Below are 72,089 nucleotides of genomic sequence, written 5' to 3' on the forward strand. Positions count from 1 at the left end.
ATTAAACTTCGCCCCGCGCCCTCACTCATAAGCGTGTTTTTGTCCCGTGACCGCGCCGTCTATTTCTGAAATCTCGCTCCCCCCCCCCCCGCGGAACAAAGTTTATTTATTACACTTCACTCCCCGCCTTTGCTAATTAGCGTGTTTTCGTTCCGCGCCCCCGCCATTTTAGCGTGTTAATGTTCGATTTTTCGCTTGGCGGGATTGCGGGACGAAAACACGTGACACCACCGTTTTATTTCTTAAATATCGCTCCGCGCCCCGCGGGACAAAGTTTTATTTATTAAACTTCGCCCCGCACCCTCGCTAACTAGTGAGTTTTCGCTCCGCGCCCCCGCCATTTTAACTTGTTAATTTTCGACCTTTCGCTTGGCGGGGTCGCGGGGCGAAAACACGAATGGCACCATAAAAAAACCGGTGAAATTTGTTTTAGTTCAAAATCGGATTAATAAGTATGACAATACTCAGGTTTTGCATCAAATTGTTTTAAATTTTAACACAACTCTTGTTAATTTAAGACACTTTGGGGTCTCGTTCTATAAGAAGCGCCGCTGTGGCGTGCGTTTCCAAGGTTTATATAACACGAACTGAAACAGTATTAGACGACATTAAAAACTAGTATTTTAAGATTCAATAGTTGAAACATATTGAAATTTAATGAAAACATGAAATTTATCTGACTGAAAACAAAATCTCTGGAATTTAACAATAATTCTGGAGCATTTCTTTTAACCTGAAATGTATTGTTGTTAATTAAGCGATTTTTTAGTGGTTTATACAACGTTTTCAATGTAATTCGGTGTTTTGGAAAAATACTCTGCATGAATTTTGTTAACTAAATTTATGATGGATGTACAAATTAAAAAAAACCCACAAGGGTAGGAAGTAGCTGGTGTTTTATAATGTTTGTTTAAATTCTATGATAGCTTGATAACTGTTATATATAATCAAGGATGCTAAAGTTAATAGAGTTGCCTCCCTAAATGTGCTCTTCACAAGGTAGAATGTACGTGAAATAAATGTATCCGATTGAAAGTTAAGAGGTCGAACCGCTGATATTTATTAAATAAATGCGTACCCTGAAATAAAGAAAGAACACATGTATGTAACTTAAAGGTAAATTGACTAGAATTCAATTGGATAAAATCGCTCCATGTGTTGTTTACGTTACAAAGTCGAGGACCGTCAAAAACCGCAAATAGCCGAACAGACTGTCGCGTATTACTACTCTTTGTAGTAGCTATACACACACCGAATGGTGGCCGTGGGTCTTATCTTATCGATAATCGAGCATTGTTACGTTGTACATTGGCCATATGATTAAAATAATGACAGTGACAGAGACTTATATAGACTCATATTGCATCAATTTATTTAAATTAAAAATTACAAAACACCCTCGAACTATTACGCAAAATCTAAAAAAAAAATATGTAAAATCACATTTATTTTACTACAAAATTTATTGGTATTGTGTGTGAACAATTCTATCAAAAAATGTTTACTATCTATGTTTTTATCATATAAGATCATTTACTCCAGCATTGTTGTGGCCAGTTTTTGCCTGTTAAAACCGTCGGTTTGATATATATTTTTCAGATAGATCTTTTACATAAACGGTGGAGAGCACCGAATCGATGGATTTTGGTTTATAAGGTCATATTAAAAACCACTATTTGAATTGTCACTGATGAAGCGCTAAATCAAACCTGTAAAAACTTTGAATTATTGAATACGACTTAACCACGGATTTGCTCCTAGACTTACTATATTATTTCAATTTTAGAATAAATGCATGCGAAATCCGCTTAATTAAAAACCTTTCAGTATTAGTACTTTTGTAAAATGTTAATCAAGATAAATTCGAACTGGTCTACATATCCCATACATTTTAATATTTTGAGTGCTATTCAAAACACTAATTTTATTTGCAGGGCGTGTTTTTCCCCCCTATTAATGATGTATCTCTGGCCACTATCATAGAAAAACGGACAGATATATCTAGGAATGCATTAATTTATATTAATGAATATATGTTTCCCTACATTATAATTTATTTTTCATAAAGATAATCTTATGAATATTTCTACACATAATAATTAAAAATCATGAAAAACACCGATTTTATTATATTTTTCCGAATTATCCCTGTATTTCTAAACTATAGCACAGAACAGCGGACATGTATATCTATGATCGCATTTATTTATTTTAAAGAATGCATGTGTTCCTACAATATGGTATATGTTTCTAAAAGATATCTGAACTAATAAAGTCAGACTTGATTATTTAAAATTATGAAATACACCGATTTTATCTGAGTTGGCCTACTTTTCTGCAACGTACGTATGTTACTGTCGCTATTATAGCAGACAAACGGACAGAGTTGTTTCAGTCTAATTTTCTGATTCTTGAAATATACATTCGTCCCTAAAATATAGTAAACATCTTAATGTGGAGAAACATTGTAACTAACGCCCTGCGTAAGAAAAGCACTGTTTTTAGATGTCCCTACTATACGGTATTTGTTTTATGAAGATATCTTAACAAATAATGGCAAACTTGATACTCAAAAATATGAAATACATCGATTTTATATACATTGTCATTCTTTTCTGGAAGTGGCTATTATAGCAGATAAACTGACAGAATTGTATAAGGATGCATGTCTGTACCTTGACATATACATTCGTCTCTACAATATATTAAATAACTTATACATGCTTTTGTATATAACGTCCTGCGTAAGAATAAAACATTATGAAAAGCGCGCGTGTTTCCAATTATGTAATTCTGGACACTAGCATGGATAAACGGACATATATATATCTTAAAGTAGACATGTGTTTATACAATATGGTATATGTTTCAAAAAAAAAAAATATCTTAACAAATAAAGTCAAACTTGATAATTGAAAAGTATGAAAAAGGGATTTTATTTGAATTGTGCGACACACATGTTACTTTTAACTAGTATAACAGACAAACGGACAGAGCAATCTATAAATGCATTTATTTATCTTGAAGTATACATTCGCCCCTACAATATAGTGAAAATTTATAGAAATAGATTACATTAAAAGTAATAAATGAAGCTCGTGAAAAACACAGTTTTCATACGCCGCGTATCAGTCATATAGGTGTAGAAACTAATACGGACACACGAAGAAGAAATAGCTTTGAATGTATTGTTTATATATATTTTTCTACAATATGAGATATCTTCAGAACTGTTGTTATTCCTAAAGTTTACAGAGAACACAAGATCTCAGCGGTACCCGTTTGTTGTCGGTAATTAGCAGACGATTTTTTAGCGACACTGTATCTACGTCTTTTCGGAGGTGTTTATAGCAGACGATATTTTTACGACAACGAATTCACGTTGCAATCTTGCAAACTATTTTTGATTTAATATAGTTTATGATATGTACCATAATAAGCGAAGTAACGGTAGAATATACTTAAAGTGGCAAAGTGTAAAAAAGTTTACATTTTGCCATAATCCAATTTTTTCAATATACTTCGCATGGACAATAGATAAATCACATGATCCACGGAAGTTTGTATACAAATTGATCGGAATTTACCTGTAACATTCAATTTTTATAAAGAGTGGGACAGACTTTTTTTTATATATTTTAATCTGATTGAAAATTTATCTTAAACATTTTCTAATATCAACTGTTTGCCGGTCATCATTCTAACATATTTTTTAAATATATTTTCAAATCAGCTCAACTTGAAAAATGAAAAATGAACATAATTTGACTTTAATAACAAAAGATACCAACAATTTACGATGCGTGAATGTTTAGGTTCCAAGTGAAATTAATAAATACTGGTCAAGATATGCTGTCATTTCTCTTGAAACGATGTAGAATGATTAAACGATAAATTAATCTATTTTTAATGTTTCAACTGTATCTGGGAAAACGGACAAATTATCTTCCTTATATTTATTGCACTCAGCTTGAAGGTTAAACTATCTTGCCACAAAGCGGACTTCTTGATGATCTTGTTTATCATATTTTGTTCTTTCTACAGTATCAACGCGTGTAAGGTATTTAAAGGCGCTTAGGTGACTGAAAGTAGTATTATATGCTTGTTTTTGATGACGCCACATTTCGGCAAATTGCCACATTTTTGCTGAACATCGGTGAAAGCCGGAATTGACCGAAGCGCATCGTCGATCGATGATTGGTCTACCGTAAACAGTCGAGTGGATATGGAAAATTAAAGGTGGTTAATAATAACGTACTAGGTATCAACGCGTGCAATAAAACCTTATCGCCTAGCGCAAAATTGTTAAGTCCGAATGTAAACTATATAGTATTAATAACGCCGAAAAAGGTTCAATAATACTGTATTGCATTAGACAGTTTGAAGGCTAACAAATGTCGGACATGTATTAACTTTTGCCCCAGGCTTAAATAAACTACACAGGTAATTATATCCAATTTAACGACACATTTTATGTGTATTGTGATAATTTTCAGCAACAGCTATTATTACTAACTCCTTGAATTTATTGTACCATTTAACTTTTAAAATGAAGCATATTAAATGCAGAAAGTGCGGATCATTAATTAGACCTGCTAATTGGACAGAGCATGTTAGAAGTTGCGATTCAGATAAGGTAATCTTGTACTTGAGTTATTTTGTTTTTGTTAAATATTTTAATATTCCATGATGAACTGTTACTAATTTCATAAAAAACTACATGAATCTTTTAATATTTAAACTACATTTTTACAGGAGGTTGATCTTGAACGTAATGCTGAAGACAGAACCGATGAATTTGAATTACAAGAAAAGGTATACAATATGTGTTTTGCATTTTATCTTAAGAAATAATATTTTCAAAAAATAAGAAATAACATTTTAAAGAAACAAAGATTTTATAATTTTAGTATAATTTATATTAAATGTTGATTTTTTAAAAATTCAGGAAAGTGCAAACGAAGTCCGAGCAAAAGACAAAGGACTGATTCTGTTTCTGAGAGGTAAACTATATCAATCAATTTTTTTTTGTAATTAGTTATATAAATATTACTACATAATGAGCTTACAATATTTCCGTTTGAATGCATATGATTAGACAATAATGTAAAACCTTAATTGGCAATGATTGAAAATGCGTGATATTAATAAAATAGTATTAGTTAATTAAAACAAAAAAAGACGAGTAACAAAGCAGTAATTGTAATATGCATAATTTGGTATTCTACTTGTTATGCCAAACACCAATTTTACCAATTTCAGAAATGAGAGCGCGTGTTTGCAACAACAACAACAACCTGACAATACGTGTAGTAATTGCGATAGGGTGTTTTCGAGAAAATATGACCGTGCTCGACATGAGAGGAAATGCTGCGGTCAAAGACAGAAAAAACAGACATCACTGCTTGCCAACAATGAAGAAGGTCATTTTCAGACTACAGAAGCACTGATGCCTAACTCGAAATGGAGACCTATGTTTATAACGAACGTTTTATATCACGTTCACAAAACTAGCTTTCCGTTAGGGTTAAATCAGTTGTTACCGAACTACATTGTTATTTCCAAAAGTATAGTTTCATTTGAAAAAAAATAAAATACTGTATAATGATGATCTTTGTTTCTTACGGTGTTTGGCATATCATCAAACGAAAAACATTAAATCTGAACGTCTGACAAACGATTTATATAATAAGTGGAAAGAGTACACCAGACAACACAAATTTAAAGTTACAGACGTTACATTAGACAAAATACCCGATTTAGAAAACTGTTTTGAAACAAACATAAACGTTTCAGAATCAAATGAAGATAATATTGTGACCATTTTGTATAAATTTAGGGATATATGTTTTTCATCCCAAACCATAAATTTGAATCTTTTTGAAGACCACTTGAGTTATATATAGAATTTTAAGTCATACATTAAAAAGTTTCAATGTCAGTTTTGCGAAAAAAATGTTTAAACAGAAATGTGATCTAGTTCGCCATGCAAAAACATGTGACAGCGCCAGTAAATTGCGATTTCCGGGAGGCTATTTTGAACCACCAAAATCAGTGTTTGACAAGTTAGGAGACAAAGGAATCCAAGTGGACATATCTTTACAAACTTTTCCATGGTTTTCTACGTTTGATCTAGAAGCCATACTGAAAAAAAAAAACGAACAGAAATAACGATGAGGGTGTGCAAATGACAGCTGCGCATCACCCGATTTCTGTTAGTATTTGTAGCAATGTAGACGAGTACACAGACCCTTTGTTTGTTTAGACCCCGATTTAGATTCGCTTTTGGCTAAAATGATAAGTTACTTGAATGAAATTTCTGACAAAACTTATTCGTTAGCGTGCAAAAGATGGGCACACGTTTTTGAGGAAATGGAAACATTAAAAGGCAAGTGGATTAAAACAGAGGAAGAAATTGCAACTGCAACTGATGATGATGTTAACGTCGCTGCTGCTGATTGTGACGACTACAACGACCCTGATGATGGTGATGATGTTGTTAATGAAACCGAAGCAATGGAATCGAACGACTGCGAACCACCATCTGCAGAATTTATGCAGGCTATTAGAAAAGAAAATGTTTGGTACAGATTTTTAAAGAATATCGAATATCGAAACCAGCACCGGAGTTGTTCAGCCAGAATACAATGATTGGGATATGGATTTTAATAGCAGCAGTTACAGCTCCAGCAGCAGTGGGAGTAGCAATAGGATGATGATGATGACGATGATTTTATCCAACGATTTCGTCCTTTAAATGCCTCTAGACGACTTGTAAGTGATGATGATGATGATGATGATGATGATGTCCAGCTATTTCGTCCTTTTTATACCTCTAGACGACTTATAAGTGAAGATGAAGATGATTATGAAGATGATGATACTGATTATAGAACATTTCCCGAAACTAGCCAATTAATGATCAAATTAATTAAACGCACGCGTGAACTCTTTGAAACATATTGCCATCAAGTTCCCTGTTTGGGTTATACCTCCGCTAAATATGACTTGAATCTTTTAAAGTTCATGTTAGCGAAACACTTGAAACTTCACGAGCCTAAACAAAAAAATGTGTGGTTAAACGAAACAACGCATACATGTGTCTGTCTAACCCAAAACTCCGCTTTTTAGATATGGTCAATTACCTTCCACCCGGCACATCTTACGACAATTTTTTTTGCACTGTCGGAGTTACTCAGAAAAAATCTTTTTTTCCTTACGAATGTTGCACAGGAATGGATGTTCTGTAGGAAAGGTCACTTCCCCCAATAGAAGCATTTTACTAATTCCTGAAACAATACAACATACTCGAAGACAAGCCAAGGGGTAACGTACGAAATGTTGATAATTAAAGAATGTAAAACTGAATCAGAGGCTTTGTCTATTTTAAAAATGGAAAGTGCTCCAAGGTCAACAATGCAGGAAGACTACCAAAACTTTTAACGAATTGGGAACAAAATAATATGTCTACTCTTCGAGACTTTCTTGAATATTATAATTATTTAGATGTGTTACTGATGGTGGAATGAGTTCAAAAGTTTCAAGCATATTTTGTAGAAAGGGGCGTTGATATTTTTAAAGACTGCATCTCTGTTCCCGGTGCAGCACGCAAGTTGTTATTTCAAGCTGGTTTAGAAGCCGGGGCTTTGTTTGCTATGATAGGCAGGCAAGATGAATATTTGTACCACACGGTCAAATCAAATATTGTCGGTGGACCATCAGTTATATTCACTCGCTACCAAGAAGCAGGTAGAACTTTTTATCAGAAACAATGAAAATCTCCCGTGTCAGTCTGTTCTTGGTAATGACGCATATAGTTTGTATGTACACGCTCTTAGTCAACCGATGCCATGTGGAAATTATATCAGGAGAAACAAAGAACAAGGGTTTAAACAAGTCAAAAGTTCTAATAGGTTTACGTCCATGTTTGATTGGATGGAATGGTTAAATCATTCAGAAAATGTTAACATAAAACACAAAATGAATAATGGAAAAGAACACCGAATAGGTCCTTACCTCCTGGATGGTTATGACATTGAAACGAGGGTGATTTATGAATTTCTTGGAGATTTCTTTCATGGTCATTCATGTATCACGCCAACTGATGCTGACCAACATAAGCAAAGGTTTACAAAAACTCAAGAAAGGTTAGGTTATTTACGGCGACAAGGTTTCGAAGTAGTTACTATCTTGGAATGTGAATTTAGGAAACAGGTCAAGGACAACAAAGAAATGAAGCAATTTATAGACAGTAGATATCCAGATTTCTACAGGCATCACAAAGGTCAGGTTAGTGATTGCCAGAATCTGAACGCTGTTGTTAAAGACGAATTGTTTGGGTTTATAAAATTTGATGGTTCCCGACAACTGGGAACAGGTGAAGTTTAAGCCAAACACGGATTTATATCCCGCTAAATATTTTGAAGAAATGTGTTCGTTGTTTTGTACCACTGAAGTTGAATTCGATTCTATCGGCGACCACATGCAAAGGCATGCAAAGAAACACGGTCTCTCAACAAAACCGCGTACTCTGTTAGTTGGTGGAATGAAAGCCGAGTGTATTTTGCTGTCTTCTCCACTTCTAAAACGGTACATAGAACATGGTCTTTCTGTCACACAAATATATCAAGTTGTGGAATTTTCAAAACAGCCTTGCTTTAAAGGTTTCGCTGACAGCGTTACCAACGATCGTCGTCAAGGTGTTATTGACAAGTCGCAAGAACTGAAAGGCTCTTTGTCAAAGTTAGTGGGCGTTTCTGCCTTCGGTGAAACAATCATTAACCAAGAAAATTTTTAGAAAATAATATATATAGAAGGATTTAAAAAGCTTGCTTTGCCGTCAACAATCCTAGATTCAGGTAGTTAACAGAGTTAGGTGGTGATATGTTTGAAAGTGAGTTTGCAAATGTAAGAATTTCAATTAATTCTGCAATGTATTTAGGGTATACGATTTTGCAGATGGCATCTCTACATATGCTCTCATTTTACTATGAATTCTCGAAAAGTTTGTTGGCAGGCATAAGCTCGAAATGGCGGAAATGGCTACCGATTCTTGTTATTTCGGATTATGTGCTACAACATTGCATGCGGCATTAAAACCATGCATGGTTTCATTTTTGGTAATTGTAGGGACGATTTTATTGGAGATAATTTTAAGACGATATGGTTTCCAAGGGAATGTTGTCAAAAACACCAAACATATGATAAAAGAACACCCGGTCTCATGAAATTAAAGTTTAGTGGCACAAAAATCATTGGACTTTGTTCGAAATCTTACGTCGCTGTAAAAGATGATGCAGAACAAATCAAAACCAACATTAAATACAGCTTAAAAGGTGTTAATAATCAGTTTGTTGACCCTTCAGAATCATTTAAACAAGTACTCTGCACCAGAACCCGGTTACTGCGGTAAATAGAGGGATCAGATGCTTTAATAATTCAGTATTTGCGTATACTCAAGAAAAACAAGCATTCAATTACTTTTATTGCAAACGGTTGGTGCTGGCAAATGGCATTCATACCAAACCTTTAGGAATTGTGTTAAAGACAATCAATTAATATTAGCAGTCATAGGTGGAGAAAGAAGGAGACCTTCAAACCTTTCTGACCTCTCTAGATTTGTGAATCTATACGATTGTACAAACAAACTTGATCACACAGTAAACCATTTTACTGCAAGATTTCTAAGGCAATTTAATCCCTCATTAAAAAAAAAAACACACACACACACAACGGGAAAATGGTGTGCGTTTCTGCGTTTCTGGTCTATATGAGAGACAGAGAGGAGTGAGAATGAGATTCTGTAAAATTATATACTGTGTTACTTCAAACTATGCAATATATAAACAAAGTGCTCTTTTTGTTTACTTTTTATTTAATGCAGTGTAATAAAACGTTACAGCAAAACAAAATAAATGCATCAATCTATTGTTACTCTAAATATGACACTTGGAAATGTCACCTAAAAAGTTTCTACTTGATCAAGCAATTGCAGTTTGCATTTTTTCGTCGTGTAAAATCTCTGTATACAATGTATTTGTATTATTTCATTTATTCACAAAAATATGTGACAGTAATAAGATAAAATTAATTTGTTTGTTCATATGTTGTTTCTTTCTTTCGTGGGGTTGCAATTAGAAAGGGAACCCAAATTTTTTATAGATTTTTTTAAATCTTCGTCCTATTTTGGTCCTTTTTTCCCCGGGAATATGTTTCCAAAGGGGACCCCTTGTTTCAAACTGTCTGTACGGTGCTAACAGTCTCATTTATTTCACTTGCTGGATTGTTGCGAACCAAATTTGCTTCCTTATCATCGTTCGACTTCACTTTCGCTTGCATTAATTTCCATCATTTAGTCATCCAATATAAGACAAGTGTTCCGTTTATCTGCGGATAAAAGCTCTAACTCATCGTTTGCTGGCAGTCCTTCTTTAAAAATAATTTTCGGTTTACTCTTGGGCATTTCGTCGAATATAGCTTGCCAAGAACTTCCGTGGCAGTACACAATTGTCGAAAAATCTTCCGTGAACATTCTTTTTGAGTTTCTCAAAAGCCTCTCTAAAATGTTGTTTTTCCACCGTTTGAAACAGAAATCAGCGTTATAGTACTCGGACTTTCAAACGGTATTAGTGAATAAGATTCGTACCAAGTCATTATTAGGAAATAGATAAACACAGAATCTCTAAAGAAAGCCCAACACGGCAAAATTGAAAATGTTGCAGGCTCTGTTTGATTGAGCCTGTTCATGGACGGTACTGTCAAGTGCATACTACCGTCCACACCCCCTAGCACCAGCTTAAGCAGAATTCAACATTTAAACATGAAATAGTAAAATTTTGAATTTAAAACATCCGCAGATGTGTTCATACGGCGGTTATCATGGAACTTTCAATGTGACACAGTAGTGCCATTCCATGAAAAGCGGCGTATGGTCCCCAAGTAATAAAAAGCGTGTGCCCTAAGCCCTAAACGAAAAAAACAATGGGCGGAACTAAATTAAATGGAATTTTGAAAGGGGATCAGAGGTTAGGAAGCCCGCGTATCACAGATAAGACGTCAAAAGACAAATTTAAAAAGCAGGCAACATATCCTAAGGGTGATTCGACAGTATTCAAGTAGGAATATTGGAACCACCCAAGTAGAAAATGCCGAAAAGTTGAAACTAAAAATACCACAAGCACAACAATAATGTCGTGCTGAACGATCTTCAAGGATCGAAAATATAACATCATTGATTAAATGTACGGGGAGACTTTTTACAGCCGCCACACGGCACAAATAACACAGATGTGATCATAAAATAGATAAACACAGAATCCCTAAAGAAAGCCCAACACGGCAAAATTGAAAATGTTGCAGGCTCGGTTTGATTGAGCCTGTTCATGGACGGTACTGTCAAGTGCATACTACCGTCCATGCCCCCTAGCACCAGCTTAAGCAGAATTCAACATTTAAACATGAAATAGTAAAATTTTGAATTTAAAACATCCGCAGATGTGTTCATACGGCGGTTATCAAAGAATATCAATCTTCAGTCGTGCAGTTTAGTTTCCAGGTTTGTATTTTAACATTTTTAAGTCTTTCCAATACGTACGAGCTTCAGATATAGCCTTATCTACTAGAGGCGAGACATGTTTTAAACTTATCCACTGCCTCTCGCTGAGTTGTATACCTATAATAGATGCTGCGTTATTAAAAAAAAACCTTCTTATATCTATTACTACAACACCGTATCTGCTGCACACCTTGACGTACGTATCGTGATATATATCGTACTGTTTAATGAAAACGCAAGCCGTTTCGTTGTGTTGAGTCTCTATTTTATAATCCAAACTGTCGGGTTGGTGCGATTTCTCCTAATTTAGGATAATAAATCCGGGAATAAATGTTGAAACAAGAAGTAGAATTACAACACCAACCCACTTTATAGCCTTCATGTGGCATTTTAAATTATGCGTTTGCTCGTGAAATCGATTTTCTTCCATAAATGAGTCGATTATAGCTGTTGTTTTTCCGTCAATATCCTCGCCACTCCCTCGAGTATTACATTTGCTTGTAGCCATGTTTAAAGAAAAACCGCAACTGACTTAATGATAACCTAACCGAGTAATGCATTTATGCTAAACACGCTTGCTTCAAAACTTGTGTCTTTGCAAAATAGACAAATACAGAATCCCTAAAGAAAGTCCAACACGGCAAAATTGAAAATGTTGCAGGCTCGGTTTGATTGAGCCTGTTCATGGACGGTACTGGAAAGTGCAAGTTACCGTCCACGCCCCTAGCACCGGCTTAAGCAGAATTCGACATTTAAACGTGAAATAGTAAAATTTTGAATTTAGAAACATCCGTAGATGTGTTCATACGGCGGTTATCATGGAACCTTATCATGCAAGTCGGGTAATAAAACAACAGGATAATGAGTTTTAATTATTTTTAATATATTCACAATATGCTTTTTACAACCAACGGAAAAGTCATGAAGACAGAGTACATATAATCAATGACAAGTTAGAAATAAAACATTTATATTACAAAATAACTATACATGTACATGGTCAGTAAACTATCTTTCATCATCCCCAATCTGGAATTACTAGAACACAAGAACCTCGTGGGCTTTGGACACCTCGAAGTAGCCGACTCCCTCTGTATATATGATACATGTGACTGGAGTTGGAAGTGGTTTGGCAAAATTTGCTCTGATTGTTACCACACCTTGTAAGTAAGATAGCTCCTATCTTGGTACGAAGGTTCTATGTCAAACGCGTACACGGCAAAACCATTAGCAATGTCAGATTGTGTAATTTGATTGTCTTCGTCATTCAACCATTTGCCGCTGGTTTCGGTCAACCAATGAAATGCTTCTGCGGTGTCCAATCCGTTGGTGGCATCGAAATTCAGTCTCATTGGGTAACGTAAGACGGGAATGTTGTCAACAGCTACCGTGAATTTCGTTAACCCAAATCCTTCAAAGTTCCAGGGCGAGGTTTGGTATGAACCAGAAACTGACTGACTCTTAGCAAATGCCAATACGATCTTGTTGGGCCGTATTCCTTGGCATACGTTATCAAAATTAAAATTAACTTGCCCTTGCAATATAGCTGCTAGTCTCATTTCAGTTTTTACGTAAGGGTATTTAGCATTCGTTTTCTCGAGTTGATGACTATGAGCGTAGACAACTGCAGGATTTACGTGAATTTTACATATGTTAAGCACCATTTCGTCTATCACTACTTTAAAATTCGGACTTAAAGCATCTGTTATTAAATAAAACTCGGGCTTGGCTCTGTAAAATTTTAGGTTCATCGCCGTCTGATTTAAGATGTGCCTATCCAGTTGAAAAGCATCGTGTATAATCGGCGCGATCATTTGGACTTCCTTGCTCAGTCCGAAGTTTAAAACCTACATTTGCTCCAGTTTTCCCGTCCTTATCGTCCAAGCGCCCGGGCGTGTATCCGTAATAGCACTGGGAAGTCAACTGAGATGATTTTGCGTCTTTTCCGTAATTTAACATCGTCTGTATATATACCTTGTACGGATAATTACCAGTTGACGAAGTGATAAATTTTCCCCTTTTGTATAGTAATTTCTACTTGACCCGAAATTTAAAGCTTTGACCCCAAAAAGTTTGTATGGCCCGAAAAATTTTCCCCCGATTGAAATTTGCGTTTTCCGTCTTGGGGGAAACTATCCTGTTTTTATCCCTCTTTGAAATTTTGGGCTTCGTATCTATGTATTCCATGCCATTCTGACTGCTAACTATAAACTGAATAGGAGACGTATCCGTTATTTGTCCAATCGGTAATATTTGCTGAAAATATATTTTTCCACGGCTGTTTGAGTAGGACTTAAATTAAACAACTCCAATTCGCTGGGCTGAGCCTCAACTAGGTACTCAGAGTTCTTCGGCTTTCAATTTGAACTTTTTCCGTTTATAACTTTTTGCAGATTACGTGGTAATGAAAAGAGCTTTCTTTTTTGTACGCTTTTCTCGTTAATTTTCGCTAGCCGCTTGTTCGACAACTGGCAGGCTGGAGATACACACTCAACTTTTAATCCAGGTTTTTTATCCGCACATTTCTTAGACCGGTTTTTGATCGGAATGATTTTGTTTTGTCCAAGTTTACCGATAGATCCTGCAGTGTTACCGTTAGATCTTCTTCTCGAATAAATAAAATAACCAGGATGTTCCGATGTTCCGATAGATTCGTGATACTTTATCCGTTTCTCGTGATTCGGAATATACTGCTGAATTTGATTCATTTGTTTTACTTCAAAACTTATTATTCGTCCTCAACAGGTGAAACCTTTATATTTTCGTTTTGCGTCGTGAGGTAGCCAATGCCCCTTTTCTGCAGATAAGACTTGAATAATCTGTTGTTAAAATCACCGCCTTTGTCTGTGTACACTATCTGGGGTGTACGCCCTTGTTGTAAAACGCGCTCAAATGCTTCTAAAACATCTTTAGCCCATTTAGTCTTCAAAGGCTGTACGAATAAATACTTAAAAAACAAATCGGAAACAATCACTTAATGGTTCACGTGATCGTTATATTGCGCCACATTCCAAACGTTGGCTAAATTGGCTCCCCACTGTACATTTACACCAGAAGTTATTATTTTTTCCTCGTAAATCGCCGTTTTACGTCTTTGTGGAGTGTATACACATTTTGACCTCGTAGCCACTGTTTTATTTTGTTTCTAGAAATCTAATATTTTCCTTGTTTTTTTCATAATCTTATACAGTTTTTCGGGACCTGTAAACGAGGCTGGGTGTTTTGGATCAAAGTATATAGATTTCAGAAAAGTCTTTATACTCCATATTATTGAAATTATTTATTTTACGAATCTATAAAGTTACAACATTTAATTAGAGTTTCTTTTAAATCACATATCTGTAGCATTACTTCTTTCAGAATGGTTACAGATCTCGTTCCTCTTCTTATATTAACTACAACCTGCCCTTACTCGTTTGGAAAAACGGAAACGTGATGACAGCCGTCGATATTCAAACTAACTTTCCGTTTATTCGTAAATTCATCGTTTATTAGTAAATTCAATCTCATCACTCCCCGCCCTAATACTAATATTGACATGAGCTTGCGCCATTGTAAAGACATATTGTGATTTCCTTTGAGGCTAGTACTATTTTAAGCACGTATACACGACTTTCCTTGTACTCTATACATGGGTGGCTAGTACTGGTGAAAACCGGAATTAATATTTACACGTCTAGAAAAATGGCCTTCGAATTATATTTGCATATCAATATTAAAAAGAAAAACGAAGCAATACGATAATATAGTTTTATTTCAAAAATATTACATTATACAAAGCATACCATAAAACATACATATTATACATTTACATTGAATATAAAACGATTTGGCAATACAGGTAACATATTAGAAGTGTTGATGCTTGCCTTAATGACGTGTAATGTCCTTACAGTTCTGTCAATATCTTGAACAGCAGAATGTCTGCCATCTCATTCTTCCTTATAACAATGTCTTTCACTTTGCAGTCGGGGATGTTTTCCAATGACATTAGCCCGGGAGCAAACGCTTTCTGAAATATAATTAAACCCTTTAACAGTTAAGGTTAAAAAAGTTGTTTTAGTTATTATTATGTACTAAAAATGGAAACAACAACAATAACACTTTTAATTGTTAGTACCTATTTATTAAATACAAAGTCTAGATTATTTCTGTGATTATTATAAAAAATACCTGAAATTTCGGGATGGTTGATGCTGCTCGTTTCGCAAGATTTTGGACCTCGTCGCCGTCTGTAATCAGGCTTTTTCCAACTTGCCAGTACTGATTACACAACTCTTCCCATGTCGGTTGTTCTGTCGAGAGGCATCCGCCGTTACCCGTGTGTTGTTTTTGGGAAGGGTGTTGTGTTTGACATCCCTGGCAGCTTTTACGAAGGTCAGAGAGTTCATTTATTTCCCGTATAATGGCATTTTCCATTACCATTGAAATTACTTCTGCAGTCCTCTCTGTTGCATTTGCAATGACCCTCTCTGGCGTGGGTTCGATCCCCGGGAGATGCTTTGGTAGTTTAGCGCGGAGGAAGGTAGTCTAGTACTGGTGAAACTCTCCAGGAACGATGGTTAGGAAACTACCCGCCTATATGACTGAAATACTGTTGGGAAAAGGCGTAACATGAAACAAACAAACAAAATTTGCAATGACAGACTGATAAGCAATGAGATTTTCTCTCATTGTTTTGACCAGGAAATGCGTAAAACGCATACCTTCGGATATGTACTGGTAAAACCCATCTTCCTTCTTTACACATTTTCTGATGTCAACATCAAACTGTCCTCTCTTGTAAGTGTTCTCCTTCAAAGAAACCACCGTAACTATATCGCCTATTTCACCGCAGCTAATTTGGAATTGTATGTCTATGACGTTTGGTGATCTCTAAGCAGAATAACGGCAGATAAGTTTTTTTCTCCACCGGCAGCAGTTTTATGATATTAATAATATCTTCTTGTCCAAGACAAATCCACCTGTTCTCACCCTTGCGTTCTTTTTCGAATGTAACTGAAAATATTTTCAACACGAAATCGTATTCTATGGAGCTTTTTGGATCCGCAGACAAATTACAACTATCAAGTAGCATATCACCATCATTTTCGTCTATCTGCTTAATATTTTCGATTTAACAATATCCTCAACGCTTTCAATGCTTCGCTTTTGAGCCATTTGCTACTGTTAAGTGTACGAACGTTGTGAAAGGTTTGAGCGAAATTTTGCTATCATGTATTGTTAGTGGTAGAATCTGCCCGTTGAACCTAAAAAGCGTCTAGCGCAATACCGAATTATCGGACAGTTTTCGTCGATAACATCAATATAGGGTTTACATTCAGGTGTCACCATTTTACGCTGCTCGATAAGGTTTAATTGCACGCGATAGTATATAGTACGGTTTGATTAACGAACTGTCAAATGTCGTATCCATTCGACTGTTTACGTAGACCATTCGTCGGTCACCGATACACCTCGGTCAATCCCGGCTTTCACCGATGTACAGCAAAAATGTGGCAATTTGCCAAAATGTGGCGTCATCAAAAACAAGCATATAATACTACTACTGAAAGCGTCTTTGATGCCTGCGAATATTTCAGGAAACGTTGCAGGAGTTAACTGTTTTTATTAGAAAGCATTTAGGGACAGATCTAAGATGCTTGTGAATCACCAGACGTAATAAGTACTTAACATATATGTAAATAAAGAATGATTGTAGGAAAATGTGATTATCTTTCTTTAAAAAAATATATATCAAAATATGTAAAAAAAACCATTTTTTACAAACCTTGAAAATTTTGATGATGGAATTTTATTTTCAAATTTATGTCATATTTTTTGAAGCTTTTTGTTTCAATACTTTTAGTTAAAATCGTATTTTTTATACATTTTTATTTTCTGTGTTTTAAAATGTCTTTTATGTACATTTATCAAACTCAAATAAATAAACATGATTCCGATGCAAAAAAGATAAACGTGATTTAAATGCATCGACTACTGAAAGATATCACATAGTATTTAAAATAAAGAAAATATTTAAACTGTTTCTTGACTGCAATGACAATTGCACTTTGAAGCTCAAAGAAGTGTATATGTACATATATTGCATTGGTTTACAAATGTAGAGTGATTATGATTAGGAAAATTGAAAATGTATTAAATTTTGGGAGCAATAGCGAAAATATTTCTTTTGAGATTGGTTCAATGTGCGTTTTCCACTTGGAAAACACGGGATCTGCATTATTTTTGTATGAAATATCAGTCTTTCCATTCGCCATTATTTTATGGAAAATAATATGAAAGATTCAGAACAACTACACCTTAAAGGCACATTATGCGTCAGAAATGAATATTTTTAACTTATTAAGAAAGGGCAAACATGAACTTTATTACATTCAAATAATGGTTTTAAAGCATGTTAGATGCTTATAACATGAAGAAGTAGCGATGAATGTGAAAAAATATGTCATAAAAGTAGCAAAATGTCAACAAAGTAGTATTATGACTTCCATACAAAATACTAAATAATTATAACAGTAAAACAGCAACAGAAACAAAAGATTGCTCAGGTTATCGACTTATTTGTAAAACTTTGGACACTATAAAAGTACACTGAAAATAAAAAGCTTTTGAAAAATAAAAATTATGCATTACGGAGGCATAATGGGCCTTTAAGAGCCTATGGGGAAAAGTACAGCAAGAGTTTTCCCCCAAATATATATATACCAGTCGAATATTCCAGTCGGAACCGCAGACACATGCACATATCTGTTCCTGTATATTATATACCATATTTTAAATAGCTTACATATTAGTAAACAAGGTATAATTCTTAGAAATCATTGCCATTTAATCTTTTCAATAAGTACATCATCCTACACACGAAATTTTAGTAAATATGTTACAATGATAATCTAATTACTATCTAACAGAAAGATTTAAGACATACAGACGCAATCTTTTCAGTTTATAGGCAGCAAACTATGAATAAACAGTAGTTGCATATAAATAACATGCAATAAACAGAGTAGTAAATCAAAAGTTTAATTCAATTATGATGGTTTGAAATGAATAAATTTGATATAAAAAGTTTAAAAATAGATATTTAAACGCTCATGAATGTACTTCCATGCTATACTCTATCATTGTAAGAAATTAATGACATGATATCTTTTCAGCAATTGCCTACACACGCGATTTTAGTTAAAACGCTTCAATGACGATACTTAACCTGTCGCACTTTCAGATATTATGTACATTATTGTTTTCTCCACTTCATCTACAGATGCCCTTGTGATATTACTGAATAAATGTATTTCACAAGAAAGTCTCCAACATGACTAAACATGTATGTAAATGTAAATATATAATCTTAAGTTGAAGTTGTATAATGATTTACAAACATATTTAGATACTTACTTAAGCAACCGCTATATCCTTAAAACACTTGACATTTTATCACGTTGTCAATTGACCTTCATGATAAGGAAGCAACTTATACTTAACTTCACGAGGTGGCAATATCAATATTAACACCGAACTAAAGTTTATAAAATATATTTATCTGAAACGGTGACTTTTTCAAGCAATTAACTAAACATTGATCAATCATAAAAAAGATCAAATATTACTGTCGGTAAATTGTTTGATGACAGTAAACTGGAAATATTTAATATTTACCGATATCTGTTCACTATATCTATGAATAAATCAATAAAAATGCGAGTACAAGTAATAAATTTTATCAGGTTTGAAAACTCCCCCATCAGACTAACTTTAACACAGAACAAGATGAATTTTAATTTTACCGAACTCAAGAATTAAACAAGCTTGCGGAAGAAGCTTTCACTGAATATAAAAACAATTAAATTGTAATTTTGCCTTATTTATCCACATTACACCGGCAACAATACTTGAGTATATATAGATTATTAATTCAAAATTATGAAAAAGCTGAATCGTTACAGTAGATCAATCTATATTCGACAAGGGCGCTTAATGCTATTAATCATATAAATTATAATTTACATGGTGTTTCATATAACAAAATGTCGAAAATATTACTTTGGAACTTGTGTGTGTATTGTGTGTGTTCTGTTTAATGTATTCGTATATTAGTTTTTTTTTTATCGAACCAGAGTACCACGATTACCCGACCTCTTACAAAACCTATTAGATCATTTTGATCATTGCGATCACTTCCCCATCTTCTTTAAAAATATCTTTGATGTATTTTAAGTTCATAAAGATAGGTTGCTTTTTGTTCTCAATAATTATATTAAGATAATTTGATTTATAAACGACAAACAGACTGTTGAACAAAGGAATATATTTAGAATTCAGGCAAACATAATGGTTAGCATTTTATTCACATATTTGCAGATTATTGAAAGCGCACACTCATGGATAATAAACAAATAGAAGTCATCGTTGAAGCCTCACTTAATTTGTTAAAATTATCTACAGGACACCTTTCACTATGAATGTTTTGAATGGAAAGTAAATATCAGCGTACAATCTGACTTTTTGAACTCCACCGCATTAATCATAACGAACATATCTAGATCAACAAACAGAATAGTTACTATATCTACACCAACACTGTTATCACGATATTGATCGACCTTCTTAATCAGGAAGTAACCCAAATTCAATTAATGACTAACGCAACATAAATTTTGAAATGCCTAACCGAAGCTTCTTAATTATGTTCAAACTAATCATGGACCATCTCAAGCAATTTTTTTTGTATAATGAATAATAAAATGATAAAATACCTGGGTTTTTACAGTGTTAAATTCAAGTTATTTGCAAATAACCAATGACTTTGTATATGGTTGCATACTATTTATGTCTATTTTGTTCAAAATGCATATGCAAAAAAAATAAAGTTTAGCTACTGTGACAACTTCCCTCTTAAATAACTATATACTCATAACCCGGATAAATTTAAATGATATACCTAACTATTGAAAAGAAGATAGTTTTACCTCTTCAGTTTTTAAGTGCGAAAAAGGGAAACATATGTTGAGACGCGTAATTTACATATACATGTTTTATTATTGATTAAAAAGCGCGTGAAGGAAAACGGAAACAGACAATTAAAGGAGTATAAAATTAAATATTATAAAGTATATTATTATCAATGATTCCATTATTTATCATTGCCAGGTAATGACGGTCTCGTTTGTTAATAATAATAATAATAATAATAATAATAATAATAATAATGATAATGATAATAATAATAAAATAAACCAAGAACAAGAAACATGGCAATGCCATGAAACCAGGTTTTCAATTATCACCATTGTAGATAAATATGTTGTATTTGAAATACAAATACAAGCAACAAACAATGTAACTATGTGCAATGTAAAACATGAATAATGTAGGAGGAATTGCCACTGAAGAAGTGTTCACTATAATATTATGTATAAGGAAAAAAACAAAGGGCCATAATTAGGTCAAAAACTATCCAATCACAAAACCCCGACAATATGTGCCAGGGTGCTTGATGACAAAGCTTCTGTGAAAGTTTGAACAAAATCCATTGAGAAATGTAGGACGAGTTCAGCACAGAAGAATTTGTTCACTATAATTATATTGATAATTCTGTATAATGAAAAACAAGTTACAAAGTAGACATGAAATAATATATCATATCTTTTTTAAATTACCTCCAAAGATGAAATGACCTTTGACTGCCAAATCAAGTTAAAATCATGTAAACAGGATTTTCAATGTTAATGTCACTGTGACCTTGACCTTGGAGCCAGCCATGCGGAACATGCGTTCTGCACGTCATCTTGATGTGGTAAACATTTGTCTGAAGTTTCATCAAAATTCTTCAAAGGGTTGAAGAGTTACAGAGCGGACAGGATTTTCAATGTTAATGTCACTGTGACCTTGACCTTGGAGCCAGCCATGCGGAACATGCGTTCTGCACGTCATCTTGATGTGGTAAACATTTGTCTGAAGTTTCATCAAAATTCTTCAAAGGGTTGAAGAGTTACAGAGCGGACAGGATTTTCAATGTTAATGTCACTGTGACCTTGACCTTGGAGCCAGCCATGCGGAACATGCGTTCTGCACGTCATCTTGATGTGGTAAACATTTGTCTGAAGTTTCATCAAAATTCTTCAAAGGGTTGAAGAGTTACAGAGCGGACACAATTTCGTTTGACGCCCGAAGTTAAAATCATGTAAACAGGATTTTCAATGTTAATGTCACTGTGACCTTGACCTTGGAGCCAGCCATGCGGAACATGCGTTCTGCACGTCATCTTGATGTGGTAAACATTTGTCTGAAGTTTCATCAAAATTCTTCAAAGGTTGAAGAGTTACAGAGCGGACAGGATTTTCAATGTTAATGTCACTGTGACCTTGACCTTGGAGCCAGCCATGCGGAACATGCGTTCTGCACGTCATCTTGATGTGGTAAACATTTGTCTGAAGTTTCATCAACATTCTTCAAAGGGTTGAAGAGTTACAGAGCGGACAGGATTTTCAATGTTAATGTCACTGTGACCTTGACATTGGAGCCAGCCATGCGGAACATGCGTTCTGCACGTCATCTTGATGTGGTAAACATTTGTCTGAAGTTTCATCAAAATTCTTCAAAGGGTTGAAGAGTTACAGAGCGGACAGGATTTTCAATGTTAATGTCACTGTGACCTTGACCTTGGAGCCAGCCATGCGGAACATGCGTTCTGCACGTCATCTTGATGTGGTAAACATTTGTCTGAAGTTTCATCAAAATTCTTCAAAGGGTTGAAGAGTTACAGAGCGGACACAATTTCGTTTGACGCCCGAAGTTAAAATCATGTAAACAGGATTTTCAATGTTAATGTCACTGTGACCTTGACCTTGGAGCCAGCCATGCGGAACATGCGTTCTGCACGTCATCTTGATGTGGTAAACATTTGTCTGAAGTTTCATCAAAATTCTTCAAAGGGTTGAAGAGTTACAGAGCGGACAGGATTTTCAATGTTAATGTCACTGTGACCTTGACCTTGGAGCCAGCCATGCGGAACATGCGTTCTGCACGTCATCTTGATGTGGTAAACATTTGTCTGAAGTTTCATCAAAATTCTTCAAAGGGTTGAAGAGTTACAGAGCGGACACAATTTTGTTTGACGCCCGCCCATCCGCCCAGCCGCCCATCCGCCCATCCGCCCGCCATACCCCAATCTAATAACCAGGATTTTCAAAATTGAAAACCTGGTTAAAAAGAAATCATATCTGAAACTTTTTTAAAAAAAGATTTGACTTAATAGAATAATAACCAAAAAATGACTATCATAAAAATACATGATTTGGAAATGATGAACAAAAAGCTAAATATCTTAAGTTCTGAGCTGATTGATTTTATTCAGGTTTAAACACGAACTGATAACATTCTATGATAACGAGGAATCCAAATTCATATTATAGAAATTATCTATGGATACATGCCACCTGTATATCATTAGCTTTCTCAAAAGACAAGTTTATATTGCTGTTTTGTCTTCTTGGTGACGACGGTGAACGGCATCGTCCCTGATGAAATACTGTTGTTTTTTTTTATTGTGGCACATTGTAATTCGCCACGAAAAACAAAAACTATGTTAGCTATTGTTGAGTATGAATCATGAATATTTTTAACATACACACAATTTCAATTCATATATATTACAATTATAATTGACAATATTTAAGGGCCTATAATGCCTCAGATATGCTATATGTAATGTTTTAATTACTAGTATGATTCGTTACTTATCTTGCAATGTTTTTATTTTTCTTAAATATTTCATTTTCGGTATTTGTCTCACATTTAATGGTTTGCTTTATAGATTAAGTATCTTTTGATTTCGTTGCTCTGTTAGCAATTGGTATAATTTTAGTGAATTAGTGTTTTTATGAAAAAAAAATAGAATATGGTTACTGAGGCATAATGGGATTTAAATACATGAATCAATCTAAGTTTACATACATGTTTTCCGCTTACTTGCTAGGTACAGCAAAATAACCGAATTTAACAACTCTTTGTTACGCATTTAGATACAAGCTATATTATTTATAATTATAGTTACAAACTCGCACTGTCATAACATTAAAAAGTAGCAAATAGTAAAAAGTGCAGTCTATACTTTCCAACTTTTACCAATCTATTTAGAACATCGTATTGTCTTCATCAGAAGCAAGCCATTTTGGATATAGAAAGTAATTTCAATTTGTTTATCCTCCTGTCGAAGGGAAACTATTGTCGTATAGCTGGTTGCACAGGCTAATTAGTCATACATGCTATATTCAAAAAGAATGACAAGTCAACATGTATATACATATATTAAGGTTTTTATTTCATAATGTGCACTATGGAACATGACATGATTTATGAGTATTATAGTTCAGGATGCATGCGGACTAGCTTATGTCAAGATGATTTATATATGTAACTCTAAAACGTGTGTATTTATATATACATTATAAAATGTCCTTAGGACAGGTTGATATTATATATACTATTCTCAAATGTCAGAGCGGCAGTTCTGCTTTGGTATTCCACTCGTACACTTGTGTGTTTGTATTTTGTATATTAAAAGTATGTAACATCCGTGAGTTCTTCCTCCGTTATACGACAACGGTTGATTTGGCGCCTAAGACCAGCGATGTCGAAGCGACGATTTTGGACAGCGGGACACAACGAAGTACCTGAAATAGAAAATTAAAGGTGAGTGATCGTTTATATACATGTAGTTTGCTAATTTAGAAGATGTCAGATCAAGATATAGCTACAATTTTTGAAAATTTGTCAGATAAATTGAACAATATTTCAACTATCATAGGTACACAGGGTTTATCAGAAATAGTACAAAATTTTGATGGAAATTCTAAATATTTTAATGACTGGATAAAATCTATAGAAAAATATGCTATTTTAAAAGGTTTGGATGATAAATTATATGAATTAAAAAGTATAGAAACTGGAATGATTGCTTCTGAACCAGGTCTTATGATAACAAATTCTGTTATGAAACTTTCGGCTGATAGAAGATTTCCTATTATGATTGTCAACAATACGCATAAAACTATAAGATTGAAACGAGATTCAGTAGTTGCTAAAGTTTCAGAAGTTGAGAGCATTAACTCGGTCACAGAGGCTCTTCAAACAACTTCCCCTCTTAACAACGATTTCGAACGTGATATTCATACCCCTTCAGAGCATTTTAATATTGTTAGAGACTTATTAAGGAAAAATAGAAATATTTTCGCAAATAAAGATTCTGAATTATCACAGACAGATACTGTAACCATGAAAATACCAACAGGTAATCATCCTCCAATCAAATTACGCCCATATCGCACACCTTTAAACAATAGAAAATTTATGAGTGACGCAATAGATGAGATGTTAGATGCTAATATTATAAGAAGAAGTCACAGCCCTTATTCATTTCCTGTTGTTATTGTCGGGAAACGCGACGGCAGTAAACGGTTTTTGTGTTGATTTTAGACAATTGAATAAAATTACAAAGCCAACATCATATCCTCTCCCATTAATTGACGATATTTTAACACTACTAGGGTCTTCAAAATATTTTACAACACTAGACATGCGCTCAGGGTTTTGGCAAATACCCGTACATGAATCAGACAAGGAAAAAACGGCTTTTACGACATTCCGAGGCTTGTTTGAGTTCAACCGAACCCCTTTTGGCCTAGTTTCTGCCCCTGGAGTTTTCCAAGAACTCATGTCACATGTCTTACAAGGTTTAGAGGCATTTGCTGTCAGCTATCTTGACGACATTTTAATATTTTCGAAGTCATTAAATGAACATTTATCACATATACAGACAGTATTTTCAAAGCTTAAAGAGCATAAATTAAAACTTAAACTGAAAAAGTGCAGTTTTATTCAGCAACAAACAAAGTACCTTGGTTTTATAATTGATCATGAAGGTATAAAACCAGACCAGAAAAAGTAAAAGCTATTAGGTCACTTCCGGTACCAAAATGTGTTAAAGATGTCAGATCTTTACTTGGTGCTGCTGGTTTTTATAGAAGATTTTGCCCTAAATATTCTAAAATTGTTGAACCTCTAATCAATCTTACAAGAAAACGTGTTTTGTTTAAATGGACAAAAGAATGTCAAGAAAGTTTTGAACAATTAAAGAAAATGTTAACACGTATTCCACTTTTAGCATTCCCAGACCCAAATAAGCCTTATATTCTATACACGGACTCCTCAGATTTAGTGGTCGGAGCATGTTTAAGTCAGAAATGTGACAAATCTGGTATTGAAAAACCTATATACTTCTTATCTCATAAATTAAGTGAATCTCAAAGAAAGTACAGTACCATAGAAAAAGAAGCATTCAGTATTCATTATGCGTTACAAAAATTAGATGTTTATTTACATAATGCAGAGTTTACTATATTTTACAGACCATAAACCTTTAAAATATCTTCTAGAAGCACCTATGCAAAACAAAAGAATTCAGCTTTGGGCTTTAAATATTTCTGCCTATAACTGTAAAATTGAATATTTGCCAGGAAAATTAAATTTAATTGCTGATTTCTTTTCTAGACCTCCAGCTGATGATAAAAATGCTAACAAGTCCGATATTGAACTTTATGAGCCTGATATAAATGACAATGCCTTCGAAATAACAGTCTCAAATTCAAGTTATAATTCAAATAATAATAATGTACATGCTGTGAAAACTAATGAAAGCTATGAAGTAAATGCTTTTGATTCTACACACTTTAATGCCAAAGAAATAGCAAACAAAGAATACCAATTTCAAGAGCCAATTGTAGAAGATATTAAACTATTCGAAAAATTAAATATGGCCTCAGAGCAAGATAAAGATCAAACTATTCTTGAACTGAAAATGTTACTACGTCACGGACAGCCAACTAAATCAGTGCAGAGCAAATATTTAGAAATTGACCAAGTTCTTTATTATCTGTCTAATGTAGATGATAATCCTAATCTTAGATTGTTTGTTCCGCAACACTTAAAACACCTTGTCATTACTCAATATCATTTAAATAATGGTCACCCGGGAACACAGAGGTTATTTACAACAATAAAACAAAAATATTTTTGGCCAAATATGTTCAAAGAACTGTATGAATATGTTTCTAAATGTGTTGATTGTCAGTCACGTAATCTTACAAAAATAAAAGCACCTATGGGCGAAACAAGAGTACCAATGTATTCATTCCAGACCATGAGTATCGACGTTATAGGGCCATATGAAAAAACAATGAGTGGAAACCGCTACATTATTTGTTTTATTGACCTTTACAGTGGTTATCCCGAGTGTTTCCCTACTGCTGACAAAAGTACTGATACAATTATACATTTACTATTAGAAGAAATTTACCCTAGATACGCATGTCCATTACAAATTGTCACTGACAATGGATCAGAATTTACAAGTAATGCTTTCACGGAAACACTTAAAGAGTTAAGAATTGATCACGTGCGTACAACTACCTATCATGCTGCCGGAAACGCGAAAAATGAACGTTCTCACCATGTCATACATGATATCTTAGCTAAAAGAATCCAGGGAAATCTCAAACAATGGGATATTCATCTTAACATGACACTAGCCGCACTTAGATTCAATGTCTCTAGGACTTCAAAGCATAGTCCATTTTATTTGTTATATAACCGTGAGGCCATATTACCCGTTGACCTGTTGCTACAACCAAGGCAGCGCTATCATGGCGAAGAGTATCACAAAATTGCATTACAAGAACAACATAATACTTTTCTATCTGTTTATAAGAACCTTAAAAAAGCTAAACGCGAACAAGCTAGTTATGCAGATAAGACCGCAAAAGATATCAAATTTGAAATAGGCGATCCCGTATTTTATAAGAATTTTCGTAAGAGAAGCAAACTAGATGTGAATTGGAAGCCATTTTATAGAATTATGGAGAAAAGGTCACCATTAACTTATATAATAAAAAATCAATTTGACAATTCAACATTTAAAGTCCATGCAGAACAAATTAGGCTTGCAAATATTAATGACTGGTCAATACCAAAAGCAGATAATACAGGCAGACCAAAAAGAAATGCCACATTTGTAGTTACACCTGAAAATAGCGATACTGATGATGCTTCAGAAATACCAGAATCAGTATTACCCCAAGTTGCTAAGAATGTTAGAAAAGAAAGGTCAAATTCTGATAGTGAAGATGATATTCCATTAGCCGAATTACAGAAACATCTTCGACAACAACAACAAATTTCAAATAATGACAATACTCAAAGTAATGCACATTCAGAAGAAATGCAATCGCAGACTGATTCAGAATTATCAGACTCAAATTCCATACAAGTAAATAGCAATCCTCCGTCACAAGCAGCATATAATGCTATTCAGTCAGATTCAATGGCTGATGATAACGATTCTGATAATGAAATGTTTATAAACTCTATTTCTACTAAAAAGAAAAGTATTGTAAAACCTCGATATAAAGTATCTGGTAAGGTAAACACAAAGTTACAAAGTAAAGATAAAGGGTCGAAATCAAGTTTTAAAATGATTTTACAAGGATTAGCTGAATTGTTATAGAACGTTATATTCCGTGTTATATGCTATACTAATTTTCGGTAAATTGACCTCCAGCATTGTAAATAGTAATTATGGAAAGAAGAAAATATATATGTTAAAAGAAATCAATATAAAACAAAACAGAAAATTACATTATTTAATCATATATCTTTATATTTTTGGTGGTTGTATTCATTTATATCAAGTTTCAACTTGCTTTTATTAGAAATATATATCTTAGATTTTTTTTATTATTGCTTAAAATGATCGTTATTCGCTATATGTTTATTAATAGATCGGTTAATTAAAATGCATTTCAAAGTAAATGACAGCACTTAATCATGAGTTTCATATTGATTATTTACTTTATTTCATATTAGAATAACATGTGTATACATACATGTTTCAAATGTCAACGCACAATCATTAAATAAAGTTTAAATTGGGATAAGTCTTATTGTCGAAATAAACTAAAGTTAATAGCTTAGTTAAAACTAACAAAATATGTCTAGAAAAGTAAAAAAAAAAAAAAAATTTAAATATCAAGTATTACATAAATAAGATACTTACACTAGAGAACATCTTTCATTGGAATTCTTATCCTATGCATTTTATGACAGTTGTCTTGTTGTTCATATATCTGAAACAAAATTATGTTTATTGTATATAATATCTATTAACCGATCTGACAACGGACGAAAATGCAAAATATTGGTCTAACGATCACTTGTCGTCCAGTCAAGACAGAGAGGTGCGAGCGAATTCGCCGGTACAGTAAAACACCGCCTGACTAGAAATATTACAGTCAGCCTCTACGATGTCAAACTATGTACAACAAAAACCATGCAGATATAACCATAAAACACCTTCTTCGATGTAAAACCATGCAGATATAACCATTAACACCTTCTTCGATGTACAACCAAGCAGATATAACCATAAACACCTTCTTCGATGTACAACCAAGCAGATATAACCATAAACACCTTATTCGATGTACAACCATGCAGATATAACCATAAACACCTTCTTCGATGTGAAATTATATGAAATAAGCGTCTACGATGTTTAAAATATATAACTATGCTGACACAGCCGTCAACAACAACAACAACAACAACAACAACAACAACAAAATTGTGGAATCAAATAAACTTTTGTTCCTGTCTTCAACCAGAGAAGCCGAAAACTTCCGTTTATCAATAGAATGTGTTTTTATATGTGTTATATAAACTTAAAAACAAAAACCCAGAGAAATACTGATGACAAATTCTTATCAAAATAATTATTTGTGCGCGACAGAGATATCCAAAATAAATATCACATAAACATTTGCGAGAATCGTGCAACAGTAAACTATTATTTTAATTATCTTATTACTCAAAAACATTGCTACATAAATGAAGAATTATAGATCTATCATCACTTTGTTGTATTGTTCACAAGACATTCTTTTTACGACGAAACAAGAACAGCGTTTACAGATGTGCCAATAAATATTCGAATATAACTTTATCAACTTGTGTATAAAGTCTACGTTTACACATATCAAATACATATATATTAATTTAAAAGAATCTTCAAGAACATCAAACATTTATGAACAATTATGAGTGTCAATTTAAAATTATAATTAAAAAAGCTACATACCAACGATTTGAAATTCCCGACACGTCACGAAGACCAAGCCATACTGATGTCAGCAAGTACCTGTTACAAAAAATATACGTGTCACAGGAAGTGTTCAATGCGCATGCACAATACACGTTTTACAGGAAATGAAACACCTGGACATTTTATCAATTATCAATTGTTTATAATATTTTTTTTAACTTTTTCGTATATAAATATCTTTTCTACTCTTATCATACATATAAATCTGTTAAATTTTATACCTTAAAGTTTTTCTAATTAATATTCTTAAAATAATTTGTTCTTTGAAAATTGTTAACTTATTTGTTTGTTTTTATGTTTACTAAATCACTAGAAATTAACTTTTTTTTCCTTTTTTTTATGATGAAATAAAGGAAATTTAATATTTATTGAAAAACTTATAAAGCTATAATATTTACCTTATGTTACTTTAACATATTATTTTTGTATTTTTTTTGCATAAAGATTAATCGAACATTTAACAATAATTATTATTTTACTTATTCAAACTTTTTAAAACTAATATCAAAAGTAAACTTACCTGTGCTACATTGTATCTATCCAAATTTTTCTATTAAAATGAATTCAAACAAAAAGGTTACGCACGATATACAATTGACCAATCAGAGATTATATGACTTAAGGTGATTTTTTCTTTTAAAAATAAACTAATAAAAAGTCATTAGATAACATCTCTGACCGGACATCTCTGACCGGATATTACCTTAAGGGTAAAACAGATGTCAAGTTGATTTTAGATTTTAGATTTTTATAATTTGTTAGAACGAGTTTGAAATGTTTGATATTAAATAATAACTTGTTCAATAATTTTTTTTTTAAATATTTTTTTTATAAGTAATGGAGGAATTGTCGTATAGCTGGTTGCACAGGCTAATGAGTCATACACGCTATATTCAAAAAGAATGACAAGTCAACATGTATATACATATAATAAGGTTTTTATTTCATAATGTGCACTATGGAACATGACATGATTTATGAGTATTATAGTTCAGGATGCATACAGACTAGCTTATGTCAAAATGATTTATATATGTAACTCTAAAACGTGTGTATTTATATACATTATAAAATGTCCTTAGGACAGGTTGATATTATATATACTATTCTCAAATGTCAGAGTGGCAGTTCGACTTTGGTATTACACTCGTACACATGTGTGTTTGTATTTGTATATTAAAAGTATGTAACATCCGTGAGTTCTTCCTCCGTTATACGACACATTGACAGAAACATACTTTGTTATTGTTAAATGCAGTTCAAAACTTACAAATTCGAATAAATTAGGAGAAAACCCAACCAGAACAGTCACATGTCAAATTTCAAAATATCTACAAGGTCAGTTTATAACTTCAATAACTTCGTCAAAACAGAATCTAGGATGCTGAAACCTTTAACCGAGTGTGGTATATATATTGCATTATGGAATAGACATACTAATGAACTTCAAAATAACAAAGAAACCCACTTGCCTGGCAAAAATTCGTTCACCCGTTTCAAAAAATCACGCCGTGTTTGACATTTTGTCAAGTTTGCAACCAATTCGCTCGCTTGAACCAAGTGTGCAACCACTTCACGTCCTGCCCCTTGTGTATGGCTGTGCAGAATGAATATCAAGTAAATAAATTATTAATGTGTTTATGTATATCTCTCAAAGTTAATCGATCTGATATTCGTGAAAGGACTAAAAGTTCAATCAACAATGTACAGTCAGCACTAAAGTCGGCTAAAAAATCAAAAAAAAAAAAAAAATGGGGGATTCTCCTACAAGCATTGTTTATCGAATAAGAAAATGTGTACGTTTATAAAAGCAATATTTCGATTTCATTAACGCTTGACAGCATTTTATCAATAAACAAAAACAATGCACTTGCAATTAAAAGAGCTGCTTTCAAATGAAGAAGATAATCGCTCTTCGCTGCATTTAAAAATAAAATGACAATTCAAATTAAAAATCAACGTACTCATAAATAACTCCTTGTCTAAGTAAAATTGCCGACATTTTAGGAGATTACTTCACTCTGAAAATTGGATTTGGATACAAACATAATAAATCAAATATTTTCGGATTTATTATTATTTCGTGTCTCACGTTTTTATGTAAATATGATACAGCAAAAGCATATACATCTTGCAAGCAGATATACTTTTGCACGCCATGTCTTCCATTTATTGACATTGATATAAAATATCTTTGAATATGTATACAGGAAACCCCAATAAAAATACACTCTTCTAAGAACACTATAATATCATTCATTCTGGTTTAGGATAAAGATAATATTTTTAAATTATTAAAAAACGGATTTATAGAAAGTAATCGCACATCAAATGAATGTTATAACACTATAAAATACATCTTATGCCAAACAATGTCCTTATTGTGCAAACATATTTATATTATAAACATCGTTGTAAATAGAAATCAAACACCTTCTTTAATTATTAATAATTACAACACATCAATGGCTATTTTTTCAAGCTTGCAAATTGCCTTACATATCGACAGCATTTAAAACGTTTCACTGAACATCGACACCACAAGACATATAAAACATTTTATATAATGATAAGCGTGTGGTTTCATAGACATACATTTTATAGACATATATTTTATTTACGTGCTCACCAGAAAATACACATTGTTATGTTATACATCAATTATTTTTAGATGCAAACCGATCACATTATCACAGCTAAGTGTTATTTATGTATGAATTATATTGCAAGTACACTTCTATCATGCTGCGTATTATACCCTTGCACGGCATGTGTTCATACATTTGTAACATATGGTATCCTAGGCGCCATGTATGCCATGTGCATTAAGTGCCAACAATCTAAATTCCAAGGAAACATGACAAATGTCATGCAAGATTTGTTTAACCATGGGAGAATAACATGAAAATGCCAAAAAGGATACCCGTCAAGGTAGACATTTTGATTTATTTTTATTACTGGATATAATCATTCGAAAAATATCTTTATTTAAGGAATTTATTTACTTTTTTGAAATTTGTTTGAAAATCGAACCTGAATCCGACTTTGGGTATCCGGTCATGAAATTTTCACCCTGTTCATTTTGTAGGAAACCACGTTTAGTAAATTCTGGATTACAAATCGTTGTTGAGAAGAATTAGACTGTCTTCAACTTTAAACATTAACACATTTCCAAGTAAAACGATACCGGATATATATCAGAAAATATCAATTTGCATTGACCCCCCACCCCCTGAAATTATCCTTTTTAAAAAGCCATCTCTGCCGAAAAATGGGCACAAAAAACACAAACTTTTAATTTCACCAGATATCCCACAAACTCTTCACACATACACTTACAATATAATCATTTTCTTTCAAAACGTACTTCAAAACTTTAAATATCTATTTTCAAATTTCGTATCGGGGTGAGACCTTTGTATTGCATTCCCAAATAAACTCAGTGTAAATGAACAAGTATGGAAAACAAGTCAAATAAAAAAAAAACACCAACAACCGAATGTCTGCATAGTGTTTCTTGTTTAGAAGGATATTTCAAACAACTGAAATCATACTACTAAAATATTAATGCGCAATTTGTTGTAATAAGAATAACGACAGGGAATCTACATTTCTAGCGTTTGATGTTTACGAGTGGCTTTTTGTATGTAACAAATTAATAGCCGAAGGGAGTTTATTTGAAGGGATACCATGTAATAAGATTATGTTTTTTTGTACATTAAATCAATACATTATGTACAATACAGTATCTTATATATCATAATCGTACGTTTAAGATTACATCACATTTCATATATTATCAAATAGTTTTTTGAAATGGTAATTTATGTTTTAGCATTTATTTAATAGAGTAAAACAAAATCCCTAAAGAAATTCCAACACAACAAAATTGAAAATGTTACAGGCTCGGTTTGATTGAGCCTGTCCATGGACGGTACTGGAAAGTGCTCCCTAGCACCGACTTAAGCAGAATTTAACATAATTATCACAAAAATGGTGAAATTTTGAATTTAGAGAAATCCGTAAATGTGTTCATACGGCGGTGATCATGGAACATTCAATGTGACACAGTAGCGCCATTCCATGAAAAGCGGCGTATGGTCCCCAAGTAAAAGAATACTTTTGCCCTAAACGAAAAAACACTGGGCGGAACTAAATAAAATTGAATTTTGAAAGGGGATCTGAGGTTATGAAGCCTGCATATCACAGATAAGACGTCAAAAGACAAATTTAAAAAGCAGGCAACATATCCTAAGGGTGATTATACAGTATTCAAGTAGGAATACTGGAACCACCCAGGTAGAAAATGGCCAAAAAGAAGAAATTAAAAGTACCACATAACATGTTAACACAACAATAATGTTGTGCTGAACGATCTTCAAGGATCGGAAATATAACATCATTGATTAATATTTATATAAGAAAAGCAACAACAAAAACAGATATCAGTCAATTCTCGACAATTTATACTTTTGGTTTACAACAAGGTGCTTATCTTTAAACATAAGACAAATTATTATAAACTAATTATTCTTTGTGTCAGAAATCTGTAAATGAAATGGTAGTTATCTTAGGTATTTTATTAACCATTAGATAACTATTGAAAGATATTACAACTGTTTATATTACTTTGATTGTATGATAAGCTTGAAGTACAATATTATTTATATAGTACATAACCGCCATATCTTATCATAAACATGACCTTTAAGCGGATACATTGTCTTTGTATGGTATAAACGTGGACATGGCACGTAAACTCATAACTTACAAAATAATCAGGCTGACTTTATCGTTCAGATTTCTATTAAACATAGCTTATACCAAATAAACAAGGTTCCATATAGTAGTTCTTTATCTCAATATAATATTTTAAAAAGAATTTAAATTATTATTCATTGATTAGAATTTAGATTATGTTACGTGTGATCAAACTGGAATCGTCGAAATACTTTAAATATTTAACAAGAAATATGTTCTTTACAATAGAAAAAAACGATAACAGGAGTTTTACAATACAACTTGTCATATTATTATAATTACTTTTTAAAGTTTCTTTACAAACAAAATCGTTTTGTTAAACATGGATATCAATGTTTACAACTGTTACATAGACAAACTCTTAATTTATACAACAATCATATAATTATAATAATGGCGATTTCTGCGATATAAATAGAAATTATCATACTTTAAATTTTACAAAAACAGACATAACAATAATGTTTCTGTAGCTTAAATGAAACACGTTTCAACATAAAGTCTCGAGTTGAGACAAGTTGTTTCTCGGAAGCAATGCGTGACGAAAATATCATCATAAATGTAAGCGTAGGTTTCAAATAATTATTTCTTGAAAGTCTCGATCGATTCAGTCATTAATACTACTACATTTTTAGTTTTGCACAAATCTTTTTTCTTTTTCTTTTTTTGACAGCACATGCAATAAATTATTCAGTGCGGCCCCATCGAGTGTTGCAACATAATCATATTAATGCAGACATGAAATTATATTAATGCAGACATGACTGCAAAGGAATACAAAAGTTTCATAAAAAGCAGGACAATGGCATGTGACGATGACATTCACATTTCACAGAAAGCAATATGTAATTAAAACTTCTCAATAACTTGTCAATGTTTTCCAATCCTTCTTGCAAACGCTTTTTCATTTCCCACAAGATGTGCAATGATCTTTTTACACCCATGAGAATAAACTTACAAGATGGTATTTCGAGTAATTGATTATTCTATCCACTAACAAAAGATTGAATACGTTTTAGCGGACTGACATATTCTGCTAAATTTAAGAAACATTTTATATCATGTGTCTGATTGCACCTTTAAGATCAATGTAATATGTTTCACATAGATGTTATTCACTAATACATGTAATAAAAAAGCTAAATATAATTGCCACCTCTTCATAATATCATTTGGTATGACACGTTTCCTTCAAAATGTTCATTATTTAACAAATTGCATGTCGAATAAATATATATTGTTCAATGGCTTTTTATATCCATAAAAAACAACAACAAAATACCATAAGCCTACTTAAATAACGTATTAAAATGAAAGAAAATAGTAAAAAAAGATAACTTTATAATAAAGAAACGGAACCTTATTCAATATAGCTCCGGCCTTAATGTAAATTATCGTTATTGCTTAAGTTCATAGTTTCAAAATAACTGAGAAAAAAAAACAACAAAGTTTCATATTCAGTTTGTTAAAAATAGTTCAGAAAAAAAATAATATGGTCTTTGACTGTGCAGTGGTTCATTGCTAACATCAATATCAAATTGTCTTTACAAAAAAATCAAACTCACACTGATTATACGTTTCGATATAATAACGTATATCAATTCTTTACTTAATAATTTCTATGAAACATATTTGTCTGTAGTGATATCTTTGTAACTGTTCATTGTTATGTATCTAAACATACAGTTTACTGAATTAAAATAGTGAATTACTTTATAGCATGGTTGATGCTTATGTAATTGCTATGTAAGACGTTTTAAGAGATGTATAAATCTTCATTATGAGAACAATATCTGATTGTTATAAATGCAATGCTGACTCACTGTTTAAATAATTTTGATTTGATGTTTTGATAGAATTTGATTTACTTCTATGTACACTATTGTACATTTATTTACATCAACTTCAGGATAATCAGAAATAACGCGTTCGTAGTAAGCATTTTTTATTACAGTGAGGTACAATAATCACGAAATAATACCTTAATTAAAATTTTGTTTTTCAAGTTCGTAATATTACTATGTGATAACAATGTAAATATCTGGTAAATGTCATAACAAAACACATTTACTTTACTTGCAACCTAATGAGGGACATTTTCAAAACAGTTTCTTTTCTTCCGGAAGTCGCATTTTTGTAATATTTTATTACAGATATTTATAGATGAACTCGAACTTTTGAATGACATTAGTAAATAATTTTTACATTTTTTATTTGAGATCTATATACAAATTACTGAGCATAGATACCATAGCGATTATCCAGAAAATATCAGACATTTGTAAAAAACAATTATTAACACTGTAGATAAACTAGACATATCTTTTATAATTTTCGGACAAAAAACATTAAACATCCGAGAGAAGTATGCTAGAAATATTCTCAGAATGTAACCAATTAGAGTGGCTTTTAAGATAATATATTCCACTGTTTCAAGTTATATCACACAAATAATGAACCAAAGCTCGCTTTATATATCGAGTGACCAACTAATCTCTTTAACGGTTTGTTGTTATCATAAAATTAATGGATTCGTTTTCAGCTTATCGTTATGATGTATTTTCTTTTGAAAAATCCACTTAAGTTAAAAACTAACACACATTTGCATTTTACTAATAAGATGTTTTAAAATTTGATAGCTTTTTAACATGTTTTTTATTTTTGTGGCATCTGACCGATGGTTGCAGCAAGAATGAGTGCTTTTGTGTTAATGCAGATGAGTTTGTAATGAAGAAAAATGCAGGACAGAAAAAAAACATTACACAATTTTCAATGTTTTCTACGAGGACAGTTGTCATTTTTCCAATTTTCATCACTAACACGTTTGTATTTCTTTTTCCTTTTTTTCAACAACAAGTATAATACATGCAAACTTATTTGTTTTATTGTGTCTGCATACAAAAACAAACAAGTAGCCGGATGTACCAAATCAATGCAACATGTGTAACATATATTCGTCTTGGCTTTGAAGTTTCGTGTTACAAAAATAATTTCATTCATTCGTTGCCAGTCGCTAATCTAGATACACATATTTCACCACAATAGATAATCTATAATTATAAAAAGGTCCTTGTAAAAAACAAGAAATTTAATGTTACTTATGATATATCTTTAAGGTTCCTTATCTATGTCTAACTCGGAAACAGTTTTACAATTTACCGAGATACTGACCATTTTTGACTTTTGTCTACTTTCATTTCAATTATACCATCATTTAATACCAAGAAATCAATATTTTATTCTTTAGCAATGTTGCCAGTACATTTCCATTTACAGCTATCTGTGTAATTGTATTTAACCATCCTTATTACTTATAACAATAATTTATTTTCTTTACTCAATTTATCATAACTTATCAATTCTCGGTAATTTAATTGTATTGACTCGTCTGAGGTTTCGTTAGGCATGAGGGGAATTTTTTGACATTTTTGTTTTATATTATGTAGGTATGGATCAATATTAGTAAGCAAAATATCAGGGCATTCGCTTACGGCCTTACCTAGAATAATAGTTCTAATTTTGTAAAAAAAATCCAAAAGTAAAACATCCTATCGTTTTATAATCAATTCTGGCTGAACATCACACAAGTCGATTTTTAATTTATTTTTAAAGGTTTTATTCATAGTAACGTTTGTCTATTTCCTTTTCGTTTTAAGTGCCAAATTAGATCAATGTAAGTTTTCCTTTTTTTTGTATTTAAGGCTTTTGACCTCCGCATTAACAAGTATTTAATCTTATTTAGTTATAATTTTGTAAAGAAACTTTACTACAAAGTGTACTATATAATTTTCATTACTTTAAATGTATGTTTTTCATAATTCTGTAAAGAAATTACAAAGTTTACATTAATATTTAATTTAAATGCAAAATCTTGTTTGAATTGTTACCAGAAAGTAAGAAAAGTAAGTTCATTAGTTGGGTTCTATGACTACCGGAATTACATCGTGTCAAGGGCTTTTTTTATCAATCCTCGTATAAATAAGGAGCAAGATAAATGTTTTTCATTTGACTTCATTAACCTCGTATTTTGACATAATTATTAAATATTATATTCGAATTATGTTGTTCGCCAAACACATCACTTGATTTATACATGTCAAATTCAATACTGATGTAACTACATGTAACAAGCATTTTTCATTCAATCCAACGTCATTAAATCTTTTAATACTTTTCATTTATTATATCAATATTTAATCTCTTTGTTAAAAGAAACAATAACAATTTAACATACGCTAGCACGTAAACCATAAGAGACAATTATAGTTATATTCTTTGAAAAGAAATGATGTTTCACTACTGCCCCAAAATACCAGTTTCGATTATTTGCAATCTTTTAAACGTGACAAATATGAACAATCTTTAGTCGTAGAAGTTTGCATTATTTATTTCATGTGCTGAATAATTTAATTTTACGATATGTGATGAATACATTATTTATTCAATTCTCAGCACTACAAACCTAACACGATTGTATCGATGAAAATATAAAGGACGCATTCATGTATTTCAATGAAGCCTTATCGCGTGATATCCAAACAAAACACCCAAGTCATAATGTTGCAGTAAAATACTATAAAACAGTTGATAAAATTATAATTTAATCAGGAAAGTGTGAAATCCTGTGAAGCTTTGGAATGAAACATATTTTCAATCTAACTGGTAGCGGCAAATGTTAACTTGTTTTACACATGCAAATGCGACTGAATTTGACTCTTTACAGCCAAAAACCAATGACCACTTAAAATTCAAAAATTAATTTTAAAAATGATATTTTGATCATGTTTTATATGGAAAGTAATTCTAATGTGCTGATTAAACTCCCACTGTTCACTAGATTTTTTTCAAGAACGACTCACGGTGCCATTTTAAACATACAGTTGCATATGTTGAGCAAAACGTTATGAATAACTTTAATTCGTTTAAACGAAAGAAATAGACACATGTTATAGACTTAAATTTCTGTATTTTTTTAAACGAGTTGTAATAATGCTCTGTTTATTGTTAATGTCTAGTGACTAGACTTTTACTAGGCAGGTTTTGAAAAAACACAGTGTCACATATCTAAAAATAGCTTTTAATTATGTGGCGTTTTTTAAGAATTTGTTTTTTATATATATATATATATTTATTTGAAATATAGTGTTCCATGTATCCGATAAGTCATTTAAATTATAATGGGGTATGTCGGGACAAAAGATGCATAACAAAGCCACATAAATAAAAATAATTTGTTGACAAATGTATATATTAATCTTTTTGATAAGCAAACACTTGCTCAACAAAATTAATTGAGAAAAAGTAAAATGTATAACCTACGCGTTTTAACAATAAAACATAATAAGAGACTGTTTTTGTTTGTTTACTACATTAAGTATGCAATCTTAGACAGATTCCTGTTCTGGCAAGTGTTCAAAAATTGAGTGTATTGATATAAATTATCAAGAACGAAGGGTTGAGCAACATATTTTATTTGTTATGTTAAGATTTCTAATATTCTCTTCTGTAGCATATTCCTTGTACAATGCATGCATAATAGACATTATTCTGACAAAGTTACACTAAATTTGGGTGATATCCTCTACCAATCTAACGAGTTTAAAAATAACATGTTGTTATGATTATTGAATTTTGCGTAGTCGTTATTGTTATGTTTATTATATTTCAACTATTGTTACAGATAGTCTAAGAATAACTAACTTAATTTTAAAAAAAAACACATGTAGATACCGTACACATCAAATGTTCTATGCTTAAATTAACTTGCCTGCATTAAGCACATATTTTCTCACCCTACTTGAAGGTCCGGTTTCCAATAACCTGAACATTTCCTGAACATAATCTCTCTTTTGTATGATTTTTTATTGTACAAGATATGGTGTATTGCAATCTCTTAATCAAAACAAAGCTTACTATGATCTTAGAAACAGTGAAACAAAACGATATCATGTTTCACAGATTGAGGATACAACTTTGTTGCCAATAAAATATAACACTGCCTATTATCAGCACTTATTGAAATAAAACGATAGTTTTTATTAACCTGCAGATTAGACAACGTCGATATCATTATCACTCATCAATTTTGTTTATTTAATTTACTTTTTTGTTAAGTTTTACGTCGCATCAACACAGTAGAGATCAGATGGCGACATTTAACATCTATTAGTCATGAACTAACGGACACCTGAGTAGTTTGAAATCAATTAGACCAGCTGGTTAAAAAGTAAAGTGAAAACAGCCAGAATAAACAAACAAGCAAAGACTTTGTTATAAAAAAAATAATTGATGAAGCATTGTTATTCTGTTCTTTTTGTTTCCATCCAGCGTTACATCTTTTAGAAAATTGCTCGTCGAAATATATATAACACAGCAAAGTATTGCTCTTCGACAAATTATGACGTCTTTTCTCACACATGCCAGTTATAAAGATTCTAGAGAAATATCCCAATGTTATTGAAATGAAATAGATACGGTTTACTATTCAAATTTGTCCCTCGCAGCAATGCTAAACTTTATACGTTTGATGCAAAATGTCAAACTGAAGCAACTTGTAACTTTTTGACGGAATGTATTTGATTTCTAAACGTAATACAAATAAATAATAAATGACAACAAAAATCTTCTCCTCGCAAAAGTGCATAATTATGTGGAAAAAAAACGTCTTATGCTTTATAAAATAAAAGTGTACTCATGAATTATTCATTTTTAAAGGACGTTCATGATTTATTGCAAAGCAAACAAGCAACAATACATAAAAGATGACTGTATAGAAATGTCATTCGAAAAGTATTTTTAAAAACATATATATCATCCATTTCATGAGGATAGAATTTTTTTTCTTGTTTGTTAATTGTTTATTTATTTATTTTTATTCATTTCTTTTCCATTTGGTTAAATTAATTAACAATTGCTCATAATCTGACATAAGTTCAATCAACTAATTGCTTACATGTAGACGTGATTACTAGTCATGAACTAACGGACACCTGAGTAGTTTGAAATCAATTAGACCAGCTGGTTAAAAAGTAAAGTGAAAACAGCCAGAATAAACAAACAAGCAACGACTTTGTAATAAAAAAATAATTGATGAAGCATTGTTATTCTGTTATTTTTGTTTCCATCCAGCGTTACATCTTTTAGAAAATTGCTCGTCGAAATTTATTTAACATAGCAAAGTATTGCTCTTCGACAAATTATGACGTCTTTTCTCACAAATGCCAGTTATAAAGATTCAAGAGAAATATCCCAAGGTTATTGAAATGAAATAAATACGGTTTACTATTCAAATTTGTCCCTCGCAGCAATGCTAAACTTTATACTTGTGATGCAAAATGTCAAACTGAAGAAACTTGTAATTATTGACGGAATGTATTTTGTATTTGATTTCTAAACGTAATACAAATAAATAATAATTCACAACAAAACTCTTATCCTCGCAGAAGTGCATAATGTAGAAAAGAAAACGTCCTATGCTTTATAAAATAAAAGTGTACTCTTTATTCATCTATAGGACCGTTGCATGATTTTGCAGCAACAAGCACGTATATAAAGATGTATAGAAATGTCATTCGAAAAGTATTTTCTAAATATCATTCCATTTCAATGAGGGCTAGTAATTGTGTTCTTTTTATGTCTTGTTATTTATTTATCTTTATTCATTTTGTAGTTCCATTTTGGTATAATTTATTTAACGATGCTTCAATAATCTGATAAAGTTCAATCGACATAATTTCTTATGTAGACCTGAATTACTACCGTATATGATTTTCGAGTTTCCCTTCTATAATGATTATCAGGATAAATGTCAGTGCCCCTAATAATGATAATAAAGGAAAGTTGATATTAAAAAAAGATGGTGTCAAATATTCTAAAATGTGTATGGGTAGAAATTGGTGATGCACTTAATAGAAAATAAAAAGATCAATTAATAACTTAAGCATCTCGTATTTTACCTTTAACAAATAGATTCCAGTGACAATAATTAATTGTGCAAAACAATTATTGATATAACTAATTGTTTTTCTCTTGGCGTTCTTAAGATGGAATTAATGGAATTGATATTTATTATCATATTATCTTCTGCATTTTACATTGTCTGTAATGTATTCGCATAACATAAATCTCGAAAAAAGAATAATGCTTAATACGAAAAGCAACTGTAGAATTTACTTATCCTTTCGATATAATGAGGCGTATATATTGAATAAAGATATTATAACATGACATTATCGTAACGAAATATCAAATCTGATTAGTTAAGTTAAGATATTTAAACAAATTGCTTACTTTAATATCTGAATAAAAAATAACATAATGTGAATTAAAATAACCAAACGTGTATTCACCTGCACGGCGCCGGCACTAAACAACTGAGTATGCTCATTAACAGAATGACCTAGCCATGCGGAAATCTCTTGGACATATTTCTTGGGTTAGGACTTTAAAACTTACAATATGCAAATAAGACCCTCCAAAGTTGTACAAAATTGAAATTGCAATGGCATTGGTCAAATAGTTTTTGAACGGTAAGCTCGTGAATATGGTGTTTTTTTCCGAAAATTTATACACTTTATATACAGAACAGAAACAAAATCGCCGCGGGAAAATGACCAAGCCATGCGGAAATCTCCTAGACATATTTCTTGGGTTAGGACTTTAAAACTTACAATATTTAAAGAAGACCCTCCAAAGTTGTACAAAATTGAAATTGCAACGGAATTAGTCAAAAACTTTTTGAACGGTAAACTCGTGAAAATGGTGTTTTTTTCGAAAATGTATACACTTTATATACAGAAAGAACAATTTGCCGGTCCAAAAAATGACCTAGCCATGCGGCAATCTCCTGGACACATTTCTTGGGTTAGGACTAAGTCTTTAAAAATTACAATATGTAAAGAAGACCTTCAGAAGTTGTACAGAATCGAATTTTCAATGAATTTGGTCCGACGGTTTTTAAATGGTAGGCTGGAGAATATGATGTTTTATTCCGAAATATTACACACTTTATATACAGAAAGAATAAATTGACGGAAAATGACCAAGCCATGCGGAAACGTCCTAGACATATTTTTTGGGTTAGGACTTAAAAACTTACAATATGTAAAGAAGACCCTCCAAAGTTGTACAAAATTGAAATTGCAACGGAATTGGTCAAATACTTTTTGAACGGTAGGCTCGTAAAATTGGTGTTTTTTTCCGAACATGACTGTATATACTTTTAATATACAGAAAGAAAATTTGCCGGGCCCAAAAATTACCTAGCCCCTTCCAGGAGAATTCTTGGACATATTTCATTGGGTTAGGACTTTAAAACTTACAATATGTAAAGAAGACCCTCCAAAGTTGTACAAAATTGAATTTTCAATGAATTTGGTCAGCCGGTTTTTGAATGGTAGGCTGGAGAAAATGATGTTTTATTCCGAAAAATTATACACTTTATATACAGAAAGAACAAATCGCCGGAAAATGACCAAGCCATGCGGAAATCTCCTGGACATATTTCTTGGGTTAGGACTTTAAAACTTACAATATGTAAAGAAGACCCTCCAAAGTTGTACAAAATTGAAATTGCAACGGAATTGGTCAAATAGTTTTTGAACGGTAAGCTCGTGAATATGGTGTTTTTTCCGAAAGTTTATACACTTTATATACAGAAAGAACAATTTGCCGGACCAAAAAATTTGGTCAGCCGGTTTTTAAATAGTAGGCTGGAAAAAAAGATGTTTTATTCCGAAAAGTTATACACTTTATATACAGAAAGAATAAATTGACGGAAAATTACCAAGACATGCGGAAATCTCCTGGACATATTTCTTTGGTTAGGACTTTAAAACTTACAATATGTAAAGAACACCCTCAAAGTTGTACAAAATCGAATTTTCAATGAGTTTGGTCAGCCGGTTTTTAAATGGTAGGCTGGAGAAAATGATGTTTTATTCCGAAAAATTACACACTTTATTGTATAAAGAACAAATCGCCGGAAAATGACCAAGCCATGCGGGAATCTCCTTGACATAATTATTTCTTAGGTTATAGGAAACACGGAAACAAATATAATATCCAGATTCACTGTTTACATTAATTTCTTTGTGGACTTTGTTGTTAGGCTGTATTAACAATAAAGTTAATTGCTATAATAACCACATAACCACCGTTTAGCTGACACATCTTTTGACCTTATTGTCTGTTATGCATTTTCTTGTTGCAATACAAAAAGCAGATAATCCTAAAAGTATGCTGGGTTGCAAATGAAAGACAACATGCCCTGTTACAAGTTGGAATAATCAAACAAAAATCATAAGTTTTAAAAGAAAAACAAAACCAAAACCACACATTTTATTTAAAGAGTAAAAGCCATTAAATTAACGTATATTTTTTTCACTTTATGATTATAAGTAATCTTTAAGTGGTTTAAGAGCTTTACCTCACATATGCATTTACAGAGCAATTTAAAACACCCAAACAATGTCAAGATTTTTTTAGTTGCTCCTTGTCTGGTTTTAAACTTTCAGGCTTCTTAAAATGCACTTAATCGACATAAACAGTTTCATTGTGATGATAAATATTTACCAATGTCTTACATTTAATTTAATTGAAATCCGATTTGCCAATTAATCATTGACATATGTCAAAATAAATTTTGATTTATAATATCTATATCTAGTATGAAATTTTGTTAAGTTAAACATTATTAAACCAAAGCTCATTTCTTGGTTTTACTTAATAATACGTCATAGTCATTAGGTTCGGATCATTTCTTAAACAACGCATTTCATTATTAAAGCAGCTGACCTCCAGAAGATAGCAGAAAAACTGCCGTCTTGCTAATATTTCACAATCCCCCCTCAAAAACCATATATATTGTTGAAAGAAAACAAAATTACACTTCAAAATGTTCATATGTAATGAACATTAAGCGAAAAGCGAAAAGCATTTGCATGATGTGTTGATAAGCACAACATCCTTAACAAATTGCAATCAAAGAAATTACAAGATGCTTAATATTTGATCGTTTTTCTTCTTGAAAGACGATGTTTCAGTAGATAGATAATAGGTGTAAAATTTATACGTAATTTTCAATAGAAATATCATTTAGTTTATAACTTTCATTTTAGTTGCAACGTGATAAATTATGAAAAGGGATTTTGTCTAAATTATCAATCAAAATTATTTCAACACCATTAGGATGAAACCGTGTGTCTTATTCGAACCAATTCAGAATATCATTGCTGTAAGTAACAAGTATTGGTGTATTCGGGTAGTCCAATGTAGAGTTACAGCCTAACACAGAGATGTGGTAGAAATAATAGCAAATGTCCTTTCAAAACATTATATTTAGCATTAAAATTTATAAAGATTATACTTGGATGGGTGACATCAAAATGAACTAAACCTACACAAAAAGCACTCGAAAAAACAAGTGAGATTGCAACAAGGTTCAATTCAGGAACATTTTTAACATTTTATTTTTGCTTAGATTAAAAGATGAACATCAATGTTTTATAATAGAGATGGCATAGTCTGAATCTTGGTTAAGACTTTTGGATAAAGAGTTAATACTCTGCGGTTGTGTCCACTTTATAACGATAAAACATAAATGGCAACATTAAAAGTACAAATGACCTTATTTCCACTACAACAACGCTATGTGACAAATATTTTGAGAGAAGATCCTTGTGACTGACTTTGGCTTATTTAATGAAAAATATAAATTGGAGAAAATGTATTGTTTATGAGTTAACACTGTTGTTATACGACCCAAGAGATATTGTTTATATATCAATCAAGCGAGAGGGAGCAGAAGTTGATTTAATAAAATGTCAATCAAATCTATTGTTTGCTACACAATTTAATATCATTACATTGGTGGCACTTGAAATGAAACACATCTAGTTTATCATAAATGAACGCCTAATATAACAAATACCGTTTTTATCAGTATGGGCAACAGATCAAATACCAATAACTTTCGGGAAATGTGAGCTTAATAAAAGACAAGTCGGATTATATTATATTGGTATACATTTCAACTTCACACAAAATGACAAGACGCAAAACATTTGATCTTCAAAATAATGAATAATTAACATCCATTTATTAATTGGACATCCACATGTGTAAATAACAGCTGCTAGATTATGTTATAATTTTAAGATACCTGTATTTTGAAATTCTAAAGTATATGTATACTCATAATTGTTTAAAGACAATCGTTCACAACAACTTGTGTGAACCAAATTGTGAATTTTGCTAGTATCTTTTGCCTTTCATTTAATAAATGAAAGTGATTCAGAAAAAAAAATATCACAATTCATCATTGTGCAACAGACCAGACTTCTTCATCAAAATATCTTGACATTATTATCCTGTAAATGACATATAACCCATTATATGTGAGCCATTATGACAAGACGTTGTGCTTAAGAGCCGGGGACTAAAGGCAAGATGTTATTTATATGTGTCTTACAGTAGTATTACATTATCATTTGGGTCATTCAGATGAATGGTCATCGATAAATACATGATATGTGTTGTATAACCATGTTTGCATAGGTTACATTAAGTAACTTAAAACCAGAGTGGCGTCTGTAGCCTAGTGGTTAAGGTCGTTGATTTCAAATCACTTGCCCCTCACCGGAGCGTCAGTGGTTCTACTCAGGTGCTTGTTTGTGCATGAAATAATGCATGGAAGAGCACCTGAGGTCTTCCTGCACCGACCTTTATTGTGTCGGTGTGACGTAAAACCAATCAAACAAACAAAACAAAATAAAACGAAACGAAACATGTCTTTGGGCATAACCAGTATTTATTTGTCTTTTTGAATGGTAATGTCTTTAATTGTTCTTACTTAAAAAAAAGACAAACAAGACTACACCTGTTTCCTGTAGATACGTAATGTACAATATATTACTTTCGGTTTAGAGGATTCAACATGCCATTGTAAAACTGATATTTAGATATACGATAATTGTACTAATTTACTTAATTTGTCATGAGTAGGCATATTTTCGCAAACATAACGAAACAATTTTCTTAGTGGTAATAATATCCCAGCTTTAACCTTGAGTTTATATATCTTATGTATAATGAGTTGCATCCGGGTTATTTCTAGAAGAGGACAAAATCGTGATCCGTAAAATTGGACCCAAGGAATTTAGGATCGTATCATAATGAGAGGGAAATGAGTAATGTTGTCGTTATTTGTGACACTAAAAGGTAAGGTTTATAAATACTGAAATATATAATATAATTATATGAATGCCAATATATTGATTCAGACTTAATCTTGATATTTGATTAAAGCTATATCTGTCATCATATAAACAAAGTAACATTCAAATACGATCCTCGGGACCAGGTTTTGTCTTCTTCCAAGAACTGTAACAGAGTTGTGGCACGTGATCATGATAAATACATTATGTTTTCTATTTATATCGGCTTCTGCGTTAGTTACACATTAAATTATACAAAGAAAAATTACATTTGATTAACGATAATATCATTTTTTCATGAAATAAGAGGCAGGTAATACTAGATTTGAAAGACCAGTATTTACTTGAAAAGTTATTTTACGTATTTATTCACTTATGTAATTTTCATTTTATTTTTTTACTGAAGGCAAGTGGCTCAAAGTTTGCTGAGGATAGAAAATGTGCGAAAAATTATATGGAATTGTTCAACGTAGTTGAGACTCTTGATTTTCCATTTTGATAAATGTGTTTGTTTTACCATCTACTGCATTGATTCTCATTATTTTAGACATCTAATTTTGTAATGTCAGAGAGACTTAAAGACATTATTAGTTTCTTGGAATTCAATATATTCTTTTTTGTTCTGGATTATTAAATACAATATACATTACGACAAGCTGTGATCGAATTTGGCAGTGTTGTATGTTTTACCAATATATGAACACAGTCATCTATAACAACACTAAGTGTAACACAACCATCTGTAACATTAGCATTTGTAACACAATCAGCTTTGGCACAATCATCTTTAACATTTTCATCTGTAACTCAATCATCTGTAACACAATCAGCTGTAAAACAATAATCTTTAACATAGTCATCTGTAACACAATCTGTGCAAATACCGTACATATTTTCAAATTCTTAAAATTGATGTAATTACAGAGACATAATCATAATAAAGAGACAGATAGAATGTGTATGCAAAATGACAAATTTCTTGCTTTCAAATTAGTTTTGCTAGCACTTGAAAGTGCTGTTTATATAATTGTACTGATATTTGTTTGGTCCTTATTATAAATTAATTAATTTTTAGATAAAATGATTAGAATATTACATAAAACTATTCTTTATACAGCATATTCACAATGTTCATGACTCGTTAGATTAAGCGCGGAAATTTTACTACGCTCTATCTCTATTTTTCTTACTTTTTATCTTCTATGCGGATGGAATTTTGCAGATACATAACATTTCATTTATTTTATGTTTCATGTGAAATGTCTTCTCTTATAACATAAATCTCACGAGACGTTGAAACCGCACAAGGCGTGGGTTCGATCCCCTGGGATGCTTTGGTAGTTTAGCGCGGAGGAAGGTAGTCTAGTACTGGTGTAACTCTCCAGGAACGATGGTTAGGAAACTACCCGCCTATATGACTGAAATACTGTTGGGAAAAGGCGTAAAATGAAATAAACAAACAAACAAAACAAACGAGACGTTAAACAAAAAAGGTATCGGTTCAAGGAAAGGAACAATACCCAAAAATATTGCGATATTTTAATTGAAGATACATAATTTCTTCTCTTGTTAGGACAGTCACAAAAAATGGGCGAATTTAGAGAATTCAGAACTCGCGAATATATGTCCCGAAAAAAAGTTTATTACAGCAGCAAATGTTTTTAAATGATTCACTCTTCTGGCAACGGTTTATCTATCACCTTCAATCATAAAGTAGCAACTAGCTTCTACCCACAATTGTACAAAATACGTAACATCAATTTATTTTTCTATGTATTAATCAATTGCCAATCAGTGTACAGGGTCGGCCTTGGCCCGTATGTTATCGTAAAGCAATGTCCAAATGTCAAATTGCATTACTGATTTTCTTAGAATTTCTTTAGCAACATTAAAACAATAAATGACAAAACGCATAGTGTATATTCACATGAAAGTCCAATACAATGTACTTTAAATGAGATTAAGCCCGAAAATAATCTTGAAAACATTAACTTGAAACAACATTCATAAATAATGAAGTTTCAAATGTAAAACAAAACAATCAGGAATGCTTTCGATGAGATTTTTGATAATAAAAACATAAAAACGATATACAAATGAATGAATGTAAATGTATAAATTTTTGTTATACATTTGATGCTTTCTTCATCTGGAGGATAGAAAATATTACTAAATATTCAATCGATAATTAAGACAAAAGTCTGAAAGTATACTGATATATTTTTTTTATTTAATGATCCGGAATTAAACTGTACATCTCCTTATTTTAATGCATGTCTTAAAAGTTTCTAAAAGAAACATTTTCCTTACTTTTTTCTTATTTTAAACGGTGATAATTCAGAAATAATTAAGAAAACGAAACGAGTAGTAACTGATCGACATTCCCGTTTATTTTTTTTTATAACAAGATGCATCAAACAAGAAACAAAGAGTTGTTTAAATTATATATTAGGACAAACGAAATGGTTTCAGAAAAAAATTATGCCGTATGTGATTTATTTCTTTATAATTTACAGAAAATAACTAAATTACACTATTCGATAACTTATGTAGCCATAATACCAGCCTCTATGAGCAGTTATGTTTAATGTATAAAGTACTAATATGACACTTTTTGCCTAAAATACGAAAACTCTATTTTATTTGAGACATAAATGCAGCATTTCATGCTGGGAAGCGGTGTGCTAAATTTAAGACGTTTTTTTACGAGTCGGAGTAAAATTTGAAGATTAATTTAGATAATTCTGATATTGATTCAACTAGCTGAAATGTTACATTTATGTGGAGTTTAATGTTATTTTAAGGCGCACTATAACTCAAAATCGAATAATGTTTTACTTCTTTAGAAAGAGCAAAGATGAATTATTTAAAGCAGTACGCCTCAACATACATGCTATTTTTTCATGAAAGATTTGAAAATGTTTTAAAAAGTAAAATATTGTGCAATTAGCAATGAAAATATTGTCTACATTCCAAACACAATTATAACCCCTCTAAATTACCAAACAGAGAGATCAAAATGTGCTGAAATAATCCTAATTGTGTCAGTAACGCAGTAGAAAATGGTGAAAAATACTTTAAGATCGGTCATAAATCCCACTTAGGATGCATGCAGCTTAAGTAACGAACATGTAAGAGTCATAAAACTAGCAAAATGTTAACAAAGTAGTATTTTGACTTAATCACTAATCACTAAAACTGTACTAATTACCGAAAAGGGAGAGATGAATAAGATGGTTTTGAATGAGTATTTCTTTCTTTTATACGAGCTCGTAGGTACATATATTACATTTTAAGTTGGTACTTAAGTTCGCCTAGCACCTAGTGCACTTATCCGTATTATCATTTTCATTGTCAATTTTTTCCTTGCTTCCAGTTCGAAGATAAATGTAAAATAGCAGAATAATATTTAAGAGTTCAACCTACTTGAGACACGATTTATCGACGTCTTGATCTCCTTATGCTGATAAATATTTGTTTTATCATCTATTGCGTTGATGCTCATTATTTTAGACGTCTAATTATGTATTGTCAGAACAACTTAAATTACATTTTAGTTTATCGGAATTCATTGGATATTTTCCTACATGTTTTCCTCTACTGGAATATCTTTTACAATTCATATTGCGACAAAGTATTGATAGAATTTGGCTGTGTTGTCTGCTATATTGCAGACAGAATCAGTCATAGTTTAGTATTAATTGTTTTTATCTATTATAAGAAAACAAATCTTTATATACATTGTTCTTTTTTGTTGTTGATTTTTAATGCTAGTCTTCGATAATTATAATTGTAAACATATTTTATTTTTGAATTTCACAAAAAGATGTATAATGCTCAAGTGTGTTATTTTTATTTAATAATTGCTATGCAGTATCTTTTAAATGAAAAATGAACATTTTGAGTACACATACAGATGCTTTTAAAACCTACAAACATTATAAATTAATTACTATTACTATAAATTAATCAATGAAAAATATAACAGCAGTTTGTTTTGAAAAAGGACCAGGTTAGGTTTTGTAAATGACCAGTTGGAATGTAGTTTCCAAAATAGAGATTGTGCATTTTTTAAATTCAAATTAGAGATATCCGGCAAAATATTTCTGGCTTTCAATAAGTTTCTGGAATACAAGTATTTTAGCTAAATATGAGGAAATCATATATTTAGACATCATTATGTCATATGAAAACAAATGAAAGAAAAAATGGTAAAATTGACTCCGCGTGTTCGAATACGGATTCCTCAGGTGAGCAACCTTTCTTACCACTTTTAGATTTCTTGTAATAACTAATCCCTCTTTCAAAACGTTACAAATGTTAATTCATTTGTCTTAATCTTAAAATGTCTTTGTGTATAAAGAATATACTGATAAATCAGGTACATAGTTTAGCTACTTACATGTACAGATGTTTGGTAGAAAAATATCCATTTACTGATGTTTTAATATGCGTGTTTTGGCCAAAACGTCTTACCATAACAGTAATTGCATTTCTTCTTCTTAAAAGATAGGAGTAAATTTGGGTAAATGCCAGAGTATCTGACTTTTGATTTATTATTTATGTCTATTTTGCGTAATCATAATTCACTTTGTATCATGTTTAACTAACAAAATGTTGTATTTATATGTAATATGAACACATAATTCAAATAATTTCAATTCTTAAAAACTGTTGTGCAGTCTTTTTATAATTTAGGTCGTTTTAATAATGTAATATAAGCGTTTTTCATTATTAATTTTTGGTCAATCAGCATTACAATAGTCTATCATTTGATATATATTACAAATTCACCTCAACTTGACAGCGAAAGAAAAGCATAATGTAACTTTATGAAACATTTTTGTCCGCTTAAAATGATAACTAATGCAAATAAAATACTAAAGTGCAATTATTCTTATAATTCAACTACATGTACTTAGTCAGTATCCAAATACATAACATTTTGTAAAAAATACATTTATTGTACATAAATTGAGTGCATATTCTTTCAATTACGATATCAGGATAACAAAGCATCACATTTAATTTTTTTTCTACTTTTCTATCTGAGGTATTAATTTCTTTATCAAAACAACAATAATTTGTAAAACAATCTCTGTATTAAAAAACAACAACACATATTGTTGGCATGAATGTGGTAATGAATTAATCACACTTTTGAGATTATGTTATTGCCTTGGTTAACATATTTCCTGGTTCCGAATTAATATGTTGCTGACGGTTGACCGGAACTTGCTCCGTGTATGTAAATATTCTTATATTAGTTTTGCCTTGCTGTCACTTGTTCAGTTCTCCGTAAATATCATTTCAAAGGATATACTTCATGAAATAAATTTCACCTTCTCACTTAAAGTAAAGTTAATTCCTTGTTTTATTACAGTTGAAAGATATTTCTTGTACAGAAGATACATTCAAGGACTTTACTCAACGTTAATTATTTTAGAAGGCAATTAAATATTTATAACAACTTTAACTGATTTTATATGAAATTATAACTTTAAATGAGAAAATGCTTTGTTTTCAACTTATTTATCCGCAATTTTACATCAACACTTGTTCAGAATAAATTGTCCTAAATGTCCATGTATATAACATCATTTTCCTTTCTGTGAATTGGTCAATTACCAATAAGCGATGTTAATACAAAAGCAACTTTCGTTGATGTTGACCACGACCAGTATTTATTTGTCAATGTAAAGCAATGACCTATTGCCAAATTGTATTACTGATTTCCTTACAATTTCTAGAGCAACAGTAATGCAATAAATGACGTGAAATATAATGTGTCTTCACAACAAAATCCTTGAAATACAGTATACATTTAAACCATTTAAAGAGGAATGAGCCCATCAAAACTCTTAGTATCGGGCATATATATTTATCTAAAACAACAATTATAATGTAGCCCTGTTTCATTTTATTTCTGAAAAAGTATTGTCACAAGTTTATGATGTTAAAAAGGCAACAAAATGTAAAAGAAGACATGTAAAATATATACATATGAAAATGTAATTTGAATCAGTCTAATGATAATTGACTTACAGAAGTATTATACCAAAAAATTGTTGGCTATTATTCAAAGTACAACGGTATTTCGCTTTCATTGTGTAATAATTTAACTTATTTCCTTTTTTGTCATATTTAAAAAGCGAAAAAACAACATATGTCCAGTCACGATGATCTTTTCAATGAACAACGAATATTACTTAATAGATGCTATCCAATTTTTATTAAGCAGACGCATGAAATTAAAGGAAAATATACATGTAAACAAAATTGTAACAGCGTCGCTAAGTCCATTTAACAGTAACTGTTAATGATTCATAACTGTTAAGTATGTTAATTTATAGGATATGCATATTAGTGGAGACATCTGAGTCGTAAAAATATTATCTGTTGTTTATACAAGCTTGCTCTGCCAAAAACTTTGACAGATAAAAAGCCACGTGTGTTGAAAGTGGCCAGCACAAGCACGAAATGTGGCTTTGGCATTTTCCTGATGTTTATACAAGTTGTCATAAATTTGCATTTCTTATTGTTTATACCAGACCATGGTATTGAATATGTCAAGAAAGTTTATCATTTTTGCAATCTTTAAGACCTAGTACAGCACACAATTCCTATTGCTTGAATATTAATTCAAACAATAGACATTTAAAATGCAACAGTTTTCTATATCAACTTTAAAGTTACAGTAAATTTACATATACTTACACTAAATAATATCTGTAACAAGTTCATATGTTTTTCGTTTTGATATCACATTTATGAAACATGTCAATCTGAGTTTGATAACCGTATAGCATCAACTGATGATCTCTTAGTCTGGTATTGCACTGTTTGAACTGAAACACAAAAAATCCTTTTAGAAGTCATGTAAATACTAGTCTACTAAAAACGAACGTGTTAGTGTCACAGATTGTGTCATAGCATTACAACGATAAAAGTCTTAAGTAAATGTGAAATCTTAAAGCAAGATATTTTCGAATATGTTTGTAAAACGTAGCCAATTAAATCATGCATTGAATAAAATTTGATTTGCTTCCAGATTTTCCAAAATACAATATAAATAATTAAATAATTCTTGATAATAATCTACAAACATAAATATTTATGTCAATGTATCAAGACTATGTTACACAGCAAATGTATACGTATTCACTAAGGGATTAATTATCATTCTGAATACGGTAAGTCTAAACGATGAAACGAGAGTTAAAAAAAATAAGTGATGTGCCGACAATATTGCATGCATATTGGAGATATATCCTTTGTCTATTTAATTATTCTATTCACGTCTATGTCATCGCACAAGTTTGTTCTGTTTTGTATATACTTCAGTTAATGTTATTGTTTTTTCACATTTAAATGTATAAAGCACTTAAATTATGAGTTTCAGTACAAGATTTCAAATGCGGATCGTTTTAATATTTTTAAATTACTATTGATGTTTTATATCATTTTTGTATTGCGTTTCGAGAAAAAATTACCATATAAAGAGTGCCTTTTTTCATCATGCGAAAATTTAATTTCATATAAATTATATATATGTTGCTTACATTCAATATGATATGCGTTCATTTGGTTTTGTAGGAATATTCTTAGGATAGTGTTCGTCGTCATTTATTTAGTATTAATTTTATATTAATTTCATCTGTTTGCACGAATGTTTACAATTAATTAATTTTTAATTTAAAAAGTAACAAATAACATTGCAATACGATTTCTGACAACAGAGGCCTGTCACATCACTGCATTATAAGTCAAAAGAACAAGAAGGACACATAATAAAAACAACAACAGCATCTCACACGTGTCTATACTGACATCAATGACAGCTAAAATCCCTGCGGATTTGTCCCCGTTAATACAAAATATGATCGATTAATGCAAATAACAAATTTTCCTCATGCTTAGACGTCATTAGCATTATTGTCAGAAGAAAGATATAAATAATCCTTGGAAAGATCGGGAAAAATACAAGAATTCAATGTTAAATTGTTACCTAAATCATTTAGTTTCATTGTATTATAAGCAGGATAGTACAAGCATTTATTTATACATAAGCGTTGTTCCCAAAATTTGCTAAATTCTATAAATGAAAGGCATATCATCTCTAGGCACTTTTTTTGAAAGTAGATCTGAATGCAAGGTAATAAGTCAAACAGGTAAAAAACGTTAACAAAGTACTTTGTTTTTAACTTTCATATAAGTTACTTAATTACGATAATGTATTGCGGAAATAATGTGCTTTTGCTTGATAATACAATCTCCTTAGAGACATACGGCGATTTCACCTGATGAATAATTTGTGTCTATAAAATGCCTTTTCAATATTTTTTTCTACATTTCATACATGCATTAGATGTTAAAATACAGAAACACAAGGGATTTTAGAGCAAGAATCTAATTGATCTCGAATTACCGAAATTGCTGGCATTATGCCAATAAGGTAATACTTGAATCAGTAGTTTAAATTCAAAAATGATTTCAACAGAATATTTATGATATAAGACTTAAATCTGTTACTCGTATTTGACTCTCGTGGATTTAATTTTAGCTTTATTACATTCGTCGATTCTGCGCATAGGGACCCTTGATTATACTCAAACATGTCACATTCGGTGAGTCTGCGACTAAGTAATCGTTGATTTTACTCAAGCAATTCATACTCTGCGATTCTGCGTCGTGTTATCGTTGACATTACTTAAACGTATCATACTCCGCGATTTCGCGCCTGCGGATCGTGAATGTACTCAAACATATCAAACTCGGCGATTTTGCGCCTCATGATAGGTGATTTTACTCAAGAGTATCACATTCGGTGAGTCTGCGACTTGTACTAAGTAATTGTACTAAGTAATCGTTGATTTTACTCAAGCAATTCACACTCTGTTACCGTTGACATTACTTAAACGTATCACAGTCGGCCATTCTGCACCTGCGGATCGTGAATGTACTCAAACATATCAAACTCGGCGATTTTCCGCCTCGTGATATGTGATTTTACTCAAGAGTATCACACTTGGCGAGTCTGCGTCTTGTACTGCGTTATCGTTGATTATACTCAAACGTTTAACACTCGGCAATTCTGCGCCTGGTGATCGTTGTTTTACAAAAACGTACAACACTGGGTGGTTATGCGCTTTGTAAGATCCTAGCCCGAGCTAATTCGAGACACTCCTATTGTCTTCAAAACATACCAAATGCTTTAGTTGGATATGACACTCCTTTCGAAAACATTCTGATTTTAAGTCATTCTTTCCTGCGATTTTCATGTTTACATGTTTTAAATTCGCAGTTGTGTTTGTTTTGTTAATTCAATGCAAATTGAATATTGTTTATAAGTTATTAATCAACAAAATCATTTTACTTGGACAATCAACGTGTCAGAATGACAATAATGGATCTGTTATTTTTGTTTCTTTTTAAACATTTAATTATTTAATCTTAATGTTCCCTGATTACAAATGGGATCAATGTAACGTTAACTGCAAATATTTTTTTGTTTTATCAATTTGCTGATGTTGCGCAATTCTCTTCGCATTTTCATTTATATTTTAATTGTAATGTTTCTGTAGATTTTGTTTTACTTTCAAAAATTGCTGAAATATCAGTTTGAAAGAACATAAATATAATAATAAATAGAATAGTAATTGATTATCAAAATATTTAAAGGCCCCATATGCCTACCTTCTATCATGTTTATATAAAATAACTGTTAATTTCTGGTATCTTATTACAGTTTCCAAATACATTAATTGTTATCTGCATTTTTATTTCCGTTGGCAATTGGTATAAGTATAGTGAGTTGATACTTTATATAGAAGTCAAAAATACTACTTTGTTTACATGCTGTCTTTTCGACAGATAAAATCTTAAATCTTCTAACATGCACTTAATACATTATTTTAGCCTTACTATACGCATGTTTGACACTTCTACATAATTTAAAAAAATGGATTCCTGAAGCATAATGTGCTTATAAGTTTATTTTGAGAATTCATCTAAAGGGAAAACATTATTTCGATAAATTGAATTCAAGAATTTGAAATAATGAATTCGTGAAAGAGAAATTGCAAAGATCATTAATTTATGAATTCAGTATGTGTGATTCGTGTGCAGGCGACTGCTATAACAATCAATTTATCTTTGAGAAGTTTGAGTTGTCATATATGTACATTTCATGCCATTCAACCGAGACAGATATAAAGAATGTGTCACATTTGTTTATTGACTGTTAGATCTTAATAAGTCTACCTTTTAGCGTTTTACTGACAGAACAGCTGACTACAGAAGTTAGTTTGATTTGACGAGAAGTATCACGTATTAAGCTGTATGCACGCATAATGACACGTCAATAACCTATCTACAAATAAGTTAAAGATATTCGTTTATTCATATATTACAGAAATTGGAATCTGTTCACTTTCTTTAACATTTTTTTTGCGACGCATGATTAAAAATATCCTAGTTTTTGGCTTTACATATTATTTCTGTTCCGTAACTCTGCTAGCCGACGCCACTTTATTTTATGTGATAAAATGATATTCACCTTGGCCACAATTCAACATGATTTACACATGAAGCAAAGTTAACAGGTACTTTTGAAGAAAACAGAACAAACCAATAATTGTTCCGTAACTATCCGCCACTATGCACTATCCCTTTAAACTAATTCAGCTGAATTTAAATTTGGTTAACTTTAACGGTTTTCTTTAGCTACACGTCTGTCATGTTTAACTCTATTATTTTCATAGGCACCATGATAAATGTAGTTTTAGCTATACTTTACTCAACTACCACCAATCTTACAGGCATCATTTTGGCATCTATTATAGTTTTTCGTCTTCTTGAAATTATGAAGTAACTAATATATGAGGTATGTTTCATATTTCTATCACTTTTAGATGGCACTCCTAAAGGAACCAATGACATTTTATGAGAAAAACGCCGCAATGTTATGAACAACACAATTACATCTTTTTTTCATGATCATGTAAATGCAAATGCTTATAAAAAAGAGCAACTGTTTAGTGAAACTTTCATTAAACTAAAATGACATCTTTTATTGCAATCATATTATTATGTATAAACCACTAGAAAGTGAATTGCATTTATTCGGAATTTTTCAACACATTGCAAACTTAAGAACTTTTTAATTAACTTAAAACTTAATTATCTGTAGCAAATTGCTTATAATTATAACATAAAAACTGAACGAGGTTGGCAGTGTTTTTAATATTTAACTTAAAATGTTAAGTCATCTTATATGTTTTTGACAATCAATGCTTATCAGTTAACATATGTGTATTTTTGTATCTCATATTGAAACATTGCCTGATCTTAATTTTCGAAAAAATGATTGCCAATTAATCAGGTACTTTTATAACGACTGGTTTATATATTGGAAATATATTCACTAATAACTGTTTGATTTTATATAATTTACAATATCAAGCATATTTTGAGTTCATTTCCCTCAAGTTAATGAGACGCAATCTTCAATCTTACATTTCCTGTACAATAAATTGATACAATCTGTACGATACGGTACAATTCCTATCTTAATTTTACGTGTTGTAAGATTACACAACAGTTCATATCTAATCAAATGCTGTATAAGATAGAATCATTATTGGTTATTTTTTATATTTTAGTATTTATTTGATATTGATATAAAAAAGCAACAACAAATAAAACATTGCAATCAATGCTCATCCGTATGATTGTAAACTTGTATTTAAACTAGGTGTTAATATTTAAACATACGAGCATTTAGTATAAAATGTCAAAATTTTGAAAATCAGACAGTATTTTTATTAGGCATTTAATAAACCATAAAATAATTATTGAAAAATATGTACACTCTTTTAATTAATCTTTATTCAAACGTTAACAAAAGGTATACAAAAAACATATATTATAGTAATGGTGATTTCCGAGAAATAAATTAAACTTTTCGTTTTACAAAAAACAAGCATAGCAATGTTTATTTGTTTAAATGAGACTTATAAAATCGTTTGAATATAAAGTCACGTATTGAATATTGATACAATCTTTGCACAAATCTTTCCTTTTTGACAACACAAAAACATGCAATATATTATTCAAAGCGGCCCGATTTAGTATTGTAACATACTGATCATATTATTCAAACGGGGAGTTCATATATAGTAAGTGTTTTTCGGGCGCAATGCGTTGCAAAAATGTAATCATAAGCTTTTGTACGTTTTAAATATTAATAATTTCTTGAAAACCTCGATCGATTCAGACATTAATACTATTATACTTTCAGTTTTGCACAAATCTTTCCTTTTTGACAACACATGCAATGTATTATTCAAAGCGACCCGGGCGAGTGTTGTACAATAATCATATTAATGCATACACGAATGCAAAGGAATACAAAAGTTTCTTAGAAAGGAGAATAATGGAATATAACGATGACATTCACATTTCACAGAAACCAAATTGAATATTTAATTAAAACTTCTCAATAACTTGTCAATGTTTTCCAATTATTCCTGCAAACGCTTTTTCATTTCCCATAAGATATGCAATGATCTTTTTTACACCCATGAGAATAAGCTTACAAGATGCTATTTCAAGTAATTGATTAGTCTATCCACTAACAAAAGATGGAAGACGTTTTAGCAGACTGACATATTCCGCTAAATCTGAGAAACATTTTTATATAATGTGTCTGATTGCACCTTTAAGAGCAATGAAACATGTTTCACATAGATGTGATTAATTTTAATGATAAAGCTAAATATAAGAGTCATCTTTACATATTATCACTTGGAATGACATTGTTAACGTTTTCATAAATGTAACATTGTTATTCTTAAAATATTTCATGCCGATTCGATATAATTATATTCTTAAATTGCCTTTCTTATATAAGACGACGACAACAACTACACACATTAAAGCATATTTTGATAAGAAGTATTAAATTAAAAAGAAAATAATAAAAAGAAATCTTTATCAAACTAAATGTAACAAAATTCGTTACGTAAATAATCGTACTTGCTTAAGATACTAGGAATCAAAAAATTAAACAAAAGTTTTATATTGTAAGAATAAGGTAAGAAACACTTTATTTTGGCATAATTTTGTCTTTGGCTGTATAGTTAGTTGTTTATTGAAAATATAAATCCTCTTTTGAAATAAATCAAATGCGCACCGGTAATAAGTTTCGCAATAACATAATTTAAAATAAATTCTATACTTAGACATTTCAACAAAACATGGTTGTAACCGTTCATTGTTATGTATAAAAAACGAATAGTTCGCTGAACTAAAATAACAAATTACAGTATAGCACGCTTGATGCATATGTAATTGCTATGTAAGACGATTTTAGGGATATATAAATATGTATCATACGAACGATATCTGATTGTTAGTAATGCCATGATGATTGACTGTTTGAATGAATCAGATAAAAGAGTGTTTTTGATTGAATTTGATTATTTTCATGCACACTTTTCTACAAAGATTAACATCAACCTCGGGGATAATCAGAAATAGCGCGTTCGTAGTAAGCATGTTACATGAAAGAAAGATACAGAAATCACGAAATAATAACTAACTTTGCCCTTCGAGTTCGTAACTTTACTATATGATGTCAATGTAAATATCTGGTAAATACCGAAAAAAACTCAGCACATTTTCTTTACATACAACCTAATGAGGGACGCTTTTAAAACTGTGTCTTTTCCTCCGGTAGTCGTATTTTTTGTAATATTTAATTACGCATATTTATAGATGAACTGGAACTTTTCAATGTCATTAGTTAACAACTTTTACATTTTTAATTGACATGTTATAAACAAATTACTGTACATAGATACATAGCGATTATCCAAAAAGAAATCAGACATTTGTAACAAAATGATTAAAAAATAACACTGTACATAAACTAGACATATTTTGTATTTATAATTTTCTGACAAAAACGTTCAACATCCGAGAGAAGTATGCTAGAAATATTTTCAGAATGTAACCAATACGATTGGCTTTTAAGATCATAATATATTCCACTGTTTCATGTTATATCAGACAAATAATAAATAAAAGCACGCATAATATATCGAGTGGCTGATCCCTTGAACTGTTTGTGGTTATCATAAAATTACTGTATGCGTTTTAGCATACGTTATGATATATGTTCTTTTCTAAACTCCGCTTAAGTTAAAATGTTTAAAAGACTAAAACAAATTAGCATTTTATTATAATGATTAAGATGTTTTGATGGCTCTTTAAAATGTGTTTGCATGGCATTTGACCGATAGTTGCAGCAAGAATGAAAGATTTTGTGTCAATGCAGATTAAACCGTAATGAAACGCAAATGACTCACAAAATGCAGCACAGTTAAAACAACGTCCACACAACTAATATTTAGCAACGTCTTCTACGAGGACAAATGACATATTCCAGTGTATCATAACTTACACATTTGTATTAATTTTCCTCAACCTTATTCCAACTAAAATAATTACATGCAAACTTACTTTCGTTTTTAATTGTCTTTCTGCATACAACTAAAAGAAAAGAAAAGAAAAATACTCGAATGTACGAAATGAAATTAATGCAGCATTTGTTTCACACAAATCCTGTAATAACGTGTGTTTAGTCTTAGCAATCTGTATTAAATGGAAGTTCTGTGTTACGAATAATTCCATTCCTTCGTTGACAATAGCTTATTTAGATATATTGTTAAAATTCATCACAAAAGATGATCTAAAAAGGTCCCCACAAAAAGACAATTATTATTATGTTACATACAATAGATATTATAGTTAGGCATGAGTGAAATTTTCTGACAATTTTGTATTATGTTATGAATGTATGAATCGATATTTGTTTGCAAGATATCAGGCCATTCGCTTACGTCCTTACATAGAATAATATTTATAATTGTGTTAAAAAATCCACATGTAAAACATTTAAACGTTTTATAATTAATTCCGGCTGATAATTGCACAACATAGCGACTTTTGATTATTTCTTAACAAGTTTTTTTTTCGTTTTACATGTAAGTGCCTAACTTGATCAATTTAAGCTTTTCATTTTCTTGTATTTTAGGCCTTTGAACCTTAGCATTAACAGAAAGCTTTTAATCTAATTTAGTCATAATTTTGTAAAGAAATATTAAACAGAGTTAACGTAAATATGTTGTATTTAATTTAAATGTATTCTTGTCATAACTGTTTAATTTTAACAAAGAAAATCACTACAAAATTTACATACACAATTAATATAAATGACTATTGCTGTTGGAATTTAGAAACCAGAAATTATTCATCTCATACATTGTATATCTCTCCATAATATATTAAATCAGTGGGATATCCTCTTAAAGAAAATATATTGTACTTTGTGAAAAAGATTGCAATACAGGATTTCTTCTTAAAAGCCTATGTCGTATCAATTATGCAAAAACAAATGCTTGTTTGAGTACTTTTATTCCTTATGGGACATCATTATTCTTTAATATTCATTACACTGTTTAGATTATTAACACCAGTTCATTGTGGTGATTCTTAATGAACCCGAAACTATAACGTTCAATCAACTTCAGTCGGCATTATGAAAGACTACACAACCAGTGAAATACATTACATCATTAAAACGTCTTAACCACATTAAAATATTTAGTTATTTTCAATATTCTGACCTTTAATTTGAATAACGTTGTGGTAAAATTCTTCTTGTATCCACTTATCTGATAATTAGAATAAGACAGGGCAGGGATTTATAGCTTTAATAACCGTTTGACTCTTAAATGGAGTCTTTAAAAAACAAAAAGCAAGATGAATTGTTTTGTTTGCTTTTAATTTTACTAAATTACACACGTATTTTGACATTTAATATCATATTCAAATTATGTTGTTTGCCAAACACATCACTTGATGTATACCAATTGAATACTGATGGAACTTACAAGCAATTTTCCATTCAATTCAAAGACATTTAGTACTTTTTACACTTTTCATTTATCTTGTCAATTTGTAATCACTTTGTTAAAGGAAACAATAACAATGTTACATATGCTAGCACGTTAATCACAAGAAACGATTATTTTAATAATTATATTTTTTGAAAAGAAATCATATTTTACTACTTCCCCAAATACCAGTTTCGCACTAATTACATTTCATGAATATGTGCAACTTTTTAACCGTGACAAAGTTAGTCAAACTTTCTGCGGAGAAGTTTGCATTATTTATTCCATGTGCTGAATAATTCAATTATACGATATGTGATGAATATATTATTTATTCAATTCTCAGCACAACAAACTAAACACGGTTGTATCCATGGAATATAAAAGATTCATTCATTATATTAAATGAAGCCTCATCGTGTGATATCCAAACACAAAAAACTTGAAAAAGTAGTTTCCCATGTTAAGAAAAACATTATGGATAAAAAACTTCAATTCGTTTAAACGAAACAAATGGACATATGTTAGAATATGAATGGCTGTAAGAGGTATCAAATCATTTGTTTTAAAGGGTATAATAATGGGACATTTAACACCTTAGTTTCATGAACGAACGGTCACCTGAATAGTAAAAACTGACGTTAAGTAAGCTAGCTGGATAGCTTCCTCGCTAGTCCCTGACGGTTTAGGGACAAGTGGTTTAAAATAAATGACACCAACTGGTTGAACACTCATAGAAAGCAGCAGCCAATAATAAACAAGCAAATATTTTGTGATAAAAACAAAAACAAAACAAAAAATAATTGATGAATTGTTATTCTGTTCTTTTCTTTTCGATCCAGTTTACCATCTTTTAGGAAATTGCTCTTCTAAATATATATATCACAGCAAAGTTTTGCTCTACGACAAATTATAACACATTATCTCTCAAATGCCAGTTATAAAGATACGAGAGAAATATCCAAGGATTATTGAAATGAAATAGAAACGGTTAACTTTTCTCTCGGCAATGCTTAACTTTATATTATATGTAAAATGTCAAACTGAAGAAACTTTATTCATTATTGACGAATGTATTTGATGTCTTAACGTAATACAAATAAATAATAAATGACAAAAGTGCAAAATGTAGATAAAAAACGTCTAAAGATTTTACAAAATAAATCTTTACTCATGAATTATTCATTTTTAAAGGACGTGCATTATATTTTGCAAAGAAAATTAGCAACAGTACATAAAACATTTAAAGCAATGTTATTCGAAAAGTATTTTTAAAAACAGATATATCATCCATTTCATGAGGATATTATTTGGGTCCCTTTGTGTCAATTGTTTATTTATATTTATCTTTTACTATTTCTTTTTTTCATTTGGTTAAATTGACTAACGATTGATCCGAATCTGATATAAGTTTAATCAACTTATTGCTTACATGTAGACCTGATTACTACAGTATATGTTTCCGTATGTTTCGCCTTCATTATGATTCGATTTCCACAGAAAGCTATATTTAGCCATGCAATCAATCCGGTCTTTACAGATAGGCATTAGACTAAGAATCAAAATTTTGTTGTCTTTGGAAGTAAAACAAACTGTTGATTTCTGTAAGGAAAATATGTTTGAATAACTTGAAACGCCCTGTTTTTATCAATTTTTTTTTACAGAAAATGGTTCATAGACATAAGATATGAGAAAAATTACATATTATTTCATGAACAGTCATTGCGAATGTATCCTGTTTTGTTTTTTTTTGTTTCCATTGCTCTATAGACATTATCCTTTTCCAGAAAATTCATCTAAGAAAATCAGAATAATTATGTAAAAGCAAATTGTATACAACCAATCATCTGAAAATAAATCTAATGTCATTTTCATTTTTGCATTTCATTTCGATAGCTTAATGTTTGTGATAAAAGATTTAACTAGATGTCTCCATAATGCCTGCTATTAAACGTAAAGTTATTTACTTTAACATCCTCTGCAGACACATTTTCTATGTTTGGCAACAGTTGATTGTAATTCAGTAGTCGACCATCCCGACATAAATATTTACATTCGATTTGCTCATTTATATACTTTAATATCAATACAAGTGAAAATGCGAATAGATGAGACCAATTAATTGCCATGTAATGAATTATTGCATGGATAATGTAAAAGTCGTTTTACTTCCAGTCAGATAATACTTTAAAAATGTCACGTTTTTTGAAAAGGATTGGTTAATCAAAATTCATTATCAAAATGTATTATCACATTTTACGTTTTCATATCAGAAATACTGTTGGGATCATAGCGAATAATTAAGGAGAATCACCGTAGCCCTACAATAATGCATGGTAGATTTTATACTTTATTTTAAATGGTTTATTATACGGACTATTCCCTTCTCACTGAGGTTATAACACCTATATTGGTATAATGGAACTTCTTACATTTTGAAAGTAAAAACATACCCTGTTAATATGCTTTGCTTTTGAGGAAAACAAATTGCATACGAATAATCATGGCAAATTGAGTAGAGAAATGGTAATCACTTTGAATTCGAATATCAGATGTTTCATTAAAAACACTTTCAAAGATCTGATAAAATTTTGGTCAATATTTTGTCATGCAAACCTCATGATTTTAGTGAAGATATACACTCTGGAATAGGCTTATGAATTAGGTGTTCTGTCAAACATCAATTTGTCAATTTGTATTAAGTATTACAAATTGCATAAAATATTGATAATGTTTCAAGAAAATTTGATAGTACAAAGAGAAAGTGTCAAATATTCTAAAGTGTGTGTGGGTAGAAATTTGGGATGCACTTTACAGAAAATAAAGATATCAATTGATAAATTAAGCATCTCGTATTTTACCTTAAACAAATAGATTACAGTAACAATAATTAAATGCGCAAAACAATTGATATAATTAATTGTTTACCTCCTAGATTCTTTAGATGAATCAATGAATTAATATTTATTAATATGATTTCCTCTAACAGCAGGTTTACAAATATTGGTCCTGATAACTGTATTTGCATTACGAGCTATTATCTTGAATAAAAGATTAATTGCTTAATCGAAAACATCTGTATATTTTAACTGTATTCTTCTTGTTATGAGTGTATTATTAATAAAATGAAATTATGTTTGACATTTGCTGAACTTAATATCATGAGTTTAAATATTAAAAAAGAAATAACAACAATTAAAAAAAACAACAACAAAGAAACGCTTGTCTGAATTTAAAAACCATAATGCAAATTCTAAAACGTGTATTTTCATGCACGGCACTTAAGGGTTGAGTCTACTTTTAAACTTAATCAGGCATTACAGCGAGTTAAATGCCCTAGTTCACAAAAAAAGAACAGCAATTGTTAAAAGTTCAAACATATTTTTTTTTTCTTAACTAATTATGTTTTAATTTTATTACATGTAGCATAATAATACAATAATGATTTGTGCCTTTCATTATTATTTTATATTCATTAAATGATAAATAATCGGTTAGTTTGGTATCTAGAAAATAATGGAATTATCACTAATTTTCAGTCAGGTTTTCGTAAACAGCGAAGTACAAACGATCATCTTGTACGACTTGAAAGTTTTATTAGAGAAGCCTTTGTAAATAAACAACACATGGTATCAATTTTCTTTTATCTTGAGAGGGCTTACGATACTTCTTGGAAATATGGTATCCTAAAAGATCTAATGGATGCTGGACTAAAAGGCAGACTTCCTCTTTTCATTTAAGGATTTCTAAACGATAGGCACTTTAAAGTAAGACTTGGTTCAATTTTTTCAAGAAGAACAAGGTGTTCCTCAAGGAAGCAAACTTTCTGTTACACTTTTTGTCCTTAATATAAACAGTATTGCTAGCGCTCTTACACCAGGCATAGATTGTTCTCTATATGTAGACGATTTTCTGCTAAACTTAATATCATGAGTTTAAATATTAAAAGAGAAATAACAACAATTCAAAAAAATAACAACAAAGAAACGCTTGTCTGAATTTAAAAACCATAATGCGAATTCTAAAACGTGTATTTTCATGCACGGCACTTAAGGGTTGAGTCTACTTTTAAACTAAATCAGGCATTACAGCGAGTTAAATGCCCTAGTTCACAAAAAAAAGAACAACAATTGTTAAAAGTTCAAACATATTTATTTTTTTCTAAACTAATTATGTTTTAATTTTAGTACATGTAGCATAATAGTACAATAATGATTTGTGCCTTTCATTATTATTTTAATTAAATGATAAATAATCGGTTAGTTTGGTATCTAGAAAATAATGGAATGATCACTAATTTTCAGTCAGGTTTTCGTAAACAGCGAAGTACAAACGGTCATCTTGTACGACTTGAAAGTTTTATTAGAGAAGCCTTTGTAAATAAACAACACCTGGTATCAATATTTTTTTATCTTGAGAAGGCTTACGATACTACTTGGAAATATGGTATCCTAAAAGATCTAAAGGATGCTGGACTAAAAGGCAGACGTCCTCTTTTCATTTAAGGATTTCTAAACGATAGGCACTTTAAAGTAAGACTTGGTTCAACTTTTTCAAGAAGAACAAGGTGTTCCTCAAGGAAGCAAACTTTCTGTTACACTTTTTGTCCTTAATATAAACAGTATTGCTAGCGCTCTTACACCAGGCATAGATTGTTCTCTATATGAAGCCGATTTTCTTATCTGCTATTGATCGAAAAGTATGAGAACAATTGAAAGGCAACTTCAACAAAATTTAGATAAACTTCAAAAGTGGGCGATAGAAAATGGTTTTAAATTTTCAAAGTCAAAGACTCAATGTGTTCATTTTTGTCGATTGCGGAAACACCATAATGACCCGGAACTTTACATATCTGGTTCTAAAATTCCAGTAGTTGATGAAGCTAAGTTTTTAGGAATTATAATTGAAAACTTTCATTTTAGTTGCAGTGTGATTAATCATTAAAATGGATTTAATACTAAAATCCAAATTATTTCAAAACAATTGGGATGAAATTTCGAATCTTATTTTAACCAATGCAGAAATTTATAGCTCTAATTAACAACTATTGGTGTATTCTGTGTACACTTGACCTTGTCCAAGGTACAGATCCAGCCTCACATAGTAAATATAAAAGCAAACGTCTTTGCAAAACATTATCTCTAGCATTTAATTTACAAAACAATACTTGAAGGGACCATCAATTGAACGAATAGAAAGCACGAAAAGCAGGTGCAATTGAAACCAGAATTGTAAGGAGTATCTTATTTTGTTGTGCTTAGTTTAAAAGATGAACAACAATGTTTTATAATGAAGATGGTCATTCTGTCAAACTTTGTTGAAACTATTGAATAAAGAGTAATAACTGTGCGGTTGTGTGCACTTCCTAACAAAATAAAACACAAAAAACGGAAATAAAAGCCAGTTGGCATGGCAACAGTTAAAGTACACACGACCGTATCTTCTATATTTACTACAACAACGCTATGAAACAAACATTATTACGGACGATCCCTTGTGACTGAATTTAGCTTATTTAATGAAAAATATAAATTGGAGAATAATGTATTGTTTATGAGTGAACACTGTTGTTATACGACCCAAGAGATATTGTTCACATATCAATCAAGCGAAAGGGAGCAGAAATTGATTTAATAAAGTGTCAATCATAAAGTTATTGTTTGCTACACAATGGACTATCATTAGATTGGTGGAACTTAAAATGAAACACATCTAGATTGTTACTAATCAACGTGAATATAACAAATACCGTTTTATCAGCAAACATATCGATATGATAACGTTCGGGAAATTTGAGCTTAATAAAAAAACAACTCGGATGTCTCTATATTTCAATATAATTCATCTTCACATAAAATGACTAGAAGCAAAACATATAACCTTCAAAAGAACGAATTATTTCTTTCCAATAATTAATTGTGCATCCACTGGACTTTCGATAAGAGAGACAAGCGTAATTAAACAACTTTAAGATTTTGCTATTTTGCTTATTATAACATATTTTGTATTTTGAAATTCTAAAGTATATTTATACTTTACTTGAAGTTATATAAAACTAAAATGCAGTCGGTCTTTATAAGTTTTATTTTATAAAGATTGTCAAAATATTTTAACAATTTTTTAAGGTACTGAAATTTCTTTTTAATTAAAATCCAACAAGAGCTGAAATACATATTTGTGAATGTTGCTAGTATTCCATGCCTGCCATATACACGTATGTAATAAAGGGATGTGATACAGAACAAACAACAAAAACCACAATTAATAATTATGGCCATTTTTGGTTTATTTCTTGATAACAACCAATACTCTATATCTTATATAAGAGCACCAGACCAGACTCTTTGATCATAAATGTTCAAAATATCGAATATTTATTTGATATTATTATCCTGTAAATGACATATAACCATTTTTATAACCTTTTTTATTTGAGCTATTATGACAAGACGTTGTGCTTAACAGCCGGGCACTAAAAGCAAGATGTTATTTATATGTCTTACAGTAGTCTTACAGTAGTATTACATTGTAATTTGGGTCGTTCAGATACATTGTCATCGATGAATACATGATATGTATCGTGTGATATATCTGAACAGCCTGAGGACGTTTTCATATAGACATATAGGCAAAATTAAAACTGTTCTATAGAATTTCTTTAAACTTGGCATGTTGTTAGAATATGATATTAACAGAAACATTTTAATCGAACAAAAATTGGGATAACCATGACACATTTGATTGACGACAATGTCACTTTTTTCTTGAAATAAGAGGAAGGTAATACTAGATTTGAACATTAAAGCTTACAAGACGAGTATTTACTTGAAATGATATTTTTTTATTTACGTATGTATTTTTATAATTTTAATTTTATTATTTTATTTTTTAATCTGATATTTTACTGAAGGCAAGTGGCCAAAGTTTGCAGAGGTTAGAAAATTTGCGAACGATTATATAGAAGTGTTCAACCTACTTGAGACACTTGATTTTTCATTCTTATAAATGTATTTGTTTTGCCATCTATTTATTTTAGACATTTAATTATGTAATGTCAGGGCAACTTAATGACATTATTAGTTTCTGGGAATTCAATACATTTGTTTACTCTTCTGAAATATTTAAAACAATATACTTTGTGAAAAGCAGTGATCGAATTTGGCAGTATTGTATGTTTTACCAATATATGAACCCAGTCATTTGTAGCAAACCCATTGTTAAAAAAAGAATCTGTAACAAAATCATCTGTAACACAAGCCAATTACTTGTAAAATAATCAGATGTAACACAATCAGCTGTTAGAGTAATAAAACCATCTGTAACATAATCATCTATGAAAACAAAAACCATCTGTAACAAAGTCATCTGTAACACAATCATCAGCTGTAACACAATAAGCTGTTACACAATCACAATCAAGAATGCATCACAATGATGACACAATGTTTATGCATCAAATGGCAAATCTCTTGCTTTTAAGTTAGTGTTTGTTAACACTTGAAAGTGCTGCTAATGTAACTGTACTGATATTGGTTCGGTCCATATATGAATTATTAATTTATACATTAAGCATAGAAATTTCACTACGCTCTATCTGTATTTTTTTTTCTTTTTATCTTCTATGCGGATGGAATTTTGCAGTTACTCATACATAACATTCAAATTATTTTATGTTTAATGTGAAACGTCTCCTCTTATAACAGAAATCGCACGAGAAGTTGAACAGAAATGGCATCGGTTGAAGGAAAGTAACAATACCCAAAAATATTGCGATATTATAATTGAAGTTACTTCTTCTTTTCTTCGGACAGTCACAGAAAATAGGCGCATTCACAACAGTGGGCACTCGAGAATAAATGTCCCGAAAAGGAGTTTATTTCAGCAGCAAAATCTATATTTTCTTATTTATTGTTACAGTAATTTCATAGAGGTCATCTTTTCTTGCAGCTCAAAAGAAGTTAATAAAATTCTCTGTACACCATGCAACATGCATTAGAAAAATACTAGAAATTTCAATACCCAATTTATCAAATGTAACAGGATATTGAATTTCATAATATACTATTCCTTATATTCATGACATGTTTTCAAATGATTCACTTTTCAGACAAAGGTTTGTCTATCACATTCATTCATTAAGTAGCAAATAGCTTTTATCCACAATTGTCCAAAAAACGTAATATCAAAAGACAATTTACTTTTCTATATATAAATCAATTGCCAATCATTGTTGATAATGGAGAAGGTCGGCATTGGCCCGTGTTATCGTGAAGCAATGTCCTAATGTCAAATTGCATTACTGATTTTCTTAGAATTTCTTTAGCAACAGTAAAACAATAAATGACAAAACGAGTGTATACCACAATCCAAAACAATGTTCT

The 72,089-nt window shown here is 31.1% G+C and overlaps 1 long non-coding RNA gene across 1 annotated transcript; it reads right to left on the reverse strand.

Moving 5' to 3' along the window:
* Positions 1–23,786: 23,786 nt before the first annotated feature.
* On the reverse strand, positions 23,787–30,281 carry LOC132720807 (uncharacterized). The gene is made up of 3 exons (XR_009624392.1): positions 29,748–30,281; positions 28,668–28,737; positions 23,787–24,231 (listed from the first exon to the last, which is right to left on the reverse strand). It is a non-coding gene; the product is annotated as an uncharacterized LOC132720807 (long non-coding RNA).
* Between the last annotated feature and the right edge of the window lie 41,808 nt (positions 30,282–72,089).

Source organism: Ruditapes philippinarum, unplaced genomic scaffold (assembly GCF_026571515.1).
Source record: "Ruditapes philippinarum isolate M1 unplaced genomic scaffold, ASM2657151v2 ctg8276_1_1_1_1, whole genome shotgun sequence".
Taxonomy (NCBI): Eukaryota; Metazoa; Mollusca; class Bivalvia; order Venerida; family Veneridae; genus Ruditapes; species Ruditapes philippinarum.